A 72,089-nucleotide genomic window follows, 5' to 3' on the forward strand; every position below is an offset into this window, starting at 1 on the left:
ACAAGCGGAGCAGACAGGTGCGCGGCACCCCCCCCCCCCAGCAGTGTGCACCCGTGGTGGACTGCTCCCCCCCCCCTTGGTACGCCACTGTGAAAATGATCTTCTCCCCGTCTCTGAATTTGGACATCTTTGTAAAACGTCCAAATTCCGACTTAGACATTTCTTTCGAAAATGCTCCTCCACGTAAATTAGATTGTGTGAATTAATTAATGGGTTTGAATGAAAAGTTAATTTATCAAAAGTTATAATTCTAAGCCCAGGTACTAAAATCTGTTAAACTTTGTTGACACTGGGAGATTTTTTCCACACATTTGACAATTTTTTAAAGCAAATCTGGTGAGAATGATTATAAAAGAAAAAAAATATCTAACAACTGTGGCAGAAATTCAATTAGTTCAAATGTAACCTCAAATTATTTGCATACCTCGTAATCAAATCATTCATACTGGGAGAAATGTGTGAATATTTCAACCCCCAAGCACAAACCATGATGAAAATAGCTGGAACTGGGGTTAAACATCATCCCTTTTTGCTTCTACTTTCTATTAATCCCTGAAAAGTGGCTTATATAGTCTGAAATATGCACACACACATCATTAAATAATTATTGTGTCAATAGAATAAATAGTATGAAAGTCTGAAAGCAATTCTTTATTTTTATTCAAGGATGAATACAGCACTACCAAGTTTCATTCAGAAAGATTTTAAGAACTCTGTAAAATCTATGCCATTAATATGATTGTATGTCATGTCCACTAGAACTTGAAAAGACTGCAGAATAGAACCTGTAGACCAGGCAACTGAGGCCAACAGTTGGTTAAAGATAATGCTGGCTATGCATTTTTAATGGGCACCATCTGTCAGCTGTGGTTTAAAACAGCCAACTTTGGAACAAATCAAGTAATGCCAATATTATATGCCTTTTCATTCAGATCATGTACGGTATGGCCTGTGTTTCACAAATCATTTAAAATCAAAGCGAGCTGTCACTGTCTTCCTTTTCAGTGAACCAAGAAGCAAACATTAACCAAATTTCTTTGCACTGTAGTTTTTTTTCACTGAAAATAAAAAAGGATTAATGTTAAGCAATGCAATTTCAGTGTTATGTGCACAGCGTATTGTGTTAATTATCCTTTATATGTTGATATTTGCAGACTTAAATACCAAGGGCCCTGTTTACTAAGCCGCTCTAAGGGCACAGTAGTATTTTTAGTGTGTACTAATGATGAGCATGTGCTACACTCTATCACTCATAGGAGCATATGGGCGACTCTGGAGTTTTGCATGTGCTAAAAATGCTAGCACGGCTTAGTAAACAGGACCCCAAGTTTTCTAATACTTTACACATGGATGTAGAAGAAGAAAGGTGCTGGGGTAGTAATAATGATGAGGAATAAAAGGAGTTTTGCTTTACAGACTGCTTTTATGTATGATATCAACAAGTCACTGATTCAGGCATTTAGGTCCATTGCATATGAACTACCTATAGGGTGATTTAAGCAACTCAGAAATAAATGTGATAAAATGGAAAGAATTTAAATGGAGTAAATGATTTTTTATGATTGTTGTATTATTATTTATGTTTTAAATTTGTTTTATAATCTTGATTTGTAGCTGACCTTGCTTTTGATTAAAAGCAAGGTCAGCTACAAATCAAGAAGGAAGGAAACCAAATTGAAATAAGGGGTCCTTTTACTAAGGTGCGCTGAAAAATGGCCTGAGGTAGTGTAGGTGCGGGTTTTGGGTGCACGCAGAATCATTTTTCAGTGCAACTGTAAAAGAGGCCTTTTTTTAAAAACAAATTTGCCAAAAATGGACATGCAGCAAAATGAAAATTGCCACATGTCCATTTTGGGTCTGAGGCCTTACCACCAGCCAATGACCTAGCGGTAAAGTCTCATGCAGTAACGGGCGGTAATGACCACCGCATGCTAGAAAATAAAAAATATTTTTTGGACGTGCATAGTGGCGTGCGTTGGGCGCACGTAGGTGCTTGTGCAGCTTAGTAGAAGGGCCCCTAAGTAAATAATGTATTACATCTGACATCTCTGTACATTAAGACTAGCTTCCAACTAGTAAGGATGTGATGAATTTCATTATTGAAGCTGGAAAAAGCTCGCTGTAATGCGCAAGACCATAGACCCAAATCATTTGCTCTACAGGCAGTGTAAAAATGTATAATTTACTCATTCATTTTAATAGCAACCTTAGATCAAAAGATGTTAATTACCCTCTGCCTCCATAAAAGAAATTTGTAGCTTTTCTTTTGTAATAGTTGTAGCTGATGCGTTCAACAGCTGATTTGATCATTTCTTTCTAGTTTATTCTCTATTGAAGCTTGTGAACATTGCAAAAGAGTTGTCAAGGATTAATTCTAAATTAGATATTCTAAGATAATCAAACCTGTCACTCTATAAAACCAGTGTGGAGCTTTTATTTTAAATATTTGTTATTGAATCTCACATGATAGACACAGAAGGACACCTATTCCTTTTCAAGAGCAAAATGTAGGTCAAGTTATTTAGAAGTTCTCATTGAGTTATTCTTTTAATTTTCCCTTGGCCTAAGACAATACATTTATTTTCTTTGGGTAAGGCAGATTGTGTTCTTTTACTGCTATGGTTTATGATTTATTTAGCTTAAAATACAGCTATTTCAAATATACACAACAATGCAGTTCACAAAACTAAAACTTCCAGAAGTATTGCACACAGTCTAAACATCAAAAGAGAAATAGAAACTCCATTTCAAATTAAAGTTATAAGGATAGTAAAAGAAGGACCATATAACACCCAATACTAATCACAAATTATCAAACCACCATATCATATACTAGTTTTCTAGACCTCAGTGGCAACTTTTTTCACATGGACCACTCAATCTGCGGTTTGCCTGCCTCATTCAACAACATTATAACCCTTTCATTGTCAATGTCAAATCCTCCTTTAAATTTTTTTTTTCTTATAAATTCCATATATAAGCTCAATGCTACTTATCTTAATTTTATAATGGACCTGCTGCGTTAGTATGCAGTCCTCAACTTCAGGTATAATGTTGAACAGCGTGAATTAGAAGTTGAGGACCGTACCCTGATGCAGCCAAAGGCGAAATATTGCCGTGTGAGTCTTAGAGAAGTTTAGTTGGCCATCATGGAAAGATCTGAGGGCTCTAGTTGGGTCATGAAATGACCATTTAGAAGCAAGAGAAGATGGTTCTTTATGATATAGCACCTTATGAGCCCAGTTTAATACCTTAAACTGAATACAGAAATCAATTGGAAGCCAATGATGATTACAGGTCCAGTGGATTGATTTGTTCTGCTGATGGCTGATGTTATTTTTAAGTGTCTGTAAGGTATCAGACAGTTCAACTCCCTTTACATCTCAGTCTAGACTATCACTAGCCATGGTAACCTCCAGTAGTCACTGGTGGGGGCTATAGCTGCACTAATTACAATAAATGACAATAAGGTCCTCCTACTATGGGCACTGGGCCACAGGGATTTATTTCTAAATCCATTCGTAGGACAAGTATTACAGGTGCAAAGTGCTATGATTGTCGGGATGGAAACAAAGACAATATATCATGAAAGATTGGAAGGCACACCTTAGATTTACAGCCCTGGATCAAGAGATTTTTATTCAAACCAGTTCCTCTTCACTGTTCCAGAAATTCAGGTGATAAATACTATGCACTACAATGTAGAAAGCTCATGACATGATCCCTGCTTTGGGTCTTCTAATTAGCGAGGGCTGGAGATGTTGCATGATCCAATGAAAGTCTACAGATAAAAAGTGTATACAGACTTTGTATGTGTGTGCTTTGTTTAAAAATTGCCACCACTACTCACTGCCTCTCATATTATCTAATACTCCAGAACATAGAAACAGAAAATGATGGCAGATAAAGACTACAGAGGCAATTCAATAAAATCTAGGTGCCATGTAGGCATGTAAAATAGTACATAAGTGTCCAAAAACAAGAAAACTCTAAGTGGTATTCTATAAAGGCACCCCATAGGCAGGCACAAGTGCCATGCTGCACATATATACGTGCTAGAAAAGGGAACAATCCTGGGGTGGCGAATAGACTTGAGTGGTTCATGACCAATACACAACCTGTACTAGCGTGTGACACATAATAGTTGCATCCAAATGCATGCCACATAGTACAAGTGACTAAAACAAACAGGAAATTACTCTTGTGCCTGACCCCCGAGCATTGTTTGGTGTGTTTTGCTGCTGGTTGGCATTCCTATTCTTGCTGAACCTATCAGTTACCATGACCTCTTCCTGTTGTGAGTGATTCCATAACACTGGGTGCATTGGTCTGCCACCAATCCTGTCTGTCACTGTGATGCCCTGTCCTTGTTTGTGGGTTGCACTTTAGTCCTCAGTCTGTGCTATAGGTGGGCACTGTTGCTTACTAGTTAGTGGTAGTCACTGGTGGGGGCTATAGCTGCACTAATTACAATAAATGACAATAAGGTCCTCCTACTATGGGCACTGGGCCACAGGAGGTAAGGGATAGAGAGGAGGAGGAGACAGCAGAGGCAGAAAACATACAGAACCAGAATTCAGTTCCTAGACATGAGAGATGAGGAATGCCTGAGGTGATACAGATGTAATAAGGGCACAATTGCATAGAGGGGCAGCCAGCTGGAGGAAGACCTACTGAATGGTAGGGACATGCATTGCTGGTCCATGTAAAGGTCACCACAGCCCTTGCCTTCCTAAGCATTGGATCATTCCAGACACACTTTGCTTCTGCAGCAGGCATATGCCAACCAGCCACATCAAGATGCCTAGTACAGTTGTTAACTGCCTTTGTGAAGAGAGTTAACTCAGACAGTATGTCATATTACCAGTAATGGAGGAGCTGCAGCACCACACAATGACTGTTTTTCATAGGCTGGCACAATTTCCTTTATCCAGCACAGATGTGCTCATCAGACCACCCTCTGCACAAGAGAATATATACAGGAAGGATGGGGGGGGGGGGGGGTTGGCTGTTCAGGAAGGAGGACATGTAGAGAAAGCTGTGAATATTCTCTGCATAAGTGCAGGCCAGTTTAAAGCCTGGGTTCCTTTAAAAAGAGTTGGAACTACAATTCCCATAAGTCCATGTGCTAGGAGGGCTGTGACCAGAAGAGCTGGGGAAACTGAGTCAGCAAGCCCAACTGGGCTAATTAACACTACTTTCAGTGGTGTGCTGGTAAATTTTTAACAACAGGCTCTCTCCCTGGTCCACCTCGGTGCCCCCCCCCCATCCACCTCGGCGCCCCCCCATCCACCACTGCGCCCCCCACCCACCTCTGTGCCCCCCCCCCAAAAAAAATTGCAGAGCTGGCTATACCCCGGGGGGGGGGGGGGGGGGCCCCAACACATTACTCTCTCCAGGAAAAAAAAATTAAATTATCCCAGGTTCCAATCTAATTCATGTTTAATATGGGATAAAATTCAATAAATAAGTAAATAAATATAAACTTTTAACGTTCAGCACCTGATTCTCAAAGTGGACATATTCCAAACACTATAATGAAAATAAAATTATTTTTTTCTACCTTTGTTGTCTGGTGACTTTTTTTCTCTGATCATGCTGGTCCAGTATCTGATTCTGCTGCTCTCTATCTGTTCCCTTGACTCCGTTTCCAGGGCTTCCTTTCCATTTATTTCTTTTCTTTCCTCCTTTCTTCTTCATTTCTGGTCCTCTGCATACTTGACTGTACAGTGGATCCAGCTTCTGCCTATTTTCTCCATCCATGTGCAGTTTCTCTCCTCACTTCCTTTTCCCTCATCTAATCTCCTTCCTCTATCTTCCCTCCATATCCAGCATTTCTTCTCTCTCCCTTCCCTCCCATGTCCAGAATTTCTCTTGCTTTCCCCGCCATCCATGTCCTGAAACTCTCTTCTCTCCCCTGCCCCCCTCTACCCACCCATGCCCAGTAAGTCTCTCCCCTGCCCCCCTCTACCCACCCATGCCCAGCAAGCCTCTCCCCTGCCCCCCTCTACCCATCCATGCCCAGCAAGCCTCTCCCCTGCCCCTCTCTACCCACCCATGCCCAGCAAGTCTCTCCCCTGCCCCCTCTACCCACCCATGCCCAGCAGGTCTCTCCCCTGCCCCCCTCTACCCATCCAGCGATTTTCCTCCCTCCCCTGCTGCTCTGAAGCATGCCCAAAGATGTCCGCTCCCACCCTCCCCTCCCACTCCCCTCCGTCTTTTTTTAATTACCTCCGTCAAAGTGCACGCCATTTTAAAGCCCTGCTGCGTGCTGGCCGTCTCCAGGCTTCCCCTGCTTGCTTGGATGATGTTTGTACCTTAGTCCCGCCTTCGTGAAAAAAGGAAATGACATCAGAATGAAGGCGGGACTAAGGCACGAACATCATCCAAGCAAGCAGGGGAAGCCTGGAGATGGCCAGCACGCAGCAGGGCTTTAAATGGCGCGCGCTTCGACGGAGGTAATTAAAAAAAGACGGAGGGGAGCGGGAGGGGAGGGTGGGAGCGAAGGACATGGTTGGATATGCTTCGGAGCGGCAGGGGAGGTAAGCATGGCCTGTGATGGTGCCCTCCTGCCATGCTTACCTCCCGCAATGGAGCCGGCTCGCCCCCAACAACAACCGGCTCGCAAGAGCTGTCAAAATTTAACAAGCGGTTCTTGCAAGCCGGTGCAAGCCGGCTCCAGCACACCACTGACTACTTTCCAAGTAGTACAGAATGGATGTCAACCTTTATTGGGAGGAAGAAAGTGAAACCCCTAGGAGAAAAGGGGGAGAGGAAAGCCCTGTGGGCAGAAGCAGGGCTAGACCGTTAGGTTAATTCCAGGCAAGGAGAGAGACACCTGGAGAAGGGAAGGAGGAGTCAGGGGAACTTCCATGGGAAACCAGCTAATATTCACTCATACTCCTAAGGAAGAGCAAGAAGAAGAAATTCTAGCTAAAGGAAGTCATACTAGCCTGTGAGACCAGAACTGAGGTAAGGCAAAAGAGATAGTTTTAATTTCTTCATGGTAGATTTCTGACTGTGAGAGAAGATCCTGGAAAAAGCCAAGTTAGTTTAAACTCTTATTGTGTGTGTTAGAGTAAGACTGTAGAAGTGCAGTGTTCTGGAAGTGTTTGCTAGAGGGGAAGGGGCTATCACATTGTATGACCCTCTGCTATAGGACAGGAGGGATAAATGCTAAAGCTGTGTGTTAGAAATGCTCATTAGAGTAAGGCTGCAGAAGTGCACTGATCTATAAGAATGTTAGAGGGGGAAGGTCAACCCCATAGATCTTTTCTCTTTTTATGGAAAAAGAGAGAGAAATGTTAAGCTATCTGTTAAAAACTCTTGTTAGAATTGCCTACTTAGGGCTCATAAAGAAACAGGCAACCCTTTCAGTACCAGGGGCATAAGAAACTGACAGGAGTTCAAATGAGCTGCAGGCAGTGCATAAGGGACTCCAGAACTGATTCATGAGAGTGTGAGAGCTCCAGTTTGAATAAGGTAGAAACTGTAGCTGATTTTGAGATCATGGATGGTTTTTGTGCCTTATGATCTAGTGTGCATTTCTTAAAAGAATTGCTTTTTGTATGTACTGCATTGAGGGGTCCTTTTATCAAGCTGTGGTAAAAAGGGCCCTGCATTAGAGGCTGGGGCCATTTTTCCTGCATGCCAGGACCCTTTTTTACTGCAGTGGGTGAAAAGCCCCCCCCCCCCCTCAAATGGCCATGTGGTAAGATTACTCTTACTGTGTGCCACCCGTTGAGGTGGCAGTAAGGGCTCCTTTGCTAACTGGGCAGCAATTACTGCCAGGTTAGCACTATGGAAAAAATTCCCAAAATATTTTTTGATGTGCCGGAAAGGGCGTGTGTTCAAGCTGGAACTACCACCGGTGGCTTCGTTGGGCGATGGTAGTTCCAGGTTGCCGCACAGCAATCCTTCTGTTAAAGGGTCCCTGAGTTTTCAGTCTTGTACTGTCTAGTTAATAACTTTATGTACATATATTTTGTGTTCTGCCAAGAATTTCAGATTGTGTGAAATATATATATATAGTTTAAATACAAATGAAATAAATAAGCCCCTTTTCCTCCTAGTGGCCTTCCCATCCTGCCTTTTCCCTATTTCTTCCCCATCCACATCCATGACCATGGTTTGGGAGAGGCACTTTAAAGTGGCCACTGGGCTGTAAAGGGTGTTGCAGGCTAGAGGACTACCCTGGAAACTACCACCGTGATCTACCCTTCTGGCTCTCCTGGCCTTCCCATGACAGTCTAGGAAGGCTAGGTGCTCATGGGTGAAGTTCCTGCTGCCAGATGCAGAGGCAGGTCAAGACAAGAGGGGTAGGGAGCTCACGGGCAAAGGGCCATTAAAGGGCTGCTGCTGGAGGATGCCAGTATGCCCTGGGGCAAATGTCAGGTTCATCAAGGTTCCCAGAGTGTAGTAGATCCTCTCCACATGGTCCTCAATGGTCTTTAGCCTGTGGTCCATGCTGTCCATCATCAACTCTTCCACGGCATCTGAAGGCCAAGGTGGAACAATATTTGCTGGTGCCTCTGGTGTGTGAGCATTTGATGGAGGAGAAGGATGCTGTTGGTGATGGGAGATGGGGGTGGGGGAGGATGCCGCTGGTAACTGCCTCACTATGGTCTTGCTTCTTCAAGGATGACACCATATCTGGGACAGACTGGGGTGGTTAGAAAAGTGAGATAGAAGAAGCAGCATGGGATGGGCATGGAGAGTGGTAATGGTGCAGAGGATGTGTGTACCCCTCATACAGAGACTGGCTCCCTTTTTTCTTCTTCCTTCATCCTTTCAACCCATTCAACTCTTTCCTCCATGTCCTCCTCTTCCATCTGTTCTTTCCCCTTCTTCCTCCTGCTGTGGGTGCTGTAGCTAGGAAGATCTGGGCAGATCTGCAGCTGCACCTTCACGGGATCTGTGAATGCAATGGTTGGCTATGGAAACACACATTGAGACAGGTAGTATCATTATATGTATGTGTTATCTGGCAAGGGGACACACACCACAGATTTATGTTCAGGATCTGTGCTGAGTGCTATTCGTTAATGGGCAAGCTCCTTTATAGAATATCGCTTACGTTTTTCAGCATCATTTATTGAATTCCCTAATAAGCCACAGAAGAAGACAGGAGCAGAATCATATGGAAGCACTTTCGACATGACTGTTTATGTTGCATAGTCAAGGAGTTATATAGTGGTAGAGGGGAAGGGTGGAGCTGGTGGTATAGACACAGAAAAATTGGGCAATGAAAACATGAGTACTGCCCTGGATATTGGAAGCAGGAATTCTACCTAAAATCCTGAGAATTTTCAATATGGATCCTCAATAAAGCAACTATTTTAGTAATAATAGCAAAACTATTATGGCTGTTTCCACGGTCTTATTGTGAAAGTATGAGCTCTGCTACTAAAGAACATTTTCTGAATTCAAGGACAATAAATTAAGGAATTCTTAGCTTTTTGTTCTAAGGACACATGCTCTATATACATTGCAAATGGATGTCCTTGAGTTTCTCAGAATAGTTCATGCAGTCAGCCATAATGTGCTATTGAATGTATTGTGTATTTCTGTTCTTTGTGAGTTTCATATACAAAGTAATTCTGGTTACACTGATCTGAAATTTTTATACATGAAAGGCAGCAGGTAGCCCTGTGAACTTAATGTTAGAAGTTATTTTCCTTGCTGGTAAGATGTTATAAAGCCAAAGATAATGCATGTTTTTAAAATTTTCATTATAAACCTTTGTCCTTTCTCTCCAAATTCTACTGCAAGCAATAGACAGAGGTAAAAATAAAGATTTGCACTATACTGGTCCTAATCTTTCTTTCCTTCCTTCCTTCCCTGGACATGGCAATTTTCAAAGTGATATCCATGGGTAAAATAGTGCTGTGCCCACAGAAATGCATGTTTGAAAACAGTCCATCATTAATGGTGATAAAGGTTCATCAAGCCCAGAACCTTGTTTCAAACAGTAGCTAATTGAGATCACAACCACCTAGCAGAATCTCAAAAAGTAACAAGATGTTATGCTGCTTACCTCCAGAGAAAAGAATGGCTTTCTCCAAGTCTATCTTGGTATATCGAGTTTTCCTCCAGGAACTTGTCTGGCAACAAATTCTGGAGCTTAGTTCTGCATTTCTAAATTAAAAGTACTGAGGCATTTGAAAGAGTACTTGACTCCTAATAATTTTAGGATGGTTGTGTAGAATACTATTGTTCCACACGTCAATTACTGAAACAACTTGTTTGTGAGGCTTCCAAAGGAAATTTTGAAACCTTTACAAATGGCACACAATGCAACAGGGATTTTTCTTTTATTCATTTTTGTTTGGCCTTTTTGTTTTTTTTGGTAGTTTCTGATAATAGTGAGCACTCTTTGGAAATAGTGTGCACTATGTGGAAAGAGGGCACACTAGTTCAGAAGAAAGGGACGCAAATAGAGTGTGTATGGTTGCACAAGTTTGTGCACGTTTACACATGTGCAGTGGTTCGCGTATGCATGATAGCTCCACTATCAAGAAAGAATATGCATTCTTTTGAAATAGTGCAACATCTTTTCACATGGTGTGTACTACTGCCAAAGAGCGTGCATTATTACCAGTGAATATCAAAACATAAATTGTCTTGTTTTCCAGTTTTATTTGATTTAGTAATGAAATGCAATGCCATAGGATATGTTGTTGACATTTCCTCTGTCACTGCAAATGACAGCCCAACTCTAGTGACTCTTCATGTGGAACTACTTTGTATTGATAATTTGGGTTATTCTCTACATGCATCATGTTGCATTTGCCCACATTTAAATTTCATCTACCATTTGGATACCTAGTCTTCCAGTTTTGCGAAGTCCTCCCATTTCTCACAATCATCATTCATCATCATTTTATTTCATTGCAAATTTGAACACCTCGCTTGTCATTCCCACTTCTGTATTGTTTATAAACATGATAATAAGCAGCAATCCCAGCACAGATCCAATGGGTACTTATTCACTGTTCTCCATTAAGAAAACTGACCATTTAACCCTCTTCTTTATTTTCTATTTCGGTGCCTCTCAACCCAATCTGTGGGGCACTTCAAACCAGTCCGATTTTCAGGATGTCTGGGCACCGGCATTAAATATCAGGTGCTGATTTTGATGAACTTATGAGGGTCACAGTTTTGTGGGTCACAGATGAATATTGGCTGGGATCCATATAACTATATAAAAAGACAAATGGGCCCTCGGAACCCCTTCCCGGCCCCCAAATCTCTCTCCTTCCATTCTCCCTCCTCCCAGTCTATGACAATAAATACTCCCCTCCCAGACTGACCATCCAACCTTCCTGTTTCAGTAGCCCCTCCCTCAGCCTACCTTTGCTCCCTGGTGATCCAGTGAGGGTGATGGGGGCAGGAGCAAAGCCCACTGGCTGCTGCTCCTTGCAGCCACCTTAAGAAAATGGTGAGAGGTTGCCACCCATTAATATACTGAAGAAGCATTCTAACATGCATTGGTCCACTGTGTGGCTACCCTCTCTCTCTCCCTCTCTGTCCAGCATTAATCCTCTATGTCCCTGTCCCAATGATCCCCTATGCACATTGTCTCCCTTCTGTGTCCCTGTGTCTAGCTTCTTTCTTGCTACCCTCCCTGCACCAAAGTGTGAAATTTCCAACTATCTGTTGTGGGTCAAAGACCTTGTGTATTTTTTACTTGTATTTTACATCATTTTCCAAACTGAAATATAATTTGTTTTGAAAATTGCTGGTTTATGAAGTATCTGTAGTTACTTGCTTTTGCTTTATCTCCATGAGCTTTTGCTGGAAAAGAAGGTACATATGTTTGAAAACATTTCTTCCACCAAACTAAACATGCCCCAGAAATACCATGTCTCTATGCAGCTAATAGTATGTATATCGTGAACAATGTACTGACTGTTAATTGCATTTATGGAAGGTAGGAATGTGCATTCATGTGGATCATTGCTGTGCTTTAAAAATTCATATTAATCTCTAAATTAATATGCATGAAGTCACATAGAGGTCTTTTTACTGAGGTGTGATGATAAATGGCCTTGGCACACCCTTACGTGTGATAAAGCCATTTTTCCATGGCGGTAAAAACCCTGATTTTCTAGTTATTTGCCATTAGCATGCAGCCATTTTTAAGAAATTACATGGGAGCGCTTATCACCTATTTTGTAGGCAGTAAGGGCACCCGTTTTATCTGTTCACTAACCAGTTAGTTCACGGTAATTTAGATGTGCTAGCTGGTTAGTGCAAGAACGACCATTCTCTGACCTGACATAGCCACTAAAAATAGTCTCCAAAAATATTTACTACATGGTTAGCACATGCACGTCCCAAAACTAACACATGGTGCTTTAGCAGGTCCTGCATTCAGCCATTTTTTCTGTGTTAGGCACTTGTTAGCGCTTCACACAGCATAGTAAATGGGCCCCCAAGCAAGTTAAAATGTGTGTTGAACAGAATAATTCTTCTGAATATTGGGGAAAAAGCCCAAAAGAACTGAAAATGTTTGCCCTGTGAATATCTCTAAGAGGCCCTTTATTAAAGCTTAGCCTGTGCTAACAGACATTAGCATGCACTAAGTGCCACATGGCCCATTGGTGTAAATAGGACATGCATTTTGGGCTAGATTCTGTATATGGCGCCTAAAAAAATCAGTGCTGAAAAAAGAAAACCCACTTAAGTGATATTCTTTAAGCCACTTAAGCAGAGAGGTTACGTAAATTTAGGCACCACAATTTGCACCAATGAAAACATGATGGAAATGCCCATGCTTAAATTTACACATGGAGCACTGTTATTCAATAATTAAGTATGTAACTCAAAACCATGCCCATGATCCTCCCTTTTCTGTGCCTCCTTTTTCGGGCCGTGTGTAAATTTTAGGCATGGGGACTTTACGTGGGTAAGTCCCAATTAAATCTAATTAGTGACAATAATTGCTTGTTAAAGCCAATCATTGGCACTAATTGGCTCGTTATTCTATCAAATTGTGTGTGCAAATCGGGAACGTGCTTAAATTTGCACATGCAATTTTTGGCTACTTTTATACTCGGGGTTAGTGTGCACTAATTCTCTTAGCACGCTAAGCTTTAGTAAAAGGGTCGCTAAGTGAGAGTCTCGTTTAGAAGCCGATTAACAAGAAAGAAATGCTTTTTATCCACATAAATAACTTTGGGGCCCTTGTACTAAACTGTGTTAAGCAAAAATGCATATTTGAAACGGCCTAATGCAGGATACGCTAAAGCGTTCTACATTAGTTTTGCCATTTGTGCATGCTAAGTGAATGGTATTTAACTTTTGGGGGAAGGGGGTATCTCGGGGACAGAGAATGCTATGGAAATGCTATTCAGCTATTGTGCTGATATTACTGCCTTCAAGGGGGACCCTGTGCCAGCATCTCTCTCCTGCTCCTGAAGAAAACTCCAGCACCAGGCCCCCCTTGGAGGCTGGGGAAGAACGGACACAGCATGAGGTCTTCCTCCAGCGCTGTTCTTCACTCTGCCGCATTGCCTGCCAAGCAGCTGCTTTTCCCCTCAATCCGCGCATGCTCAGTTTTGAAACCGAGCATGCACAACGTGAGAGAGAATGCAGGGGCAGGGTGGGCAATTGTGGAGCTGCAGGGATAGGCAGGCAATTGCAGTGGAGTGAAGAGCAGCGCTGGAGGAAGACTAGTTCAGCTGGCGGGGCCTTGGGATCCCCAGCAGCCAAGGTATATGTAGTTGCAGTGGGGGAGGGGATGGTGGCTATCCTGGGGGGTGGCAGTGGCAACAATCTGGGGGGCTGCGGCCCTGCCTTGGGCCTGGCTCAGTCTCTCAGCGGCCTTGCCCATTGCAGAAATGCTGACAAAGCCCATTTACTTTGAATGGACTTTGTTGGCATTGCCACGTGGGAGCCACTAGCATGGCTTGATAAGAGGCCCTAACTTATGGGCGTAGTTTGGGGGGGTGAGGGAGGGCAATGCCCCCCCCCCCCATGCAGGGCCGGCACAACCTGGCTGCAGGCAGCTCTCGGTCCCTCCTTTCCACCCTCAGCTAGCTCCCTGACAGCCATCCTCTCCGTTCCTGCAGTCTTGCGTTTGAACCTTTATTTTAAGTCACAGTGACGGCACTGGAAACAGCACAGCGGGCTCGCCTCCAGCCTTTCCCTTCCTCCTGTGTCCCCCCCCTCACAGAAACAGGAAATAAATAATCAGAGGAAGGCAAGACACTGAGAGGGAAGGGACAGTCTGGAGGCGAGCCCTCTGTGCTGTTTCCAGTGCCGTCACTGTGACTTAAAATAAAAGGTTGAAACGCAGGAATGGAGGGGAGGGCTGTCAGAGAGCTGAAGGGGGGGTCAGGTGGGGCTGGGTTGGAACTCGGGGACTGAAAAGGAGGAGCTGGGGAAGTCACTGGACATGGAGGGGAGGTTGGGAGTCAAAGGAGAATAGTTGGGAAAAGGATAGGGGGAGGGCAGAGGAGTCTCGCTGGACACGGAGGGGAGGGCAGGGGAGAGAGGAGAAATCACTGGACATGGAGGGGAGGGCAGGGGCAGAGGAGAAATGAACATGGAGGGGGGCAGAGGAGAATCGCTGGACATGGAGGGGAGGGCAGGGGAGAGAGGAGAATTGCTGGGAATGGATGGAGGGGGCAGAGGAGAGAGGACATTTGCTGGGGATGGATGGATGGAGGAGAGGGCAGGGGAGAATGAAGAGTAGCTGGACATGGATTGATGGAGGTGAGGGAGCTCAATCTCGGGAAATAAAAGGGGGGCTGGGGCAAGTCACTGGACATGGATGGGATGGGAGGATAGGGGGCTGAGGAGAATCATTGGGCATGGATAGGAGGGGGGAGGGCAGAGGAGAATCGCTGGACATGGTGGGGAGGGCAGGGGAGAGAGGAGAAATCACTGGACATGGAGGGTAGGGGCAGAGGAGAATTGCTGGACATGGAGGGGAGGGCAGCAGAGAGAGGAGAATTGCTGGACATCGATGGATGAAGGGGAGGGAAGACAGGAAGGATGCACATGGATGGAGGGGAGGGGAGAATCGCTGGACATGGATGAGAGAGGGGGCAGGGGAGAGAGGAGAAATCACTGGACATAGAGGGGAGAGGCAGAGGAGAATCACTGGACATGGATGGGAGGGGAGGGCAGGGGAGAGAAGAGAAATCGCTGGACATGGAGGGGAGTGCATGTGAGAGAGGAAATTTGCTGGATATCGATAGATGGAGTTGCATACCTCACTTGTTAAAGTGTCAATAGGAAATTGGAACACTGGGCATCCAAATGGCAGATGAAATTTAATGTGGACAAATGCAAAGTGATGGGACAGGAGGATAGGGGGCAAAGGAGAATCGTTGGACATGTATGTGAGGGGAGGGCAGGGGAGAGAGGAGAAATCGCTGGACATGGAGGGGAGGGCAGGGGAGGGAAGAGAAGAGAAGTCACTGGACATGGAGGGGAGGGCAGGGGAGAGAGGAGATGGATGGAGGGGGCAGGAGAGAGAGGAAATTTGCTGGATATGGATGGATGGAGGAGAGGGCAGGGGAGAATGGAGAGTTGCTGGATATAGATGGATGGAGGAGAGGGCAGGGGAGAATGGAGAGTTGCTGGACATGGATGGATGGAGAGGAGGGAAGACAGGAAGGAGATGCACATGGATGGAGGGGAGGGAAGAGAGTAGAAATGCTTAACATGGATGGAGTGGAGGACAGGGAAGAGGAGAAATATTGGACAAGGATGGAGGGAAGGAAAGACAAAGGAAGGAGATGCACACAGATGGAGGGGAAGGGAGAGAGGAGAAATGCTGGGCATGGATGGAGGGGAGGGAAGACAGAGGAAGTAGATGCACATGGATGGAGGGGAAGGGAGTGAGGAGAAATGCTGGATATGGATGAAGGGGAAACTGATGAATTTAAGGGCTGGATTGGAACACTTTGAGGGCAGATGCTGAAACTGGAGGAAGGATAGAGACAGGGCTACAGATGGTAGACAGAACGCATAAGGACAAAAGAGGATGGTGGACTTGGTGAGAAAAAATATCAAATGGAAAGAAGACACTGCATAAAACAGAAGACACTGGGACGAAAGCAAATAGAAAAACTAAATGCTCAGACAAGAAAGGTAGATAAAAGTATTTTATTCAGAATTAATTGGAATATGTCAGCTTTTGGAAATGTGCATCTGTGATATTTTGCATGTAAGTTTCAATTTCCCTAGTATTGCTGCATGCCGAGTCAGACTTTTTGAGGTAACTTTCCAGTTCTGTATTTTGCCTTCATATTTTTTTATTTCTAGTTCCTTGTGACATATCTGTTGTGTCATGTGTTTTTCATGTGTGATCAAGGTGCAGTATTCTGCTAGCGTGTAGTATTTGCAGCCCTTTTTGTTTTGTTTTTTTCACTAGGTAGTGTATTGGTGTTTTAGAGCCCGATGTAATTACAGTGCTGCCTTTCAATGCATAAGGTTGTAGCTCATCCTGTCCTTGGAATTAGTGCTGTTATGGTTTGGTAAGGTTATGAGTGTGTGTTTTTGCACAATGTGTATAGTGTTTTGCAGTGGAGAGATTGTGTGTTGGCCTAACTGAGGTGGCACCAAAACATCAGAAAGGGTTTTAGAGCCTAAATCATGACACACTACCTCTTGACGGATCTACACAAGTTTGTGTATAGTGTTTTACAGTGGAGAGATTGTGTGTTGGCCTTACAGAGGTGGCACCAAAACATCAGAAAATCATGCATTTCTAAGGTCAACATAGCCATGGTATGGGAAAGGGGGTAGGGAAATACTACTGGAGAGGAAGAGGGAGTGCTGGGTAATGAGGAAAGAAGGAAGGAAGGGAGAGCCAGCTCTTTCTCCCTTCCTTCCATCCATCCTTCATATTAGCATATTCATTTGTGTATATATATATATATATATATGCAAATGAAAATGCTAATATGCCCCGCCCCATCCTCCCCCCCCCAAAAAAAAAATGAAACAGTCAAACTACGTCCATGCCCTAACTGATTAGCACATCCATAATCCAGGTGCCCTTAGCATCTCCTGGTGATAATTGCCCCTGTGTTAATTTCTTAAATGGATGCACCCTAATGCTAACATGGCCAGAAGTTCAACAAATAGAAAAATTGCTTATTATATGGACATGTTCCTGGAGTAAAAGTCCATAGACTGCTATTGAGATACACATGGGGAAAACCACTGCTTACCATGGGATTAGTATCATTGAATGTTGCTACTACTTGTGACCTGAATTGGCCAATGTGGAAGCAGGATACCAAACTAGATGGACCATTGGTCTGGTCCACTATTGTTATTCTTATGTTCTTATGGCCATGCTAGAAGTGGGCTTAGCATGTTGGAGAGTCCTGTGTTAGGCACACTAAGCCCATTTAGCAGCTTAGTAAAATAGCACCTTTGAAAATTGTCTTCCTAATGCATACTTTGCTATTTTTTACCTAGGTCTGTTGATTTTAAATGTACCATCAACTACTTTGTGTGAACCCTATATACATGAGTGAATGCAGAAAACACATTTGCCAAGCATAGATAGTGTTGGTTAATCAATTTATAGCTAACAATGCAACTCAACCCATAGTTTACTCATAGACTTCTTAATGGAACTTATGTAGTATTTTCAATATATCTTTTATGAACTGTAGAACTTTAAAATAAATTAAAAAAAATATATAAAGATGATATATGCAGTCAAGCTGATAAATCCAAATTAGATTTCTTTAATAGAACAGAATGTAGAGTTATCTAATAATATCATAGAACAATTTCTTATATGGTGTTAGATCTTATCAAAGCACAAAATAATGAGTTTAATACTGTGGCAGAGTTTAAAATGTCAAGCATCACCCCTTTCTACAGTTAACAAATGGTGTTCTATCATCTGTGAAAATTTCATCATGATACGATCTGTGACTCCTGATATATTTCAATATATGGTGGACAGCTCTGGTTGAATCTTTTTAACGATTCCCTTTGAATTTCATTGAAGTGCTTTACAATGTGGGCACCTTTCTCAAATCCAATAACACAGGGTGTCAAATATGGCTGGCTGCAAAAGGAGTAAATTGATATGGTTGCAGCAGCCAGAATGTTGCCTAAAAATATGTATAATTTTTGAAATAGGTAAACTGCCATCATCTGCTTAAAGTGCTGTTTGCAGAAGGTAATAGCTATGTGAGACAGACTATTTAATCTATCTTGCCTCTGAAAATGATACAAGATGCAGCTGGATCCTTCACAGCCATTTGGCAGTGGTTATGCTAAATATTAATGTCTTGCATGACTCAAGTGTGCGATAGGAATCCTACTATTTACATATTATTTCAAATGAAGTAAAAAGAGATAATTAAATCAGATGACTAGTAAACACAAATTCATTTTGTATGGCATTTGGTAGCTCCTTTATAGCAGATATCGAAAACTGGCAAACATTCACTATCATTGAGGGAGAGATTTAAATGCAGATAACTCAGAAATTACAGGTGGTTTAAGGGGATTGGAATGCTTATGAAAACAGGAAAATACCGTGATTTGTCGTCAGTCAAGATATGTTGGAAGGAAAATGGAACAAGCAGTAAAATAGGCTATTGTAAATCCATGTCAACTAAAATCAATAAGATGCAATTTGCAGTTAACCAGTTAAGAGAAGCTGCATATTCCTTTGCCTAAATTCATCTCATACTGAAGCAGGATAATTTTACATCACAGAGTTTACAGGAAATGCCGGTATATGATTATTTCAGTTCAAGTTCAATTTTATTTGATATACCACTATGCATATATAACACATCTAAGCAGTTTACAATTCAAATCGACATAAGGGGAAATGGGGAAGGGAAATGGGACTTGATATATCGCCTTTCTGAGGTTTTTGCAACTATATTCAAAGTGGTTTACATATATTCAGGTACGTATTTTGTACCAGAACATAAGCGTTACCATACAGGGGAAAGACCAAAGGCCATCAGTGCAGTATCCTTCTTTCAGCTGTGGACAATCTAGGTCTGTTTAAATATAGTACAGGCCTGAGGCCTACTACCCGGCTTGGGACCTGCTGGAAGAGCTTGGCCCAGCCTAAGGGCTGCTGGGTAAGACAGGCCAAGAATTAACTGAAATCAAAAGAGCTTTTAATAAAAGTTTCTAACTGGCATAGTTTGTCAAGTTGAGAAGTGTGAAACAGAAATAGCTCAGAAACTTAGTGTACCAGGTGTCAAAAAGCAGAAGTACAAAGGTTGTGGTCAAAGACAGTTGCCCATCTGCCATAAAAAGGTGGGGAATTTTTTTCCAAGGGTAAAAATATCAAAATTTGTGGTTAGTGCCATCCGGCCATCTGTGCAGAAGTAGTTTTTTTTAGAACTTCATAGAATCTAATGTAAATCAAGAGTATAAATATGGCTGGCAGCCTCCCTATAGTGGGAGAGTCAGAAGCTAGAGGTTGACCTGCATCACCCTGTCAAAGATCTCCCCATACGAATACCTGTTTATATTCTTATAAATCAATGCTTCATATGTAACCTGGCTTTTGGTAAGTAATAAATCCTATAACTTAGTTTGTCTCTCACTCTATTTCTTATTTATAGGGAATTTCCAATAATGCCTGAAATTTGGTATAAGAATGACAAAGGTCAAATAGAACATATTGCCTCTTGGTGGTCTTTTGGGGTCTGGTGTGAGACATGCACATCTCCACCAGAATTAAGAGACCATAACAATCTGCCTTATAGTATTCTGCCATACTCAGTGACATGGGTGGTCCATGACTAATAATTACTGAACAGAAGAAAAGAGGTCAATGATAGGAGTCAGATGAAAGCGCTAACAGCCTTCCCTCTAGAACTATAATTTTAGGGGTTATAAAACCCCAGTTAATTCAGGTCACAAGTACCTGGCAAGATTCCAAAAAGAGTAAAACAGATTTTATGCTTCTTATCCTAGAAATAAACAGTGGATTTTCCCAAGTCCACCTTAATAATAGCTTATGGACTTTTTATTTTAGGAAATTATCCAAACCTTTTTTTTAAACCCTACTAAGCTAATTGCATTTACTACATTCTCTGGCAATGAATTGTAACCCCCCTAAGGGGTTAAAATATATTTTTATTTATCATTTACCTGGGGGGTGGTCTTGAGACAGCTATCTCACTTCTGGGCCATTCCGAGCCCTCTAGTATCCTATGAGAGTCTCTGGTGGTCACATTGGCATGGCAATTTTTAATACTATCCAGCCCAGGAATAAGGTTATAGGCACATTCCTGGAATGTGCACATTTTTGGCGCCGGCGCAATGGCACCCAGGAGGGCGACTGGGCCCAAAACTGAGCTGGGGGCCTCGATTTTTGCATGGCCAGGCTGGAGTTCCAGGGAGTTTCACAGTTTTCGTGTTTTTTTGTTTTTTTTTTAGTTGGTGGTTCCGAAATCACTGGTGGTTCATCAAGACCTGAGGCAATGGTGGTTGCCAGGTAAAGGGACCCCAGAGACTAAGGTAAGGGGTCTGATGGCCCAAGGTTTTGTTTAATTTTTTTTGGATTCAGGCTGGGATTTAAGGGTTTAATTTTTAGTGATATATATAATTTATTTAATTTTTATTTTTTTGTGGTTATGGGTTCCTAAGAACCTCCTGTGGTGGGGTAGTGCTTTATAAATTTTGGCAAACATCATTTTCTACAGGAAATGAGAAGGTTTCGGTTTGGGGTATTTCTGGCTTTTTGTTTTGTTTTTTTTAGTCTGGAGTAATTTGGGGGTGTACGTGGGACTTTATTGAGTATTTTAGAGGGGAAGTCTGTGATTCTTTGAGGGGGGGGTTGGGGGTAATTTTTTGAGAAAAATGTGTTTAAAACCAGTATATGTAGAGCTAAATTTATGGAAAAATATGGAATATGGCATTTGATGGGCTCTCAGAGAATATGTATTTAGAAGTAAATTTTGTTGGAATTTTTGGTTAAATTTGACAAAAATGACTTTTTCCCATTGATTCTAATGGGATCAAAATGGAGACTTTGGACCTTTCAGTTAAGTTCCATGAGTTTCAAAGTTTTGTGAAAGGTGATTGATTGGTGTACAGTGCTGCGTATGCCTTGTAGCGCTATAGAAATGATAAATAGTAGTAGTAGTAGTCTTTTGGATTGAGTTATAGTCATTGCTTCAACTCAGTACTTCTTTCTGAGTATAATAATAGTAGGGTGAATGCTACACACAGGTTGTAATCTACCTGAGCCTACTGTGACCCATTTATTCCTTTCTTGCTTTGTTCTCTGTAGCAGTGCTTGTGGAAAATTGACTTAGAATTGGGTAGTCCTAAATACTTCCTTAATTGCAGCCAATTCCTTCTTCAGTTTGTTGATTTCATTCTTCATAACCGATATTTGGAGTCAGATGGGGCAATCTCTAAGGTAGCAGATGGTTTGCCTTAGGACTAAAACACAACATATATTGCATTAAATAAGACATGTTGATATGATGTGTAAGAAGATGTACTATGTTAAGGGATATCAATAAGCAGGATTGTCCAGTAGAGGGTTTAATGAAGATAATTGTCTCTCTGTTTTCTTACATAGGGAGAGGTAGCCTAGGGGTGGGTGGGACAATAAAGTTGAAGAACAGAAATATAACAACTTATAGGCACCAGTAACTCTTTTAGGAAAAGACATGGCATGTTATTTCCCAAATTCTACATAATCAACAACCAATCTCCTGGAAAATTATTATTTTTGGTTCTCTGGCATTGGACACCTCTCTGGATAAACATGACTCTAAATTGTTGAACATTTTATTACCAGTTGCTGTAAAATCCTTACTATCCAATCGGAAAGATAACTCTCTTTTAAATATTCATTTCTGGTGGCAATCTGTATTTGCAACTTCATCAATTTGAAGTCTCCATTGGCACTTAAAGAATGGTCTAGTTTGGACTCCTAACAGCTTTGATATAAGTTTTTGATATTTTCTAGACACTTGTCACGGCCCTTACCTCCAAGCCGGTGGGGCCTCCAGCACCACGGGCACGCTCTGCCATCGTGACGATGTCCGGCTAGCCGCTGCGGTGGTCGGCGCTCCGCCTTGTGGCGTCGGGAGGTCAGAGGTGCTCCACCATTTGTCATTTGGGTCTGTGGACCCGCCTCCTTGCTCTGCCGCTGTGGGGGTCGGCGCGTCGGGGGTGTTCCGCCCCTCGGGCCCATGGACCCACCTCCCTGCTCTGCGGGGATTGGCTTTCCCCGCGGGCAGACTCCTGCACTCCTCCCTCCTCAGTCGGCCAACCTATGGCAGCGACTTTTCCCAGCTGACTTCTCTCAGCTGTGATGACCAGCTCTAATTCTGGAACGCTGACTTCCTGCCTCGTCGTTTCGGCTTCTACTTCGGTAGATTTACTTTGTGCTCTAGGGTGTACTCTAGTGTGTTTCTCTGCTGACTTTCGTTGCTGACCACTGCCAGAAATAGTGGATTTTCCCCAAGTTCAATTTTATAATGGTCTATGGACCTTTCCTTTAGGAAGCCGTCCAATCCTTTTTAAAACTCCGCTAAGCTAACCGCCTTTACCACATTTTATGGCAACGAATTCCAGAGTTGAATCACACGTTGAGTGAAGAAACATTTTCTCCAATTTGTTCTAAATTTACTACTTCGTAGCTTCATCGCATGCCCCCTAATCCTAGTATTTTTGGCAAACAAAATACAACAGTCTGGCATTAAACCACCAGATAACAATTGCAAAACTCTTCCAATAAATACAATGCACCGTTCCAATTCTACAAGAAATTTTCTTCTTTTCTCCCCCCCTCCCCCTCCTCCCCCCTCCCACGCCCAACTACAATCACCCCCCAAAAGGCCACTAGTAAGATGATGCGTGCATTTGTAACTTTTTTTCCCAATTATCCTTCCCTCCAACCTTACCACACTTGAGAAATGATACAATAACAAAAAAAAAAAAAAGGAAGAACCACAAGGCTATCAAAGTCTATTCAGTATAAAACTACGAGCCTTTGAGGACAGTATATAAAAGTCCCATATCTCCAGAAATACTTTCTTTCTCTTTGGGGAGGATCCCACCACCCTTCGTTCCTGCAACAACATCTCATACAGTCGGTTTCTCCAGTTCCAGTATTCTGGCGTTTCCGCACTCATCTAATTATTCATAAGTTTCTTCCCAATTATGCAGGCCTTTCGGACAAACTGCTGAGCCCCTTTATACAATAGTTTAAACGTTTCATATTGGTCAAGCAAAACCCCCAGGGGAGTAAACTGGATTCTACACTGCACCACCCTTTCCAGAAACTGAACTATCTGCTTCCAGTAAGATTGGACCCTATAACACTCCCAAAGTGAATGAAACAACGTTCCCTCCTCCCGCTGACACCTGGAGCACAGTGGGTCCAGTGCTCCTCCAATTCGAAACACCTGAGGCTTGGTCATATATGCTCTATACAGGATTCTATACTGGCATTCCCGGAGCGCGGCATTCCTAGATAGCGAGGGTATGCGAGAAACTAACTTTCGGATATCGAGTGGTAAATTTGGCTGCTGTAAATCTTGACACCACCTTACTCGAACGTTCCCAACCTCTTTCCCAGGTCCCAAACCCCAAAGAGCCTTCTGCAGCCCAGAAACCGACAGCCTCTCCCCAGGAATAGTACTGAAGAATTCCCTTACCCTCCGCCCGTGATCCTCTCCCAAATTCCCCTGGTTCAGGGAGCGCACATAAAGGGGCATAATCGAACGGAAACGTCTATCTCCATGGGCGTTTATCTCCGAGAACGGGTCCGTGAAGGGGCGGACTGAACCGTATTTTCGAAAAACATGGATGTTTATCTTTTTTTGAGCTGGGCGTTTTTGTTTTTCAGCGATAATGGAAAATGAAAGCGCCCAGCTCAAAAACGAATAACTCCAAGACATTTATTTGTGGGAGGGGCCAGGATTCGTAGTGCACTGGTCCCCCTCACATGCCAGGACACCAACCGGGCACCCTAGGGGGCACTTTTACAAAAAAAGAAAAAAGGTAAAACAGCTCCCAGGTGCATAGCACCCTTTCCTTGGGTGTTGAGCCCCCCAAATCCCCCTCAAAACCCACTGCCCACAAGTCTACACCATTACTATAGCCCTAAGGGGTGAAGGGGGGCACCTACATGTGGGTACAGTGGGTTTGGGGGGCGGTTTGGAGGGCTCTCATTTACCAGCACAAGTGTAACAGGTGGGGGGGGGATGGGCCTGGGTCCACCTGCCTGAAGTCCACTGCACCCCCTAATAACTGCTCCAGTGACCTGCATACTGCTGCCAGGGAGGTGGGTATGACATTTGAGGGTGAAAATAAAAAGTTGTGAAACGGCATATTTTGTGGTGGGAGGGGGTTTGTGACCACTGGGGGAGTCAGGGGAGGTCATCCCCGATTCCCTCCAGTGGTCATTTAGGGCACTTTTTGGGGCCTTACTCGTGGAAAAACAGGGTCCAGGAAAAGTGCCCTAAATTCTCGCTAAAAACACATATTGTTTTTCTATTATCGGCGAAAGGCGCCCATCTCTGATCGGCCGATAACCACACCCCAGTTCCGCCTTCACCACGCCTTCTACACGCCCCCATCAACTTTGTCCGCATCCGCGACGGAGTGCAGTTGAAAACGTCCAAATTCGGCTTTTGATTATACCGCTTTATTCGTTTTTGTGAAATAAACGTCTCCCGATTTGGGTCACAATATAGGCGTTTTTCTATTTCGATTATAAGCAGGATAGTGGGCCAGCTGACCATACGCAAATAGATGACTAATGTCTATCCCCACCCCTAAAGCCCCTAGGCTCAACAATTGTCCCTGAAAACCAAGAACATGTTCTAACCATGTGATACCCAATTCCGCCCATCTCCAAAATACCTTTGACTCCGACCCTGGTGTAAACTGGGGGTTGCCCTGTAATGGTAGGAGGTCCGAGGTGTCTGCCGCTACCCCCCAACTCCTAACTAAGTCCCTCCAAATACCCCTCAGGGGCCCCAATAATACACTACTTCCCACCAAGCCTGTTACTGCGTTCCCTGGGCACTGTAGTAGATAATACAAATGATAGGGCTTAAAGTATGCTTGCTCAATTCTTCAATGGGTAAAGTCCTCTCTGTCCAACAACCAATCCCCAAGGTGTCTCAGCAAGCAAGCTTGGTTGTAACAACGGCGGTCCGGAAGACCCATCTCTCCTGTGGCCCACGTACCCAGTGGTGTTCCTAGGGGGGGGGGGTCCACCCTGGGTGCACTCCGCTGGAGGGGTGCCGCGCGCGCCTGTCCTTCGTTCGTTCCAAAAGGTTACTTCCTGTTCCGGGGCAGAGGGAGCAAAATCAATTAGGTCCAAGGTCGAGCAAAGAAAGGGCAGGCCTCGCAGACTGGGGGCCTGCTTCGACCTTGGGGAGCCACTCTTATCCATCTGAGGATTATATACCATGTTAAAATCTCCCCCGAGGATAAGGCCTCCTGTTGGATAGGAGCCCAGCAGTTCTATCAAAGTTTTATAGAATTTGGAATCAAAAGCATTTGGGGCATATATATTACAGAAGATGTAAGTAGTGTTTGCCTTTTCCACTTCCACTAGCACATATCTGCCCTCTGCACTCCGCTTCACCGACTTTATGTGCAACTGCAACCCTCTATGAAATAAGATCAGCACTCCTCCTTTTTTCCCCACCGCCGATGATCCCTCCACCTCCTCCACCCATTCCCTCTTAAATTTACTATGTTGTACTGTCGACAAGTGCGTCTCTTGGAGAAACACAACATCAGCCTTATGCCACTGCAAAGCCTGCAAAACCTTTGCTCGTTTGATGGGTGATGAGATCCCACCCACATTCCAGGACACTAACTTAAGTGTTCCCATCTCGTAACTCTAGGTTGAGTGTATCCGTATACACATGTCTCCCTATCCACATGTCTCCCTATCATGAGGACGCACCTCCCAGCCCTTGAGTGCCCCCCCAACAATGTTCCTGCGTCCCCCCCAAGGCTCTGCTCCCATCTCTGATATTCTTCTTGCGTTGAACAGAAAGAAAGAAAAAAAACCCTCGAACCCCCCCTCCCGCTCCCTCCCACCACCCCACATCTCCCTCCTCTCTCTCCCTCCACCCCACTTCTCCCTCCTCCCCTTTCCTTTCCGGTACTCCCAGCTAACCGCCCTGTAGTTCTCGCTAGAGAACGAGCCACGCCCCTCCCCCCTCTTCCCCCTAGTGCCAACAACACGATTATTGTACATTCTCCCCCCATTAACTGTAAACCGCTAACTTTACATTAATTCTGTGTCCCACCAGAAGTAACATTAACATTAAACTGTTTCATACAAAATGTAAGTTTAGAAAACGCCCTCACTGAGCTCCCCAGTCTTCTCAGTCTGTGCTTAAAAGTTGCACCAACTTGCATGTAATTGACATCCACTCTGTCTACCTTCCGCCATTTTAACATCAACCTGCTCCCTCTGAATACCATCCAACCCGGCCTGGAGCGCCTCCATTCTAATGGACTCCGCTGGCTGTTAGAGTCTGTGCACCCACTCTCCTCCTCCATTCGCTGCTCCATTTTGTTGACAAAATGTAAAGCCTCCTCGTGAGAGCTGAAGAAGTGTTGTTTGCCATTGTACTGGATTCTAAGCTTAGCTGGAAACATCAAAGCAAAATTACCCTTCTTTTCATACAAGCACTTGCACACTTCCACAAATTGTCTGCACTGGGCCGCCACTGTGGCTGAAAAATCTTGGAAGCAAAGGATATTGCGGGTCTCATACTACACCTTGCCTCTTAACCTCCATGCTCACAGTATTTCTTGTTTGTGGGTGTAGTTAAGTATTTTGCAGATTACTACTCTGGGCCTCTCTGTGTTCTGTCCAGCGCGACCCAATCTGTGTGCGCGCTCGATTTTCAACACCTTCTCCAAACCGGGTAGGTTCAGCGTCTTGGGCAGCCATGTTTCAAGAAACTCCCGCAGCTCTACCTCCCGTAGTGACTCTGGCAATCCCACCAGCCTAATGTTGTTCCGGCGTGATCTATTTTCTAAATCTTCAACTTTCGCTTCCAATTTACTCAGTTGCTCCTGCATTTGCTCTTGCTTACTTTCGCAATGCTGGCACTGGTCCTCCACATCAGACAGTCTCTCCTGGAACCCCGTCAAGTCTGTGCGTAAGCTTTCCAGCTTCCCATCCATTTGCTCAATTTGGGTAGAGAAATGTTTTGTAGTTTCTTGTCTACTGATGCCTCTAATAGGGTCAAGACCTCCGCAGCTATTTCAGCCACCCAGGCGGAGCTCACCGACTCGCCCGATGCGCCAACCTTCGCCATCTTGCTTTCGCCCATGCGGCTCCGTGTGCCTTCTTTCCTATTGATTTTTGCGGCCATTCCGACCCAATTCCCAACTGGTGGAACTCGTGCATACTGTTGATATTTTCCGGTCCCTGCCTTTCAATTTCGTGGGTATTTTGACTGCCCAGTCTCCCAGTCTCGTAAGGTCCTCTTGTAACTTTTCATAATCCTCCTGCGATTTAACTACTTTGAATAACTTTTTGTCGTATACTGCCCTGAAAAGTTAGAACATGGTAACTCTAATTTTTGTCCAAACTAAGCAAACATGCCAGATGTCCTGTAGTTATTGTTTATTTCTTAATATGGAAGACGTTTAACGTTTGGATGCATTTTCAAACCCGTAGTAAAAGTCTAGAACACTATTCAACTGATATTTAGCCAGTGACAGGAAACGCTTTTACTGTCCACTGCCACAGTTAAACCTGGATTTTCAGTGCCGGGCCATATCAAGCCACTGGCATTGAATATCAGGTTTTATTTTTGGCTGCTAAACCAGTTAAGGCAATATTCAGCACCTGACTGCTTAAGTTAACCAGTCAAAGGATTGCTATTTATGTGACTTGATTTAACTGGTTATCTGAACATCGGCATCTAACAACATAAGGCCCCCAAATTAGCCATTTGCGTGGTTAGCTGCAAGCAAGCTGTTTTAACTAGTCCGCGGCTATTTCTGGCTGGTTAAATACCTTTGTTTTATCAGCATAAATGGGAGATATGTTAAGCCAGAACACAGTACTGTATTAGTTTTGGTCAAGAATTACATCATAGAGATTTATTGAAGGAAATCAGGTTTTTTTTTGGACTTTCCTCATATTTACATTCTCAACAGTTACTGTATTTTAACATTTCAGGGTAGTATATGGGTCGATATTTTGAAGGGTTTAACCGGGCAGGAGCCTCTCATGCCCAGTTAACCCTCACTGAGCAAGCCAACCACCGATATTCAGTGGCACTTAACCAGTTAGTGCCACTGAATATCACTCCTAATCAGCCATTCCCTAACTGGCTACGTGAGGGGTGCGCTAAGGTGGAGTCAGGGCAGAGCAGCAACCTAGCCACTTACCCCCAGATTCTATATAGTGCGTCTAGAAATCAACGCCAAAATCCAAGCGGATTCTATAACAACACATGTAACTTAAGCTTAATAAGCTAGTGAGTGAAAGGGCGACTATAATAGAATGAGGAAAATGGTTAAAAAGAAGCTAAAAGGATCACCTGCAAAGGTTAGGACACTAAATCAGGTGCAGGGCCAGTCTTAGGCAGGAGCGGCAGGGTGGCCACACAGGGCCTCGCGCTCCCAGGGGCCCCGCAGCGGCTTTGGTATCTCCATCCCACTCCCTGCTATTGGCAATCTAACTGCTTTCCCTCTCCTCCCCCCAGCTGCAGGGTGCCCTCCCAGCACATACCTGAAGCCACCCTAGTGGTCTAGTAGATTCCTCAGGGCAGGAAAGATCCCTAGTCTTTCCTGCCTGCTGTTGCTGCCCCTCTTGCTGCCGCATTGCCTTTTAAAAATGGCCACCGATACTTCCAGTGGTGGCCGTGCGAGACTTCTATTAAAGTCCTGCGAGGCCGCTGTTAGAAGTCTTGGAAGCAAGAGGGTCAAAGGCAGCAGGCAGGAAAGACTGGGGATCTTTCCTGCCTAGAAGAATCCACTAGACCACCAGGGTGGCTTCAGGTATGTGCCAGGAGGGCACCCGTGGCTTGGGGGAGTGGGGAGGAGGTCTGGAATATCTGTGTGGGTGGGAGGGAGGGGAAGATACTGAAAAAAAAAAAATAAAAAGTAGCCGGATCCCTGTACACTCAAAAACAAGCAAGCAAACCTATGAGCTGTTGCATCCATGTTGTCTTTCTTTATTGTAGGTGGAATTTTTATTTAATCTCGCTCATATTTTCTAACATGCCGGCTTGTGCATACGAATTGTACACGAAAGAAGCATTATAACAGAATAACTTTTTATAGATAAGTAATTTTTTATAAATCATAGTCAGTGTGTCATTTGGAGGGGCTGATTAAAGGGACACCCTAGCACTATTATATTCATGCAGAGATTTTTTTTCTCCTGGTAAAGGGCCACTAAACAGACATGTCAACATTCAGAGTTTCTATATATCTGGGTTTTTAAAAAATTATTTATGGCATTTTATCCTACATTAAACATGAATTAGGTTGAAACATGAAAGCATTAAAAAAAAATTTCCCTTGTGCTTACATCAAAAGAAAAAAATATGGCATCTGGGAACTTGCTCATTTTGCTTTGTGGAATGCAGTGGTATATTGTAAAAATGCACTTGCCTTATTATTATTACTACTGTTTCACAGAGAAGGTATTGATTCAATGAGGGAAAGGTTTCCCTCATGCAGACCCGTCCAGAGTCAGTCAGGCCCGTGCCAGGTTCATACAAAGTTAATTATGTTCAGTGGAAAATAAATCTGTTGGCTCAGGCTGCTTGCTATCAGAACATAGTACATAAGTACCACCATACTGGGAAAAGACCCAGGGTACATCAAGCCCAGCATCCTGTCTCTGACAGCGGCCAATCCAGGCTTCAAGAACCCGGCAACGCCCCCCCCCCCCCAAAAAAAAAAAAAATAATAATGTTCAATGGACTTTTCCCTCAGGAATCTGTACAAACCCCCTTTATATTCCCTAAGGCCAGCTGCTGTCACTACATTCTCTGGCAACGAGTTCCAGAGTCTAACTACATGCTGAGTAAAGAAAAACTTTCTCCTATTTGTTTTAAACCTACCATATTCTAGCTTCATCTTGTCTCCCCTGGTTTTGTTGTTGTTTGAAAGTGTAAACAAACGCTTCACATCTGTCCGCTCTAATCCGCTCATTATCTTGTAGACTTCTATCATATCACCCCTCAGCTGCCTTTTCTCCAAGCTGAAGAGCCCTAACCTTCTCAGCCTTTCCTCATAGGGAAGTCGTTCCATTCCCTTTATCATTTTCATCACCCTTCTCTGCACCTTCTCTAATTCCTTTATATCTTTTTTGAGATGCGGCGACCAGAATTGGACACAATACTCGAGGTGCGGTCACATCATGGAGTGATACAACAGCATTATAACATCCTCGGGTTTGTTTTCCATCCCTTTCCTAATAATACTCAACATTCTGTGCACTTTCTTAGCCGCAGCACACTGAGCAGAAGTTTTTAACGTCTTATCAACGATGACTCCCAGATCCCTTTCTAGGTCCGTGACTCCTAACGCGGAACCTTGCATGACATAGCTGTAATTCGGGTTCCTCTTACCCACATGCATCACTTTGCACTTGTCAACATTGAACTTCATCTGCCACTTGGACGCCCAATCTCCCAGTCTCACGAGGTCCTCCTGCAATCTTTCACACTCCTCCTGCGTCTTGACGACCTTGAATAACTTTGTGTCATCTGCGAATTTAATTACCTCACTAGTTACTCCCATCTCTAGGTAATTTATAAATATGTTAAAAAGCAGCGGTCTCAGCACAGACCCCTGCGGGACCCCACTAACTACCCTTCTCCACTGAGAATACTGACCATTCAACCCTACTCTTTGCTTCCTATCTTTCAACCAGTTCTTAATCCATAGTAATACCCTACCTCCGATCCCATGACTCTCCTGTTTCCTCAGGAGTCTTTCATGAGGCACTTTGTCAAACGCCTTTTGAAAATCCAGATACGCAATATCCACCGGCTCCCCATTGTCCACATATTTGTTCACCCCATCAAAAAAATGCAGTAGATTGGTGAGGCAGGACTTCCCTTCACTAAATCCGTGCTGACTTTGCCTCATCAGCCCATGTTTTTATATGTGCTCTGTAATTTTATTCTTAATAATAGCCTCTACCATTTTGCCCGGTACTGATGTCAGACTCACCGGTCTATATTTTCCCGGATCTCCTCTGGAACCTTTTTTTAAAAAAATCGGTGTAACATTGGCTACCCTCCAGTCTTCCGGTACCACACTCGATTTTGTGGATAGATTGCTTACTACTAACAGTAGCTCTACAAGCTAATTTTTCAGTTCTATTAATACTCTGGGATGAATACCATCAGGTCCTGGTGATTTACTACTGCAGAACTGGCCCATTACATCCTCTAAGTTTACAGAGAATTCGTTTAGTTTCTCCGGCTCGTCTGCTTCAAATACGCTTTCCGGCACTGGTATCCCTCCCAAATCCTCCTCGGTGAAGACCGAAGCAAAGAATTCATTTAATTTCTCTGCTACGGCTTGGTCTTCCCTGATCGCCCCTTTAACACCATTTTCGTCCAGCGGCCCAACCGATTCTTTAGCCGGCTTCTTGCTTTTAATGTATCTAAAAAGAATTTTACTATGTATTTTCGCTTCTAACGCTAACTTTTTTTCAAAGTCCTTTTTTGCCCTCCTTATCTCCACTTTGCATTTGGCTTGGCATTCCTTATGTTTCATCTTATTACTTTCAGTCGGTTCTCTTCTCCACTTTCTGAAGGATTGTTTTTTGGTTCTAATGACTTCCTTTACCTTACTGTTTAGCTATGTGAATATTCAATCACTGTTTCATTATTGCATATTAAGGGGATTTGTTTTAATTCATTTATCCAGTCGTTTCATGCATCTGGTTTTGCTTTTTAAACCCAAAGGTTTCCTATGATAGCATTATGCACATTTGAATTAGTTTAGCTTGATTTGTCTTTATTTGAAATAAAAAAAAAATTAAAATGCATATTGTCAACAAGGAGAGGGGGCAGGGGGCCCCACCGAACTGGTCTGCACAGGGCCCCGCAATTGCTAAGACCAGCCCTGATCAGGCGTGGACGTTATTCAAAAATATGATCTTGGAAGCCCAGTCCAGATGCATTCCACGTATTTGCAAAGGTGGAAAGAAGAGAAAATGTCAGCCAGCATGGTTAAAAGGTGAAGTTAAAAGAGGCCATTACAGTCAAAAGATTGTCCTTCAAAGAATGGAAAAAGGACACAAATGAAGAAAATAAGCAACATAAGCAATGGCAAGTCAGATGCAATGCATTAATGAAAAAGGCTAAAAGAGAATATGAAGAGAAACTTGCCACAGCAGCTAAAATTCACAGTAACAACTTTTTCAGGTACATTAGAAGCAGAAAGCCTGTGAGGGAATCCACAGGACCATTAGATCATGAAGGAGCAAAAGGGGCGCTCAGGGAGGGCAAGGCCATAGCGGAAAAACTGAATGAATTATTTGCTTCTGTTTTTTACAGAAGAAGATGTAAGAGATCTGCCTGTGCTGGAAATAGTTTTCAAGGGTGCTGATGCAGAGGGACTGAAAGAAATCTTGGTGAACCTGGAAGATGTACTGAGCCAAATTGACAAATTAAAGAGTGGTAAATCACCTGGACCCGATGGCATACATCCAAGGGTACTCAAAGAATTCAAGCATGAAATTGCTGATCCACTGTTAGTAATATGTAACTTATCATTAAAATTGTCCATAGTACCTGAAGATTGGAGGATGGCCATTGTAATGCTGATTTTTTTAAAAAGGGTTCTAGGGGTGATCCGGGAAATTATAGACATTAAGCCTGACATTGGTGCCAGGCAAAATAGTGGAAACTATTTTAAAGAATAGAATTACAGAACACGTAGACAAAATGGTTTAATGGGACAGAGTCAGCATGGGTTCGGCCGAGGGGAAGTATTTCCTCACCAGTTTGCTTCATTTCTTTGAAGGCGTAAATAAACATGTGGATAAAGGTGAGCCAGTTGATTAGTGTACCTAGATTTTCAGAAACCTTTTGATAGGGTTCCTCATGACTCCTGTGGAATAGGAATTGGTTATTGGACAAAAACCAGAGGGTAGTGTTAAATAGTCTTTTCCCTCAATGGAGGAGGATGAACAGTGGACTGCCTCAGGGATCTGTACTGGGACTGGTGCTATTTAACATATTTATAAATGATATGGAAATCAGAATGACAAGTGAGGTGATCAAATTTGCAGATGATACAAAACTATTCAAGGTTGTTAAAATACGTGTGGACTGTGAAATATTACAGAAAGACCTTAGGAAATTGGAAGACTGGGCATCCAAATGGCATATGAAATTTAATGTGGACAAATGCGAGGTGATGCACATTGAAAATAATAATCATAATCATAGTTACTTGATGCAAGGGTCCACCTTGGGGGTCAGCGCTCAAGAAAAAGATTTGGGTGTCATTGTAGATAATACGCTGAAATCTTCTGCTCAGTGTGTGGCAGCGGCCAAAAAAGCAACAGAATGCTAGGAATTATTAGGAAAGGGATAGTGAATAAGACTGAAAATACTATAATGCCTTTGTATTGCTCCATGGTGAGCCCACACCTTGAGTTTTGCGTTCAGTTCTGGTCGCCATATCTCAAAAAAGATATAGCGGAATTACAAAAATGTTCAAAGAAGATCGACCAAAATGTGATAAAGGGGATGGAACTGCTCTCGTATAAGGAAAGGCTAAAGAGGTTAAGGCTCTTCAGCTTGGAAAAGAGACGGATGAAGGGAGATATGATAGCGGTCTACAAAATCCTTAGTGGTGTAGAATGAGTAGAAGTAAATCTACTCGTTCCAAAAGTACAAAGACTAGGGGACACTCGAGGAAGTTACATGGAAATACTTTTAAAAGAGGTGGACATATTTTTTCACTCAACGAATAGTTAAACTCTGGAACACTTTGCCAGAGGATGTGGTAACAGCAGTTAGTGTATCTGGGTTTAAAAATGGTTTGGACAAATTCCTGGAGGAAAAGACCATAGTCTGCTATTGAGACTGACATGGGAAGCAACTGCTTGCCCTGGGATTGTAGTATGGAGTGTTGCCATGATTTGGGTTTCTGCCAGGTACTTGTGACCTGGCTTTGCCACTGTTTGGAAAACAGGATACTGGGCTAGATGGACCATTGGTCTGACCCAGTATGGCTACTCTTATGTTATATTATGTTCTGATAACAGCACTTAAGCAATAATACCCACTAATTGGCAATAATTAGAATTTACATGCACAATTCGTTAAGCATATTTGTAATGAAGTGCGCTGAACTTCTAACATGTGCAGGCAAAAAGGGGCATGATCATGGGTGGAGAAAAGGGCATTTCATGGGCATTCCGAAATTTACATGCATAGTTATATAATATGGCTCAGTGCGTGTTAACTATGTGCTGGGATTTATGCCACGTTTTTGTTGTAGTTTTAGGCGCTGAGATATCAACTAAGTGTAATCTATATATGGGAATAGGAGTGGCCTAGTGGTTAGGGTGGTGGACTTTGGTCCTGGGGAACTGAGGAACTGAGTTCGATTCCCGGCACAGGCAGCTCCTTGTGACTCTGGGCAAGTCACTTAACCCTCCATTGCCTGCCGCATTGAGCCTGCCATGAGTGGGAAAGTGCGGGGTACAAATGTAACAAAAATAAAATATAAAATACCACTTCTAAATCTAGGTGCAGCTTATAGAATGCGCTTAGTTCCAGTGGCGTAGGAAGGGGGGGGGGCGGTCCGCCCCGGGTGCACACGCTGGGGGGGGGGGGGGGGGGGGGTCGGCTCTCTGGTTCCCTGCTCTTTCTGCCCCGGAGCAGGTTACTTCCTGTTCTGGGGCAGAGAAAGCAGGGAAGCAGCAGAGCCGATGCAGTTCCCAGTAACGTGCACTGGGGGCAGATCGGCCCTCCCGCCTGCCCCCCCACTGAAAGGTAGGGTGCGTTTCGGGGGGGGGGAGCGCTCCGGAGGGGGGGCACCATACCCTGCACCTGGGGGGGTGCGCAGCGGTGACCCACCCCGGGTGTCAGGCACCCTCGCTACGGCACTGCTTAGTTCGCACTGATTTTCACGCCAATTTTTAGGCACCATATATAGAATCTCCCCCTTATTGGCGATATTCAATCTGCTAACGAGCTAAAGAAGTATATTGAGTTAGGAAAGCAAAATATCTGTCGTAACTTTATACACTGACTTAGCCAGGAACTTGTCTGAATGTCATCCAGTGTCCGGTTAACTTTCAGGTTAGAATCAGGCATTCCCAACCCAGTACTCTGGGCACACGTAGTCCCATCAGGTTTTCAGGATATTCACAATGAATATTCATGAGTTAGATTTGCATGCACTGCCTCAATTGCATGCAAATCTCTCTCATGCATATTCATTGTGGATATCCTGAAATCCCAATGGGACTAGGTGTCCCTCGAGGACTGGGATGGGAATGGGTGGGTCAGATTTTAAATGTCAGGATCCACACTTGCCCCAGCATTTTGAATAGCTGGGGTTAGCTCAGCCTATGGCTCAAGCTGCTTACCACCATGGGCTGATTGTTGATCCCAGAATATATAAAATACTGATATCCTATATAATAATTTGCACCTCCAACGTTCTACGTTTGGATGCCTGGGTTCGTAACACAATTCCCATTGGTCTGCCCTCGTGTCTGAACGTGATGATGTCAGAGGGCGGATCAGTGAGAGGGAAGGGAAACCAGCACCAGCCAGCCAAAGAACGTTGGAGGTGAGGATACAATCGAGGGAGAATCGCCCCCTCCCTCCCCCCTGTCCTCCGAGTTCCAGTCCCCCCTCTCTCTCCTCCCTCCCTCTCTCTCCTCCCTCCCTCTCTCTCTCTCCTCTCCAAGTGGCAGCCCGACCTACGTTGCCCGCTCTCTTCTCCCAGTCCTCCGCCCGCCCCTCACCTTCCTGCGTGCCGCCCAGAATTTAAAAGTTCTTACCTCAGCGTCTGGCGGCAGCAGGGAAAGGTGAGCAGGCACGGCGCTTCAGCCTGCCTTCCCTTCTGTCTCAGCTCTGCCTCTGGTCCTGCCCTTCCGGAAACAGGAAATGAGGGTGGGACCAGAGGCACAGCTGAGACAGAAGAGAAGGCAGGCTGAAGCCCTGTGCCTGCTCGCCTTTCACTGCTGCTGCCAGACGCCGTGGTAAGAATTTTTAAATTCTGGGTGGCACGCAGGAAGGCGCGGTAAGGGTGGAGGACTAGGAGAAGAGGGCGGGCAACACAGGTCGGGCTGCCACTCGAAGGGGAGAGAGAGAGGGAGGGAGACACGTGGGTCTGGAACTCGGAGGAGAGAGGGCCATGGAACTCGGAGGAGAGGGAGGGAGGGGTTGCCTGGAACTCGGAGGGGAAGGAGGGGGCATGGAACTTAGAGGAAGGGAGGGGGGCCTGGAACTTGGATGAGAGGGAGGGGGGAGTGGGCCATGCTGGAACTCGGAGGATAACCTTGCTAGCGCCTGTTTCATTTGTGTCAGAAATGGGCATGTTTTACTAGTTAATACATAAAAGTACATCATACCAGGCAGCTGGTCTTTCTGTCTCATTACCTAATTCCGTATTCCAGCTGACATTCTCTGTGTTCCTCAAAGAAGAGCTTTCTGGTAGTTCTATCATTCCATCACAATTTCTTTGAGGGTGTGTTAAGACATGTTATTTTACCACAAGTTAGGATATTTTAGCATAGGGTCCCATTTTATGCAATCAGACCCTGTGCTAAAATAACCTGACTTAACAGTAGCCCAGGTTGTTAACTTCCCCCTTCCCCCCCTTCATTGTTTAGTGTCACTAGCCCTACCCTATGTAATGACATCCTATTTTCCTTGCATCACAGATTTAAAATCTCTCATAAGACTTATCTTTTTCAGAAAGCATTTAAGCCATAAACTTCTTCCCCCTCTCAATGGCTGTCATTTGGAGGGTATAAGTGTCACGCTTCTAATGGTACTTCTAGGTTAGTGAGCCCTTGGGCCACTGCCAAGGAGCAGCAGCGACAGGAGAATCACCCAAACACAGGACAGGCAGAACAGACTTCCCGGTCCCCTCGGTCGGAACTCTCCGACAAAGGCTGCCGCCGCTCAGGCTGACACCAACTGGACCGAAAATAGCCCAAACTTCACCTGCACTTAACCACCATTCCTCAAGGGTTGAGCCCCAGAGTGCAGGCGGTCGGTAGGACTTACCGGACAGGCAAAGGCGCCCCATATAAGAGGCAGCCAGCCATCCTCCCGCGCGAGTCTTGCACTGTCCCAACTGCCTGCCCTCTTGTCTCCCCCAAGATCCCTTCCTTTTTTTTTTTTCTTTTAAATTTTACCTCCGAGTCTGGCAGTGCAGTGACAGCGTCAGTGAAAGCACTTCCCTTCGCTCAGTGTCCCGCCTTCTTTTGACGTCATGACGTCAGAAGAAGGTGGGACACTGAGCGAAGAGAAGCGCTTTCACTGGGAGCGCTTTCACTGACGCTGCGCTGCCAGACTTGGAGGCAAAATTTAAAAGAAAAAAAAGGGAAAGGGATCTGGGGGGGGGGGAGAAGAGGGTGGGCAGTTGGGGCAGGGGAGAGAGGGAGATGGATGGCATGGCAGGGCTCAAGGAGAGAGGGGAATTGCTGGATATGGGTGAATGGAGGGGGGCAGGGGAGAGAGGAGCATGGATGGCAGGGCAGGGCTCAAGGAGAGAGGGGAATTGCTGGATATGGATGAATGGAAAGGGCAGGAGAGAGAGGAGCATGGATGGGAGGGCAGGGCCCAGGGAGAGAGGGGAATTGCTGGATATGGATGAATGAAGGGGAGAGAGGAGCATGGATGGACATGGATGGGAGCGTGGGCACAGGGAGAGAGGAGAAATTGCTGGACATAGAGGGGAGGGGAGGGGATGGAAGAGAGAGGAAGGAGATGAGTTGAAGGAAAAGGAAGAGAGGAGAAAAACTGCACATGGATGAAGAAAATAGGCAGAAACTGGATCCACTGGACAGTCAAGTCTGCGGAAGACCCAGCTTTTACTTACGGATGTAGGACAAGAAATGAAGAAGAAATGCGGAAAGTAAAGAAATAAATGGAAAGGAAGTCCTGGAAACAGAGTTAAGAGGACAGATAGCAGCAGAATCGGACCAGAAATAGCCCAAACTTCATCTGCACTTAACCACCATTCCTCAAGGATTGAGCCCCAGAGTGCGGTCGGTCAGCAGGACTTACCGGACAGGGCAGGAAAGCAGAGCTGTAGGGACCAGCAGGCTAATGGAACCAGGAACTCGGCTGGAACAGGGCAGGCAGCCAGCTGGAAGCAGAGTAAGCCAGGATACAAGCCGGGTTTGGGCAGGCAGCAGTCAGTAGAAAAAGTCAGACGACAAGCAGGGTCAAAACCTAAAACAGGAAAAACTAAGCAGCACTGCAAACGACTTCCACCAAAGGAAACTCCTCTGAGGACCTCAGTTGCAAGGCAACTAGGAGCCTTTCCAGGTGGTTAATAAAGGCAGCCCACAAGGGAGTTCACCAGGTACGGATACTGCTTAGTTCCAAAAAACTCCCAAAACACTCTGGAGGGCAGGAAGATCCGGACCAGACCAGCATATCTTCTGGAACATGGGAAATGGTAAACCATCAATTCACAGCCTTCCCCGGGTCTAACTCCCGGGGCCCGAGGTGACTGCAAGCCAGGAACCTGGACACAACCGTGACAATAAGGACCAATATGTCAGAACCTGAGGGCACAGCAATGGAGTTCTCGCTCTCTCACATAAGGCTATAGTTCACTGATATTATTTCTGCTTTTCTACTGTTTATTATAATAATTACTTTTATTGTGAACTTTTTTGATGGTTTGTCTGTAGGCAGTATATCAATAAATAAAAATAAACTTGAAACAATGTAATAAACTATACATGTAACTGGAAAACGTGACCCACCTATGCTCCTCCCATGTACCTGCCCTCTTTGCAGTTAGGCGCTATAGCACTTACCGTTGGCGCTACTTATAGAATGATGCCTAGTACACATAGAGGGGCATAATCGACTAAGGACGGCCCAGCGAAGTGGTGGGGCATCCCGTATTATCGAAACAAGACGGGCGTCCATCTTTCGTTTCAATAATACGGTCGGGGACGCCCAAATCTCAACATTTAGGTCGACCATCTTGACATTTAGGTCGACCTTAGAGATGGGCAACTTCGGTTTTCGGCGATGATGGAAACCAAGGACACCCATCTCAAAAACGACCAAAATCCAATGCATTTGGTTGTGGGAGGAGCCAGCATTCATAGTGCACTGGTCCCCCTCACATGCCAGGACACCAACCGGGCACCCTAGGGGGCACTGCAGTGGACATCACAAATTGCTTCCAGCTGCATAGCTCCCTTACCTTATGTGCTGAGCCACCCAAAACCCACTACCCCCAACTCTACACCACTACCATAGCCCTTAGGGATGAAGGGGGGCACTTACATGTGGGTACAGTGGGTTTCGCATTGGTTTTGGAGGGCTCCCATTTACCAGCAGAAGTATAACAGGTAGGGGGGATGGGCCTGGGGTCCGCCTGTCTGAATTGCACTGCACCCACTAAAAACTGCTCGAGGGACCTGCATACTGCTGTCATGGAGCTGGATATGACATTTGAGTCTGGCATAGAGGCTGGCAAAAATGTGTTATAATTTTGTTTTTGGGTGGGAGGGGTTGGTGACCACTGTGGGAGTAAGGAGAGGTCATCCCTGATTCCCTCCGGTGGTCATCTGGTCAGTTCGGGCACCTTTTCGAGGCTTGGTCGTGAAAAAAAGGGACCAAGTAAAGCCGGCCAAATGCTTGTCAGGGACGCCCTTCTTTTTTCCATTATCGGCTGAGGACGCCCATCTCATAACCACGCCCCCGTCCCACCTTCGGTACACTGCCAACACGCCCCCTTGAACTTTGGTCGTCCCTGTGACTGAAAGCAGTTGAGGACGTCCAAAATCAGCTTTTGATTATGCCAATTTGGGTTCCCTTAGGAGAAGGATGCCTATCTCCCGATTTGTGTCGGGAGATGGGCACCCTTCTCCTTCGAAAATAAGCAGGATAGGTGCCTAGTTGTCAATTAATGGCACCTTTGACATGACTAAGTGGTGCGTACCTTTATGCACCAGGTTATAGAATTACCCCAGTTGTTTCTAAAGTCTGCACATAAGAAAAATTAGTGTTTAACTCCACTCCTGCAAATGCCTATGATCAGCCATAGTAAACTTATGCACATAGGGCCAGATACTGTAAATGGTGCTGAAAAAGATTAGAGCTAAGCTAAATTCTATAAAGGGTGTGCCCTTTATAGACTCAGGCTCTGCACTCTCCTTTGGGTACCAGACTAAAACTTGGTGTAAATTCTGGCACCCAAGTTGGGCATGCCAGAATATGCACAATTTTTTGGAACACCCCAACATGCCCATGCCCCTCCCAGGGCCACAGTCCCTTTTAAGTTGCATGCTATGGGATTTTGGTACCTAGCATTAGACTAGCACATAGCCAGAAGCATGTGCAAATTCTAATTGGTGCCAATTAACATCAATAATTGGTTAGTGTCCAATTATTGCTCATTAATGGCTCTTCAGTCAATTAAGTTGTGTACTCAAATCTGGGTGCCATATATAGAATTTGGGTGATGCAGCCTATTTTCACCCAACCCTTAAAATGAAATGAACTGTTACTACATAAAGCAAGGCACTGCAGTTACCATGCAGCACAGCCAGTGGAAAATACACACTGTTCAACGCAAAAAAGTTTCATTTCTGCACGTCAAAATGTCTTTTGCATATATTCTCAAATTATTGTCTTTGCATATTTGCTGGATGCAATCATTCTGTTTACATTGTTCATTAATTTTTCTGCATGTTCAATGGGAAATTGAAAGCAGAAAGCACTGGTGGCCTTGTCAGTCAGTCAAGGATAGACAAAGCTTTGTTTTAGCTGCTAAAAGAAAATGGTTGCTGTCATTTTAGCTAGAAAGAGATGCTCTGATTGCTATACCACATGCCAAGTTAATTTCTGCAGACAAGAGAAAGCTCCATATTCTTTTAGTGTGAGGAGGCATAACACCAGAAAATTTTCATATCAACTTGCCTAGTTTTCTGAAAATGAAGATGGTTTTTGCCTCGATTTCCTGATTCCCTTCAAATACCTTCTATGGACTCAGTTCACCCCAGTTTAGGTCTTAAGGAGATTTTTAAAATGGGAAATAAAAATAAAACAAAAAAAAAATCTCTTGAGAGGACCAGTGCATTGGGGGTACCAAATCAAATCAAATGAAGAGGGATTATAGGTCGGTGCCTGGTAACAATTTTACAATCGATTGTCAGCTTCATCATATGCAGTGAACACTTCACTTGCATGCCGTCTTCCATGGTTAGGACAAACCATAGCAGAAAAGAGTAAATACATTTGTAAGTTGATGTTCGATGGCATCTGTAATGGCTAAATGGATTGTTTAAGTTCTTCTATGATAAATCTTTTGAATAATAAACACATTGTTTATCTGGATATAATCATGTTTTAGCAAAGTAAATCTACTGGGTTAAAATATGGCCTGTTTGGTCAGCTAAATTTATGTTGTTAGCACCACAAACTTCATAAATTTAGCCACACAAATTGGGATCAGGCAAGAAACATTCCCTGAATGCAAAAGTAGCAGACCCAAATCTACCTGCTCAAATTTAAAACGAGTAGATGTAATTACATTTAAATCATTTTTATTAAACAACTAAAGAAGCAAAGTACATAGACCAAAGTCCAACAAGCCCATAATAACAGCAGAGCCCTTTCCACACCCACATTCCCCCTCCCCTTAGCCCCCACAGAGCAACAGTATTCAAAATGTTATGAGATGTATAGATAACTGATAGTCCAAATCCAAAATTTGAATAGCCTGCTACAAGCCTGGTGAGTTCATGTTGAGCAAAAGGGCTCCCAGGTGGCCTGGAAGCATTGGCCTTCAGGTGCCTGTGGGCATCGGGTCACTCAGAACATAGCTGCCAAAGAGAAGCTGAAATCTGGTCAAACCTTTTTAAAACCCAGATATGCTAACCGCTGTTACAACATCCTCCAGCAAAGAGTTCCAGAGCTTAAATATTCGTTGACTGAAAAAATATTTCCTCCTATTTGTTTTAAAAGTATTTCCATGTTCTGTGCAAAATCCTTCCATTGCTTCTGTAGATAAGTGAGGAAATCCTTAGAAATATAAAGTATGAGGGGAAACGCCACCCTGACCTCTGCTTACAATGTGTCTTAATTTTCATATCTACCCATATTATAGCGTGGTCCGATATCTCCTCAGGGCCAATAATGGCCAACATGACTTGAGAAACCAGCCTGCTATGCACAAAAAGATAGTCAAGACGAGAGAGGGTATGATGGGCATAAGAAGTGTGTGTATAATCCTGCTCCCCTGAGTAGAGAAGGCGCCAAGGGTCTAACAGATCCAAGGTTTTGCAAAAGGACTGCAATTCGCTCTCTCCACGCACAACTCATGAGGTCGCGCCTATGGAGTGATCTAACTCGGGGTCATAAACCCTATTCATGTCACCCACCACAACCAGAGGAAATGCTGCATATCTAAGGCAGTCTTTTAGTAGGTGACGGCAAAAAGATGGGTTTCTGGGGAATGGACCATTTCTATTTATACACCAGCCCTCCAGCTGACGTGCTGGCACCTGCGTGCATGTGCATTCTTTTCTGCTTATACTAGTAATTTATAAAATCACTTAAATGCATATTTGACTTTCTGAAATAGGTGTGTGAAAAGACACATTGTCTAAGCCGGATGTTATAAAATTATTCTCTGCGATTTTCATAGCAATTTCTCTAGGTAATCAGATCTGGACTCATAGGAACTCCTCATTGGAAAATTCATATTGGCTAGCAGCAGGAAAAGGTATGAATACTGCCAGCATTGGGGCAACCCTAGGGTTGACCAGTGGAAGTATGTGTGGGGAATTTTATTTTGTGATACTCATGACTACTGCTTTCTGCCTTTTGTTTTTGCATAATTTTGAAGAGGAAACTCCCAGAGGTACAAAATACCTGTGGACATGAAAGCTAAATGAGATGTATGAAAAATTGCACTCAAACAAGAAATTTAAAGTGGATAAATACATATTTTTCATCTGGCTTTCTTTTCTTTTTTTTTTTTTTGGCCTAACTCCAGTGGCGTAGCCAGACAGCCAGTTTTGGGTGGGCCTGAGCCCAAAGTGGGTGGGCACAAAATTTTCTCTGCTCCGCCCTACCTCCACCTCAAAATATAAATACTTTAGCTAATGAGGATCCTCAAACTCAGTCAGCTGAAGACTTTCTCTGACGGTGGCCAGAACTCTCTTTTACCAAGCTTGGCAGGCAGCAGCAATGACCCTAAGCCACTGATGCCAGCACCCCACACATGCTTAGCTGTCGATGGCTCAAGGATGCTGTTGCCAGAGCTTGGTAGAAGGGAGTTCTGGCCGCCTTTGGAGGAGGTCCATAGCTGGGGATGTCTGGGAATCCTCACCAGCTATACAGCAAGGGTTAGGACTGGTGTTAGACCTGCTTGGGCCCATGCCAGAAAATAAAGGAGGGCTCCCCTCCCCGATTCCCTCTCCTCTTTGCCTCCCTTTCAATTTCCCACCTGCCATTACTATCACACCAACAGACCCTCACCAAATACAGAACAAGGGATCACAAATTACAAATAAAAATATCTAGACAAAAATTGAAAAGGAACCCCAAGAAGTTAAACATAACATTACTGCAACACTGGAGACATCAAACAGAGATGCATTTCCTTTTCTACAGAACACAATACAAATACATTTGCTATGCACATTTCCAAAAGCTAACATATTCCATTTAAAACATTCGAAATAAAATGCTTTGTTTCTACCTTTGTTGTCTGGACATTTTATTTTTCCATCTTGCTGGTTCCAATTTCTCTTTTCTGCTTTCCTCTCTGTCGTCTGCTAATTCTTCTTCAAGCGGCTGCAGTCCATTTGTCTTTTCTCCTCTCTCCTGTCTGTTCCCTCACTATTCCTGCCTCTGACATATTGATCATTCCTTTGTAGCTCTTTTCTGCCTCTCTCTCACCTTTCTTCATCTCCTTTTTACTTTTCAACTACCTATCAAATTTCCATCTTCTTCTTTCACCCACTAGCTCTCCCATTCCCCATCTTTCTTCTCCCCATCTCTACTTTCTCTTTTCTCTTTAATCTATTTCCCATTACCATATTTCTACCCTCTGTAATCACTATCTCTCATTCATTTCCTTGCCACCCCTCCTCCCCCTCTTGGCCTCTCCCACAGGGTTTCACCATTCCCATCGTCTTCCTCCCTCCACCCTTCTAACCAGCATCTGATCCCCTCCCCACCCCACCCCACCCCACCCTGGTAGCCTTATATTTTCCTGCCCCTTCTCTCTTCATTCCTGTCCTCTCCCCCATGCGTCAGCATTCCCCCCCTCACCACCTACTGTGTACCTCGCCCTCCCTCTCATCCACCCCCATGTCTATCTCCCCCTCTCATTCCCACTGTCCACCATCTCTCTCCCCCTCTCCTTTGTGTTCTGGGTCCAACATCTCTCTCCCCTTCCCATGCACCATCTCTCCATTCCTCCCCTCTACTATTATGTCTAACATTTCTCCCTTCCCTCCACCCCATGCCCACCATTTTGCCCTCCTCTCCACCCCTATGTTTAATATTTCTCTCCCTTTCACCACCTATCCCCTCTCTATGCAGCATGTCTCCCTCCCCTCCACCTCATATGCAGCTAAGACTTCGCCCTTCCTGACCCCTCCACCCCTTTGATGCATCTCTCCCTTCCTCCCCTCTACCATCATTTCTAACATTTCTCCCCTACTCTCCACCCTTATGTTCAAAATTTCCCCCCTCTCACCACCTATCCCCTCTCTATACAGCATGTCTCCCTCCTCTCCACCTCATATGCAGCCAAGACTTCTCCCTTCCTCACCCCTCCACCCCTTTGCTGCATCTCTCCCTTCTTCCCCACCCACATGCCTCATCTTTCCATCTTCCCTCCTCCTTGTGCAGCATCTTTCCTTCCATCTTCCCTCCCCCATGCAACATCTTTTCCCCATCATCCCTTCCCTCGTGGCATGCAGAAACTTTCACCCCATCTTCCCTCACCCTCCTTGCAGGCCCGCCCAGCAGTGATTCCGATTGCAGGCTCAGCTTCGGCTCCCAGCGATTCCCACACGCTGCCTGCCGGCTGCTGCTCAACAATCTCCTTGCAGATACTAAGCGGCAGCGCTAACCCGTAAGCTACTACTACTACTACTATTTAGCATTTCTATAGCGCTACAAGGCATACGCAGTGCTGCACAAACATAGAAGAAAGACAGTCCCTGCTCAAAGAGCTTACAATCTAATAGACAAAAAATAAAGTAATCAAATCAATTAATGTGTACAGGAAGGAGGAGAGGAGGGTAGGTGGAGGCGAGTGGTTACAAGTGGTTACGAGTCAAAAGCAATGTTAAAGAGGTGGGCTTTCAGTCTAGATTTAAAGGTGGCCAAGGATGGGGCAAGACGTAGGGGCTCAGGAAGTTTATTCCAGGCGTAGGGTGCAGCGAGACAGAAGGCGCAAAGTCTGGAGTTGGCAGTAGTGGAGAAGGGAACAAATAAGAATGATTTATCCATGGAGCGGAGTGCAAGGGAAGGGGTGTAGGGAAGGACGAGTGTGGAGAGATACTGGGGAGCAGCAGAGTGAGTACATTTATAGGTTAGTACAAGAAGTTTGAACAGGATGCGAAAACGGATAGAGAGCCAGTGAAGGGTCTTGAGGAGAGGGGTAGTATGAGTAAAGCGACCCTGGCGGAAGACGAGATGGGCAGCAGAGTTTTGAACCGACTGGAGAGGGGAGAGGTGACTAAGTGGGAGGCCAGCAAGAAGCAGATTGCAGTAGTCTAAACGAGAGGTGACAAGGGTGTGGATGAGAGTTTTGGTAGAGTGCTCGGAAAGAAAGGGGCGGATTTTACGGATGTTGTAAAGAAAGAAATGACAGGTCTTGGCAATCTGCTGGATATGAGCAAAGAAGGAGAGAGAAGAGTCAAAGATGACCCCAAGGTTTCGAGCTGAGGAGACAGGGAGAATGAGAGAGCCATCAACAGAAATAGAAAACGGGGGGAGCGGGGAGGTGGGTTTGGAGGGGGAAATGAGAAGCTCGGTTTTGGTCATATTTAATTTCAGGTGGCGTTGAGACATCCAGACAGCAATGTCAGACAAGCACGCTGAAACTTTGGTTTGGATGCAAGGTGAGATATCAGGGGTAGAAAGGTAGATTTGGGAGTCATCAGCATAGAGATGGTAGGAAAAGCCATGGAATGAGATTAATGAACCAAGGGAAGAAGTGTAGATAGAAAAGAGGAGGGGACCAAGAACAGAACCCTGAGGTATGCCGACAGGCAGAGGGATAGAAGTAGAAGAGGATCTACCAGAGTGAACACTAAAGGTGCGGAGGGAGAGGTAGGAAGAGAACCAGGAAAGGACAGAGCCCTAGAATCCAAGTGAGGACAGGGTATCGAGAAGTATGCTGTGATCGACAATGTCAAAAGCAGCAGAAAGAGAGCTAAGAGCTTTATAAAATGATCTGAAAGCATGTAGACTTATCCACTGACTAACTTTTTTTAAATTATTGAGACCCAAACCAAAATATTTCTATAAAATAATGCACAATAGTTTAAAATGTATACCACTGGGAGCCTGATAATTTCATGAATGAGAGAAATTAAAGAACAAATGACTTTGAGGTCCTTTCACTAACGTGCTAACTATTAGCATGCACTAAATAATAAGACACCCATTTATGGACTAGATTCTATATTTCATGCCAAAATAGGCACAGAAAAGAACTACGCCTAGGTCTATTCTATAAAGGACGCCTAAATTTAGGCACATGTCCACATGACTAAATTTAGTTGCGGGCAGTTACGCAAAGTAAAACTTGGTGTAGAGGAGGAAGTGACATCTCCTCACAACATTGGAGCTTAAAAGATTTGCTCCAGGTGATGACCCCTATATATTAATATAATAGCAGTTACAATTAATGCTAATATTGCGATCTGAAGCCATGTTAGCTTTCCGGTGAAAGTCAGATTTTAAGAGAATGAGCGGAACGAGTGGCACAGTTGATCTCTCTAGCTTTGCCTATCGAGAAGAGGCGGGGGTCAGGAACCACGAGGCCAGAGAGACCAGAGCAGGCGATGGCATACGTTACATGGCTGACCCAAGCAAAACAAGTCGCAAGACTTAATTGCAGCAGGGGAGGAAGTGGAGGAGATCTCCGGGGAGCCATTGGAAGAGATACGAGACTGGCTCTGAGAAATCAAAACAGATTTAAAAGCGGTCCAGGAAGAAATAACGATACTGAGGGTGAAGAGAGGAACAAGCGGAGCTGTTAACAATGGTGGAATCTCAGCTCGGGGACCTATGGGCTGCTAACCTCACTCTGATGGCTAAGAGAGAACATTGAGAACAGGAGTAGACGTCATAAGTACATAAGTATTGCCATACTGGGACAGACCGAAGATCCATCAAGCCCAGCATCCTGTTTCTAACAAGGACCTGGCAAGATCCCAAAAAAGTACAATATATTTTATGCTGCTTATCCTAGAACTAAGCAGTAGATTTTCCCCAAGTTCATTTTGATAATGGTCTAGGGACTTTTCCTTTAGGAAGCCATCCAAAACTTTTTGGAAAAGCTAACTGCTTTTACTACATTCTCTGGCAACGAATTCCAGGGTTTAATTACTCGTCGAGTGAAGAAAATTTTTCTCCAATTGTTTTTAAATTTACTACTTTGTAGCTTTATCGCATTCCCCCCCCCCCCCCCCCCCCCCCAGTCCTAGTATTTTCGGAAAGAGTAAACAAGTGATTCACTTCTACCCATTCTACTCCACTCCACTCCTCATTATTTTATAGACCTGTATCATATCTCCCCTCAGCCGTCTTTTCTCCAAGCTGAACAGCCCTAGCCACTTCAGCCTTTCCTCATAGGGAAATCTTCTATCCATTTTATCATTTTCGTCGCCCTTCTCTGTACTTTTTCTAATTACTACTACTACTACTACTACTACTACTACTACTATTACTTATCATTTCTATAGCGCTACTAGATGTCCACTAGAGTTGCGGTAACCAGAATTGAACACAATATTCGAGGTGCAGTTGCACCATGGACTGATACAAAGGCATTATAATGTCCTCATTTTTGTTTTCCATTCCTTTTCTAATAATGCCTAACATTGTTTGCTTTCTTAGCCGCTGTAATAGAGCGTTTACGGCAGTGTCTCTCTCTTAGGGTGTCAGCGCTCCTGTGCAGAGTCGGGCCTTGGAGTGTTTTTTGTTGGGTGGCACCGGTGCTTTCTTTGCGGCTGCAGGATGTCGGGCCCAGCGGAAGGGGTGAAGCACTGTTCCGCGTGCGGGGGTCGGCGTTCCTCCTCGGGCCACTGCACGGCGTGCAGGCCGGATTCTCCGAGTGGAGGTGGAGATCCAGCTAGTGCGTCTTTTTGGGATGGCAGTTTGGGTCCGTGCTTTGGCTCCCTGGTTGGCCGGCTTAGCACTTCCCCTCAGGTGGAGGCGGGAACGTCGGCCATTTTGTTTACAGCACTCATTGAGCCGTCCCTGTTGGCAGCGGGGGAGGGGCCTCTGTGGTGTTTTCCTTCTCAGGGTGTGCCTTTTTTGCCTGACTTCATGCTTTTGTTCCATCAAGCCTACCTATTGAAGCAAGAGGGTGCTCCTTTCTCGTCTCCGGGGGTCCTAGAGGGGGTTGTTCGACTCGGCTGTCAGCACGGATGGGACAAATTTTTTTCCCCTGGCTGGAGGCGCGCATCGCGTGCCCACGCACACCGGCTGTCACCTGGTATTGGTGGCGGCCCTCCCTCCTTGTTCTGGTTCCAGTGGCATGCTGAGGGCTGGGTGGACCGCCCGGGTGCAGGCCAGTGACTTCTGCAGTCCTCTTGCTCTCTCTCTGCCTCGCCGGTGCACCCTTCCTGCTGGCGGCTCCTCCCAGCGGCTCCTCTCTCTCTCTCTCTCTCTCTGCCCATCTGCTGCGTCACGGCGCCTTCCTCCCCCTGTGGCTCTGTCCGTCCCAGGTTGCGGCCGACCGCGTGAGCTGGTTGCCTTGCCGCCTTTCCTTCTGCTTCCTGTGCTGCTGGTGCGTGGTCCTCCGTGCGGTCACGCCCCTGCCGGCCACCAGCTGTCGTCGTCCGGTCCTCCTCATCGGCGGATGAGTCTTGGATCGCTTGAGTTCCAGCCAGCCAGCCAGGTGATTGGGCCCCGCGTCGCAATCTGGTATTTGTTTAATTAAATTGGCAAAAAAAGCGTGAAGTGTGTGTGTGTGTGTGGGGGGGGGGGGATAGCTTGATGGTAGTGACAGGGAGCGCTACTCTGGATGGGAGAGAGGGGGCGGTGGCAGGGTGGGCATGGATGGCTGGATTTCGGTGGGGATGCCCTGTTTCCAGGTGCCTGGGTTCGTCTTGACTCTAGGTGTTGTGGAGTTGATGGACTGTTGAAATTGAATGGAGGTGGAGTTGGACTCTCCTTTCATTGGGGGCCGGGGCACACGTGGAGTCGGATCTTCGTCTGTTTTGTGGAGGTTTGCCTTTTTGCACAGGTGGATTGTTCTGTTTTGAACATGTTTCAGGGGGAAGTGGTTTTATTAGTCAAAACAATATTTTGTTTCATGCAGGTTTCTTTTGTTTATGCATGATGGATGGACTATGTAGGTCCCTAGTGCGGCCCATGTTGGTTTTCTTATGTGGCTCTTCTCTGTCTGGTCGGTGGTGGAGGGAGCTCATTGTGAACACTATCCACCCTGGGGGGTTGTTTTGTGGCTGTGCATGAGGAGTTGTGATGTTGAATGGATGAGCGTGTGTGTGGTGTGCCTGCATTGGTGGTGGGGGGGAGAGGTGTGTTGTGTGTCCCCCTCCCCAGGTTGCGGGGCTGGCTATGCCCGGAGAGAGAGCCTGTTGTTGGGATTTTGCCAGCTGACACTCTCCCTGGGAATGGCCAGCTCTGCGGTTTTTTTTGGGGGGGGGGGCGTGCACAGGTGGACGGGGGGGCACGGAGGTGGACTGGGGAGAGAGCCTGTTGTTGAAAATTTACCAGCACACCACTGGCTGTTTCTGTCAAGTGAAGAGGGCGAAAGCCGGATTGGAGTGGATCGAGGATGGCATGAGAGGAGAGAAAATCAAGGCAGCGGCTGTGAACGGCACGCTCAAGTATTTTGAAGAGGAAGGGTAGGAGAGAGATGGGGCGGTAGTTGGAGGGACAGGTAGGGTCTAGTGATGGTTTTTTGAGGAGAGGTGTGACTACGGCGTGCTTGAAGGTGTCAGAGACAGTTGCAGTGGAGAGAGAGAGGTTGAGGATATGACAGATGGAGGGGGTGACAGTATGAGAGATGATGTTAAGTAAGTTGGTGGGGATGGGATCAGAAGAGCAGGTGGTGCATTTCGAGGAGGAAAGAAGGAGAGCGGTTTCCTCCTCGGTGATGACAGGAAAGGAGGAGAAAAAGGCCTGGGTTGGTTGGTTGAGGGAGAGGGTTGAAGGGTGAAGAAGAGATGGCTTGGTAGTGAACTCAAGGTTGATCTTTTGCACCTTGTCGTGGAAGTAATCGGCCAGTGATTGAGGAGAGAGCAAGGGAGGGTGGGAGCGGAGGGCACTTTGAGGAGGGAGTTAAGGGTGGAGAAGAGACGACGGGGGTTGGAGCTGAGAGAATTGGTCAATTGGGTGTAATAGTCCTGTTTGGCAAGGAATAGGGAGGAGTGGAAGGAGGATAGCATGAATTTGTAGTGAAGGAAGTCTGAATGGATGCGAGATTTCCTCCAGAGGCGTTCAGCAGATCGGGCGCAGGAGCGAAGGTAACGGATGCAAGGGGTCAGCCAGGGCTGGGGATTAGTACACTTTGTGGGGCGGGAGGTGGATGGTGCGAGGGTGTCCAGAGCAGAGGAAAGAGTGGCATTGTAAGCGGAGACAGCCTTGTCGACAGATTCGGAGGACATGATGGAGGGGAGGAGATTAGAAATATTGGAGGATAGGGTGGGAGGGTCAATAGCCTGGAGATTCCTGGAGGTAGTGGTTAAAGTTGGACGGGGCTGAGGGGGGGGGGGGGAGTGAAGAAGTGTGAAGGTGATTAGGTGATGATCGGAGAGAGGAAGAGCTGAAACATGGAAATTGGAGGGAGAGCCGGAAGAGGAGAGGATGAGGTCAAGACAATGGCCGTCTCGGTGAGTAGGGGTGGTGGAGCAAAGCTGGAGGTTGAAGGAGGATGTTAGAGTGAGGAACTGAGAAGTGTGAGGGTCGGACTGGTCATCAACGTGTATGTTAAAGTCTCCGAGAATGAGGGACGGAGATGAGGGTTCAAGAAAGACGGAAAGCCAGGCATTGAAGTCGGTGAGGAAGGAAGAGAGGGATTTATTAGGGGGGCGGTAAATGACTGGCACTCTGAGTGGTAATGGGTAGAATAGCCGGATGGAGTGAGCTTCAAAGGATGAGAAGCAGTGAGACTGCGGTAGGAGGAGGGGTTGGAAACTACAGGAGGGCGAGAGTAGTAGCCCGACGCCTCCACCGCGGCCAGCTGGGAGGGGAGTGTGGAAGAAGAGATAACCTCCATGACAAAGTGCCGCGACTGAGGCAGAGTCGTCAGGGGAGAGCCAGGTTTCAGTTAGGGCGAGCAGTTGAAGGGAACGAGAGATGAAGAGATCGTGGGTGAAGGGCAGTTTGTTGCAGACCGAGTGGGCATTCCACAAGGCACATGAGAAGGGGAGGGAAGGGGGGGGGGGAGAAGGGGAATAGAAACAAAATTGGAGACATCACGGAATCATTTGCATGGGTAGGGGGGCCTGGATTAGGATTAATGTCTCCCACAGATAGCAGGAGGAGGAGCAAGAGAGTGCGGAGGAGGGTGGGGGAGGTCGGGTGACGAAGGCGACGAAGATGGGGTGCACTTAGGAGGAATGGTGATGGGTTAATGGCAGGAAGGAGGTGTTGAAGGTTAAGGGCTAGGAAGGAGGAGGGGGACAAGAGAGATGGTGAGGTGGTGAGGGATGGGGTGAATAGGGTATTGCCGTAGCGAGCAGGTTGGGAGGGAACACGGGTGGGCAATGAGTACCAGCGGTAGACAGAGGTACGGGGAGGGGAAAAAGATTAGGAAGGGACAGGGCAAGGAAGAGAATGTGGACAGGGGCCATAAGTAGTGCTTGCGGTGTAACAGGTGTAAGTGTAGTGACTGAGGTGAGAAGCAGATAGATAGAGCGGAAAGTTGGATTGGAGGCTTGGAATTGGGGGGATTGATGGGCTGGAGAGCAGGTAAGTCAATGGCTGACAAGTTAGCAGGCAGGCAAGTGAGGCAGTGGCTGCCAAGCTTGCAGGCGGGCTGGAGCAAGCTGGTGCGGATGGACAGGAACGAGCAGGGAGAGGCTGGTAAGTTAATGGCTGACAAGTTAGCAGGCAGGCAAGTGAGGCAGTGGCTGCCAAGCTTGCAGGCGGGCTGGAGCAAGCTGGTGCGGATGGACAGGAACGAGCAGGGAGAGGCTGGTAAGTTAATGGCTGACAAGTTAGCAGGTAGGCAAGTAAATCAATGGCTGACAAGCTAGCAGGTGGGCTGGAACAAGCTGGCACAGATGGACAGGAACGAGGAGGGAGAAGCTGGAGCAAGCAGGTTGGAGCAGATGGACTGGAACAAGCAGGGAGAAGCTGGATCAGGCGGATTGGAACACGCTGGAGCAGATGTGCTGGAGCAGGCAGGCTGGAGCAGGTGTACTGGAACAAGCAGGGAGAAGCTGGTTCAGGCGGACTGGAACACGTGGGAGCAGATGTACTGGAGCAGGCAGGCTGGAGCAGGTGTACGGAGCAAGTAGGCTGGAACAGATGGACTGGAACAAGCAGGGAGAAGCTGGAATAGGCGGACTGGAACACTGGAGCAAGCAGGGGAAGCTGGATCGGCGGACTGGAACAAGCTGGGATCATGCAGACTGGAACGAGCTTGGATCAGGCAGACTGGAACACGCTGGAGCAGATGTACTGGGGCAGGTGTACCGGAGCAAGTAGGCTGGAGCAGATGGACTGGAACAAACAGGGAGAAGCTGGAACAGGAGGACTGGAACACTGGAGCAAGCAGGGGAAGCTGGATCGGCGGACTGGAACAAGCTGGGATCGGGCGGACTGGAACAAGCTGGGATCATGCAGACTGGAACGAGCTTGGGGCAGGCGGATCAGGCGGACTGGAACACACTAGAGCATCTGGACTGGAACAAGCAGGCTGGAGCAGATGGACTGGAACAAACAGTGGTTAGGGTGGTGGACTTTGGTCCTGGGGAACTGAGGAACTGAGTTCGATTCCCGGCACAGGCAGCTCCTTGTGACTCTGGGCAAGTCACTTAACCCTCCATTGCCCGCCGCATTGAGCCTGCCATGAGTGGGAAAGCGCGGGGTACAAATGTAACAAAAAAAAAAAAGGGGAAGCTGGATCATGCAGACTGGAACGAGCTTGGAGCAGGTGGATCAGGCGGACTGGAACACACTAGAGCATTTGGACTGGAACAAGCAGGCTGGAGCAGATGGACTGGAACAAGCAAGGGGGAAGCTGGATCGGTGGACTGGAACAAGCTGGGATCAGGCGGACCGGAACAAGCTGGGATCAGGCGGACTGGAACATGCTGGGGCAGCTGGACTGGAACAAGCAGGTCGGAGCAGATGAACCGGAACAAGCAGGGGGGAAGCTGGATCGGCGGATTGGAACAAGCTAGAACCGCCGGACTGGAGCAAGCAAGCAAGCAGAGAGAAGCTGGCTCGGGTGGACCAGGGAAAGCTGGAGCAGCTGGGCTGCTCTACCGGGCTCGCTCCACGAGGTTGGGCCCGCGCCACAGGCCGCAGGCGAACTCCCACCGACTCCACCTGGGTCACCCGGAGCTCTCAGCCGGCACGATCCCGGGCAATTTCTGCCGGGGAGCGCGACGGCCGAGGGCGAGCTCTCGGACCCGGCGAACTCGGCGCCTGGGCGGCTGACAGCGTGAGAGACCGTCTTGCAACCTGGGCCCTCGCAACCTGCCTCTCGCTTCCTGCTCGGCCGCAGCGATCGGCACCCACCCCTGAGCAAGCGAGATCGTTTCCCTACCTATTCGGGCGTCTGGCTCGCTAAGACGCTGCAGGGCGCCAGTCTACAGTGGCCTCTCAATTGTCCGCAGGCAACTGTGCTGGTGCAGTCGGCGGGTCCGTGGGTGTGCCGCGCTGCTCTGCCCTCCACTCACGTTCGACTGCTGGTTCCGTTCCTCAGCGGCCTGCTGACAGTTGGGCCAGGGCCAGTTGCATGCATTAAGGCTGGAGCTACATAAACTGCAAGTGGCAGAAATAGCTACCCAGTTGCAACAACTGCAATAGATGCAGTATGAATTTGCAAGCAAAGCAAGCCGCCTATTTGCCCATAAATTACATAAGAATATGGCGCAGACCCAGATTGGTGTCATTCGAGCTGAAAATGGGGAATTATTTACCATTACCTCTGATATTAGACAGGCCTATATTCACTTTTATGGAGGAACATTATGCACCTGATATTATCCCTCTGGAGGAGTAGATTTGCTCATATTTGACCCTTAAAGATATGCCTAAGATTTCAGTGTCAGAGTAAAGCTTATCAAACTGGAGGAAATAGACTGAAAAGGCCCCAGGACCCAGCAGGTAAACATTTAGCCCCATTATTACATAAAGCTATCAATTTCTTGTAGATTAAAGGGGTTATGCCAGATTCTTGGAGATTGGCAATTATTACAGTTATCCCTAAGCTGGGTAAAGATCCATTATGTTGCACATCCTATAGGCCTATCTTAATTAAACACAGATTACAAAATTTTCACTAAAATATTAGCAAGAAAGGTACAGAGGATGTTGCCTCGATTGATCCATGTGGACCAATCTGGGTTTGTGGCAGGGAGACGAACATATGATAACATCCACAGAGCAGTTAGAATTCCAATGTGTGTTATCTCCGTTATTATCTCTAGATGCCGAAAAGGCATTTGATAGGGTGCATTGGCCTTTTTTATTTGCTCTATTACACCAGATGGGGTTCTCGGGAAGGTTTATGGCTTGGCTTAATGAGATATATCATAGCCAGAAGCTAGCATTAAAATTAATGGCACATTTTGTTTGAGGAGAGGGACCTCCTCAAACAAAATTTGATTTTTGCGTTGGTGATTTGAGCCACTAGCATCCTCCATTAGACAACACCCGGCTATAAGGGGCCTCCAAAGGCAAAGAGACGAGTATAAAGTGCAGCTCGTTGCAGATGATATTCTATTTACAATGACTAATCCAGAACAATCTCTCCATTATTTAGAGGGGGAGCTACGTATTGCCATACTGGGAAAGACCAAAGGTCCATCGAGCCCAGCATCCTGTTTCCAACAGTGGCCAATCCAGGTCACAAATATCCGGCAAGATCCCAAAAATGTAGAAAACATTTTATACTGCTTATCACAGAAATAGTGGATTTTTTCCCAAGTCCATATAATAACGGTCTATGGACTTTTCCTTTAGAAAGCCGTCCAAACCTTTTTATAAAACTCCACTAAGCTAACCGCCTTTACCACATTCTCTGGCAACGAATTCCAGAGTTTAATTACACATTGAGTGAAGAAACATTTTCTCCCATTAGTTTTAAATTTACTACATTGTAGCTTCATCGCATGCCCCCTAGTCCTAGTATTTTTAGAAAGCATGAACAGACGCTTCACATCTACCCGTTCAACTCCACTCATTATTTTACAGACCTCTATCATATCTCCCCTCAGTCGCCTTTTCTCTAAGCTGAAGAGACCTAGCCACTTTAGCCTTTCCTCATAGGGAAGTCGTCCCATCCCCTTTATCATTTTTGTCGCCCTTCTCTGCAACTTTTCTAATTCCACTATATCTTTTTTGAGATGCGGCAACCAGAATTGAACATAATATTCGAGGTGCAGTCGCACCATGGAGAGATACAAAGGCATTAGAACATCCTCATTTTTGTTTTCCATTTCTTTCCTAATAATACCTAACATTCTATTTCCTTTCTTAGCCACAGCAGCACACTGAGCAGAAGGTTTCAACTTATCATCAACGACGACACCTAGATCCCTTTCTTGGTCCGTGACTCCTAACGTGGAATCTTGCATGACGTAGCTATCATTTTGGGTTCCTCTTTCCCACATGCATCACTTTGCACTTGCTCACATTAAACATCATCTGCCATTTAGACACCCAGTCTCCCAGTCTCATAAGGTCATCTTGTAATTTTTCACAATCCTCCTGCGATTTAACGACTTTGAATAACTTTGTGTCATCAGCAAATTTAATGACCTCACTAGTTACTTCCATCTCTAGGTCATGTATAAATATGTTAAAAAGCAGCGGTCCAAGCACAGAGCCCTGGGGAACCCCTCTAACTACTCTTCTCCATTGAGAATACTGACCATTTAACCCTACTCTCTGTTTTCTGTCTTTTAACCAGTTTTTAATCCACAATAGAACACTACCTCCTATCCCATGACTCTTCAATTTCCTCTGGAGTCTTTCATGAGGTACTTTGTCAAACACCTTCTGAAAATCCAGATACACAATATCAACCGGCTCCCCTTTATCTACATGTTTGTTCACCCCTTCAAAGAAATGTAGTAGATTGGTGAGGCAAGATTTCCCTTCACTAAATCCATGTTGACTTTCTCTCATTAATCCATGCTTTTGAATATGCTCTGTAATTTTGTTCTTTATAATAGTCTCTACCATTTTGCCCAGCACTGACGTCAGACTCACTGGTCTATAATTTCCCGGATCTCCTCTGGAATTGTTTTTAAAAAATCGGCGTTACATTGGCCACCCTCCAATCTTCTGGTACCACGCTCGATTTTAAGGATAAATTACATATTTCTAACAATAGGCTCTGCAAGCTCATTTTTCAGTTCTATCAGTACTCTGGGATGAATACCATCCGGTACAGGAGATTTGCTACTCTTTCTTGGTTCAAGGTCAAATTGACGAAATCTGAAATTCGAATATTAATCTCTCATAGTAGTTTCTCAACTGAAGAGGCAATATCCCTATAGATGGGCTTCCCAGAGTATTAGATACTTGGGGTGGATTTGACCCCCAAATTTTGGGATTTATATGCTACCAGTCTCCCAAGGAAACTGGAACAGCTGTGTTTTGAGATTTGGATAAGTGGGAAGATCTTAGCATCTCCTGGTTAGGACACATCAATGCTGTTAAAATGATGCTGTTACCCAAATTATTATACCTTTTTATTACCTTGCCCCTTCAGATTTTTTCCAAAAGGCTAAAGAGAAGGGTCTTCCATTACATTTGGAATAAACGTCCCCCTAGAGTGTGGGCTACAGTGATGTGCAATCCTAGGAAACTAGGATGCATGGCAGTGCCATATTCTTTGCTATATTACCAAGCTTCACAACTCCACTTCCTGGCGGAATGGACGGTTGACTCTCAAAGAGTGTGGGTGCAGATGGAACAGCAATGGCTGGGCCCAGTGCCATTGCAGGTGGTCCCATGGCTGCCTAACAGAGTATTTGGGTTGTATGAGGTGACTATCTTTGGGGGTGGAGGGACTGCTTCACACATGCTATGTGTTCAGAAAAAATTGTTTCCCATTAGATACTATTTTTTACACACAATGATTCAGTATGCCCTGGGTTTTAAGGTGGGGCGAGAGGATAGGGACTATGAACAGTGGGAAGCAAGGGGGTTGGTCACCTTAGGGACAATTTGGGAAGAGTGTGAGCTTTATTGCAGGAGGAATATGGTATCATGATAATTTTCAATATATACAAAATACATGCTAATCAGCACGTGCACCTTAGTAAAAGAACCCCTTTGTATTTAAACACTATATGAAACCATACAAAGAATATATTTCATCATGTTTCCTCTCTTCACAGGTTTATTGTTTCTGGAAGCTTTTGTTTTTTCAACATTAATGCGTCCTGACTATTTTCGTCTTTCGTAGCATAAAAGCTGCTGTTGAAGTCTTGAATGTTGCTAGTGTCTCTCAACTCTGGCATGTTTATATGCAATTTGCAGTAATTTTCCAGTGCTGCTATTATCACAGATTTTTTTCTATTACTTTCTTCCAGTTATTACTATTCTTAACATATTCTCTAGGCTTTTTAGACTTTAAGATCAGTTCTGTATAATGCATGTTGTTGTCCATCATTGCTGCAGACCACAGATAATCAAAAAGAATTGGTATCCGATTACAAAATCAATACTGACTTTTAACAAGGTAACAGGTAAAAATATATAGTTATAACAAGCATACATTTTTAATTATATAAAATATAACTAGAAAATAAGAATAAATTTGGAGTGTGTACCTGAAAATGAAGAAATTTGCCCACAAAGGAGTTGATATTTAAAGCTATTTAACTGGGTAGTGGCACATAATTGATGCTATACCTTCTTTTGTTTTCAGAGGTGATCAAGATTATCAATTAGCCCTGATCCTGGAGGCACCCCAGCCAGTTAGTTTTCAGGATATCCACAATGAATATTCATGAGAGAGATTTGCATGCAGTGGAGGCAGTGCGTGCAGATCTCTCTCATGAATATTCATTGACGGCATGGTTGAACGCCACTGCGCCATCCTTTCTCCCACTCCCAGTGTGAGTTTCCTCCGGGGCCTATCTGATTGATGAAGAATTTATAATATATGGATATGTCATAACCCCTGACGACACTAAATTGCGAAACACAATTGTGTAGGGTGTGACAACAGAACTAACCCCTACCTCCGAAGGGAGGATAACATGGAGACTAAAGGAGGTGTCTCGTGAGTGTGGAGAACTTTGGGAAATGTGGATGCAAGAAAGAACAGAACCCATTTGAAGGAAGAGTGTTTTTTTCAAGCTCTGGACATTGCAATACAGGGAAAAATTGAGTGGGCAATGTGAAACATATAATTTGACTCTTTGCAGAACATAATAGTGCACGGTGGACATTAACCATTAGTGATTTAAGAAGTATATGGCAACATGAAGTGTATGCATAGGACTCATTGAAGAACGTAACAGTGCAGGTGGGACATTGCCAGTGAGGTTTTTTGATTTAAGATTATTGGTAACCTAAGAAATATATATGAATCCTCTTAGGAGAGGAACATATTTGCTTGTTGTACCATTATTGGAAAAACTGTGCTGTCAATTTACACAGCTTGCGTTAGGAGTGTATGAGAGAATGAATGAATGTAAGGATTAGAATAATTTTTAATGTTTGGGTTTGTGTAAAAACTATGATAAGAGAAACATTGGTATAAAAAAATACTGAATAAAGGTTTGTGGTAAAAAACTTAGAGTGATTACAGTGAGATATTAATGAATATTCATTGGGGATATCCTGAAAACCTGACTGGCTGGGGTGCCTCCAGGGACCAAGTTTGGGAACCACTGAATTAGCCTATCATGAACAATTTTGGATCTATACATTGAAAATATTGCAACTCATGGGTCTGAATGATGACCTTGAATGACAACAGTTTTAGTATTTTTTGATAAGTTTCATTTTGGAGCTGGGTTAACATATAACCCAGCCACCATGAGTCATTACTTTAAATGTTGTACCAAATCTAAAGTGTGTAGCTCAAAATTGTTTAGATTTTTGAAAAAGGTTGATTTTTTTAATATCTATTTCTGTTTCTTTTTCATTAATAAACCCTGACACCGAGCTGTTGGATAGCTTGAAACATTTGAACTAAGTGTCTGCATTATTGTCAAGTAGTTTATTTATTTATTTGTAGCATTTGTATCCCACATTTTCCCACCAATTTGCAGGCTCAATGTGGCTTACATTTGATGTAATGGCGGTTGCCATTTCCGGGTAACAGAATTACAAGTGGTATTGCGTTCAGGTGCATACATATGGAGACACAACCTCTGCTGTGGATTACATATTGGATCTGTATTGATAGAAGTTAACTTATTTTTTCACTAATACTTAAGGGGGGGGGGGTTCCACAGAGTTATGTATTTTTAGAAAATTTGTGACTCAAAGTTGCTTCATTTAAGATATGTTTTTTGCAAATGTTATTTGGATAAAATGACCTATGATTATACTTTGGAAACCTCTCTGAAACTAATGTAGGGAAGAATTCCTTATGATGGTCCATATTTATATTTTGTAAGAGTATTATTTGGTGTTTGGGTGGTTTTTGATTTTTGTATGTTTTTTTGGCACACCTAAAAGTTGACCAATTTTTGGCCACACAGGATCAAAGCTGGCACACAGGATCAAACACAATGCTCCTGTATTGGAAGTCAATGTAACTAAATCAGTAATTGCATAGCACTGATCTTTCTTTTACTCTTAGACAAAAATCTGGCCATCATATTCTATGTAACTTGAAGCATAGAACATAAGATTTACAATTCTAGGTCAGACCAAAGGTCCATGAATGCCCATATCACAAGTACCTGGTAGAATTCCAAAAAGTAGTAATATTCCATTCTACTTAACCCCAGGAATAACAGTGGTTTTCCCCAGGTCTGCCTTAGTGCTCGTTTATGGGCTTTTCCTCCAGGAATTTGTCCAAACCTATTTTAAACCCAGCTACATTAATTGCTTTTACCACTTGCACTGGCAATGAGTTTCAGAGCTGAGTGAAAAACATGTTCTCCTATTTGTTCTAAAGGTGCTACTGTGTACCCCCAGTCTTTGTACTTTTTTAAAAGAGTAAACGATCTATTCATGTTTATACCTATTTCACTCAGGATTTTGTAGATTTGTATCATATCTCCCTCAGCCATTTCTTCTTCAAGTTGAAGAGCCCTAAAATCTTTAGCCTCTCCTCATATGAGTCGTTCCATACTCTTAATCATTATGGTCACCCTTTTCTGTGCCTTTTCCAGTTCCTCTCTATCTTTCTGTAGATGTGGTCACCAGAATTGTACACAACTTTCAAGGTATAGCCTTTTCAGATAATTTTGGATGTTCTATTTGCTTTTTTGGCCTCCTATCCTATTGAGAGAAGCTGGGAACTATAGATATGTGAACTCCCCCACATCTAGTACTCTAGCACCATTCTCTAACGTATCTCCTACTGGAAAAGAGTGGGGCTGCAACAGCTGTAAGCCCCTTCCCACCAAGCCATTCCATATAGACCTTTGGGAGAGACCAGGACTGCAGGCCTGTGAACTCTCCACATCTACTGCTCCTGTATCATCCTCTGCAGTGCCTCCAGCTAGGAGGAGCTGGCAATGCAACAACTGTAAATTTCAGCTATATCCAGCCATTTCTATGTTCTTACCACAATATACTCAGATGTAAATTCCTTCTCAAAATTTCAGGTAGTAAGAAAATCCAACAGTGACACCTGGTGGATAAAAAAGAATAAGCATGTTTTGCTTGTTCTGGTATTGTGGATTATATGATAATAGGGGTTGACACCAAATTTGGAGTGGGTACCTGAAAATTAAGAAATATGCCCACAAAAGGGTCACTATTCAAAGGTATTTAACTGGGCAGGAGATTCCTATATTTGTCCAGTTTAACTTAGATAGTCATGTGCTGAATGACACATTTAACCGCATAAAAAATAACTGGCCACATGTAACCGGATATTCAGTGCCAGTGCCTGCTCATGGCCTGACACTGTGAATATCCAGCATAGCACTGGTTGTGGCCAAAAAAAACTGAATATTTACCCCAAAGTGTCAGATGGGTGTAAGTGTATTTGGCTGTTCATACCACTATTGGTGCTGTTTTGTTGCATTCATCCCCCTTCGTTCTATAACTTTAGCACCTAAATGTAAACACTTATATATGTGAATGTACAGTTACATGTATAAGTGCTAGGGGGTGCTAAGCACTGAAACCACAGTTAACGGCATTAGAAAGTGAATTCCACTCATTTCTTGATTGTGGTCCTGTGGTACTTCTTGTATCTTTAGATCTTTCGGCAGCATTTGACTTAGTTGATCACACTTTACCCTCATCATGGCTTCAATCAATTAGTTTTCCTCTTTTTTTATTTTTTATTTTTTAGGAATAGATATTTCTCAGTGTGGTGTCCCTCAGGTTTCGGTGCTCTCGCCAGTGCTATTCAATATTTTTCTTAGTCCTTTGGCCACATATTCAAAACTCAAATATCAAATATTTTATTTACATGGATTATATTCTTCTAATATATCCAGTCTATCCTGTAGCTCCAGATCTTTACCGGTTACAATCTTGTCTACTTTCTCTTTCAACATGGTTATCTGATCATAAGATGGTCCTTAACCTCTCTAAAATGACAGCCTGTTGAGTAACTGGTGCTCTCTCTGCCCCGTCTATTCCCCTTCACCTTTTTAACATTTTAATTTCCCCAAACTTTTCCCCCCCCCCCCCCACCACCTGCGATTATGATTTAGTTTTTAAACCGCTGAGACCTGTAATAGAATTGGTTGATTATGAAGTACTAAATGTAAACATTCTATAACTGATGTGTGCAACTCACTTGGGGACAAATTCTGTAAATGGCATTTAAAATCTAGAGATGTCCGATTAACGCGCCTAACACTATTCTATATAACGTGCCTAAAATTAGTCACAGTGTATAGAATAGCACATAGGACCAGGAAAAACATCTACATTTATACCACTTGAAAACCTGGTGTAAATACCTGTGCCTAAATGGAGGTGCGTTCCCCTGAATTCAACAACAACGCACGTAAATTCAAGTAAAGCCCCTGGCATGCCTACAGTCCCCCCATGGTTGCACACCTTTTTCAGCTACATACATTAGAATTTATGTGTGCCTCTTTTTAGAATACGCCTAAAAAGAAGTGTGTGTGAATTCCAGTTATTGCCAATTAGTGATAATTGGTTATCAGCCAGTCATCACTGATAGTCTCGTTACTCAATTGAGTTCCACATGTAAATTGGCTACATGCACAAATTTAAGGTGTGCTACTCATCACGCCTTATATAGAATCTGGGGGTTAGTGTGCAAATGCAAGGGGGCATACATGTTGGCAGAGTATGGGCAGGGCATATGGGGCTTCTATAACGCTTACTGTAAAGCAAGCACTAAAGTGCTGCATTTAGATATTCACATTTTTGCCTCCTATGGACTTGGCATTAGTCGGCATGCCTAAATATAGGCTCATAGATGCCAATTTACATTGGTATTCTATAAAAGTATCTGGGCATCCAGATGTTGTTATAGAATTAGTGCTCATCACACTGCATCTAGGCACCAAGTTGTGTCACCTGGTTTTAGAACTGCCCCCCCCCCCCCCCCCCCCCCCACGGTATATTGCACTGTTCATGCTATTGTTTTGCCCCCTTATACCACTGTTGGTTGTGTGCTGCTCTTGTTGACTTAGTGTTTATTTCACAGTTGGTGCTGCTTTGCTTTCTCTCTTGGTTCCTTCCAATGTTACTGCTTGCTCTAAACCCCTTTATTCACCTGTTCAATACCTATGTTGTTTTAATTATTCCCATAATAAATGTAACTCTTCAATCCTTTATTTGTCTGTCTTGAATAGACTGTAAGCTCTATCAAGCAGGATCTGTCTTTTATATGTTACAAATGATAATTAGTAATAGTGTAGCTTCCGCAAGAGGTGGTGGAGGCAAAAAAATGTAATGGAATTCTAGAGTGCTTGAAATAAACGCAAAGGATTTCTAAATTGAAAGAGAATGAAATCAAAACAATTTAGCTATGGTAAAGTGGCAAATCCAGTAGCTGGGAAGTAAGGCTAGTGTTGAGCAGATGTTTATGATCTGTATCCTAATTATGGATGGATAGATCTGGTTGGGCTGGAACAGGTTTTGATGGCAACTCCAGTAGTTGAAAATTAAGCCATGGCCGGGCAGACTTCAACAGTCTGCCATGAAAATGGCAAGGACAGCTCAAGACTAAGTATGCATATGTTGAGCATCTACTATCTTACCATGCATGCTTAACCTTTGAGATCATTTTATAAAAGGCCCTTTTATGCATGTAAAAAGTCCTTTATTCAAGTAAAATCCTTCATAAATTACCCTTCAACAGCCAGAGTTATCTGCTTAATTTTGAAGGCAGGATTTTGAGTGGGCTGGAGAAGACCTTAGATATTCAGTCAATGGGAAAACTTTGTAACTAAACAGATAATTTGTGTTACCCCCAAATGCATAAATAACAGGTATATTTTTAAACGGAGATGGTATCTGTTTAAAGTTACATATGGATTTTTAGTGAATCAACCTATGTATTTGGCTCAATCTAAATCTACCAAAGTTTAGAGAGGTAACTTAACCATATAAAATTATGTGCAACTGTGTGGCTGAAAATTGACTTTAAGGATATGTGCCCTCACTTTCAAGGATCATGTTACAATGCATACGTACTCCCATACTCAGACATTTATGAAGTGTCTGAGAGCAGACAGATCACTGGAGGATGGCTACTGGGTAAGGTTAAAACCTACATACATGCACTCACCTGCTGAAATGTTGACTGAGCTCCATGTGGCTACCACAGCGTTTGAACACTCACTTGGAGTATTGTGTTCAGTTTTAGAGGCCGTATCTTACGAAAGATGTAAAAAGACTGGAAGCGGTGCAAAGAAAACCTACAAAAATGGTATGGGATTTGCATTGCAAACTGTACGAGGAGAGACTTGCTGACCTGAATATGTATACCTTGGAGGAAAGGAGAAACAGGGGTGACATGATACAGACGTTCAAATATTTGAAAGGTATTATTCCACAAACAAACCTTTTCCAGAGACAGGAAGGTGGTAGAACTAGAGGTCATTAATTGAGGTTGAAGGGGGAGCAGACTCCGGGAGTAATGTTAGGAAGTATTTTTTCACAGAGAGGGTGGTGGATACGTGGAACGCCCTCCCGCGTGAGGTGGTGGAAATGAAAACAGTAATAGAATTCAAACATACGTGGGATCAACAGAAAGGAATCCTGTTTAGAAAGAATGGATCCACGGAATCTTATCGGAGATTGGGTGGCGACACCGGTAATTGGGAAGCAAAACTGGTGCTGGGCAGACTTCTATGGTCTACACCCTGATTGTGACTGAATAGATATGGAAGAGGTTGAGTGTAAATTTTAAGGGGCTTCAACGTTAGCTTCAGAACTTTTAGTACAAGAAGAGTGCTTGGCAGACTTCTACAGTCTGTGTCCTGAGAATGGCAAGGACAAATCAAACTTGGGTATACATATAAAGTATCACATACCACGTAAAATGAGTTTATCTTGTTGGCAGACTGGATGGACCGTCATTTAATATGTTACTATGTTACATATCATGTCATAATATAACATATATATTATATTATATTATATCATATAACACAATATCATAGTAGTCTGATTTACCTTGTCCTCCATCCCACACAGGTGACAAGAAATATCCAAAAAAGAGGTGGCTTATGACCCCTCCATAGTGACCCCAGAGAATCATGCAGAAGAGTGGTACAGTGGATATTTGGGAACATAAATAACTGCTTTTGCACTCTGGACCACTTGGGAGTGAACTGCTCTACACTTCAGAGAAAGTAAAATATTTCTGCCATGCTGCATAAATTTGCATTAAGGCACAATTGAACAGCCTGGACACAGAAGAGGAAAAAGATCCATAAACTTTCAACAAGGACTCAAGTAGAGGAGTGTGGTAGCCGTTTTAGTCCACAAGGACTCACAATCACAGCAGGCTGGTCTCAGTGCAAGAAATTAACTTGTGCACTATGTGCATATATAAGATGAAACACAGGAAAAGATGTGGACCCCCCCCCCCCCCCCCCCCCCCTCTACCTTCATATATCCTATCATATGTTATTAACATGTTAAAATTTTAATGCGAGAAACATTTTTAATGCCCTCCCTGTCACCCCTCTACTTGTCTGTTAGAGATTGTCAAGCAGTGGCAACAATTCACATTCCTGGTCTGCCACTGGTGCCAGAGTCTCCTTTCTACTGCGCCCTGCCCCAAAGGAAATGGGCTTTATGTCAGACAGGAGCAGCCTGTGGTAAAGGGCCATGTGAGTCGCTGCTACCGCCTGGCAATCACTAGCAGTTGAGGTAGACTAGGAGGAAGGAGTTTGAGAGACAGAGATATGCCAGATTTTCTATGACACTTTGCTTGGATTGCTCTGTGTACAGTATTAGCCTATGGCAAATATTTGTGATACTGTATATGATACATTTCTTGATTCATATTAGCAAAACTATATACAGTTATTGGTATCTTTGACAATTCAACAGAACTTGGCATATCTCTAGAAATAATGCTTGGTAGTGCTGTTTGTTTTAAACAGTCTGACTTAGAGGAGCTGAGAGTATGTATTGTATTGTATTAATGTCATGAGGTCTGTGAATGGACAGAAAAGGCTTCAATACCAGTTGAGAAAAAGAAAACCAGAGAAAATTTCCCTGCCAGTCTGGAGGAAATTATAAGCCTTTTAAGTTTGCCTTAGAGAGTGTAAATGTGGTCTAGAATCTAAAGGTCAACTTTTCTAAAGCAATCCATGCTAAGAAGGAAAGAATCTAGGGAGAAGAAAGGCAGCTAGGATTTTTGAAATGGCACAACTTGCAAAAGTGGCAGAGCTTTCCTGTAAAAAGTTGCAAGTATCAAGTACAATACAAGCTGCTAAATCTGTAGCAATCAAAATATTAAGGTAAATTAAATACCAAGTCTATCTCTGTGTTATGGTATCAACACTTTCTGCTTAAACATCTGTTCCTTGTATCTCATCTAGGAAACGTGTCCAACCCTTATCAGCACAGGCACAGCTTTTCAAGAGGAATAAGCTAAGCAGTTTGTACTTAATCACCAATTGATCCTGCTGTGCAGAAAAGCATATATTGATCAGTCAGAGCCCCGATTTTCCCAATTCAAAGTTATCTATAGAAGGAAACACTTGATTTGCTGTGTGGGCAAACTTGCCAGACAGAAACTTCAAACATATATTAAGGAAGACAGCTGCCTCTGATAAAAGCTGAGATACAATGAGGGCATAGGAAGGTGTTTTAGTCAAATTATTGCATAACCATACTATAGCAGTAATGACACTATCTGTAACTGCATTCAAATACTGCATTTACCTGCTAGTATAACTTACCTACAAAACATATTACATTTTATTTAAATTGTATAATTTACATTGTATTAAAGAAGGGATCAGCATCCCTCAGATTAAATGTTTTAATTGAATATATAGTTATTCTAGATTCAATTTATAATTAAAATTATTAAAATGTCTAAAATGAGGTCAAGTACAAAAAGGCATGTATTGTTTGGGTGGAATTAGAGTGGAATCAAAAAATACGCTTGTATTCCACATTTCAGAAGAGACATGCAGGTCTATGATCACAGCTATCAATGTCAGGATTTACAGGTGCACATGGGTACAAAAATGCTCATTTTTGGGCAGCACTTTACAGGAGGGATTTATGGAGATCAACTCCTTAATAATCCCCCAGTATTTTCTTCCTCAAAAAAACTGTGCCAAATGATTGTGAACTTGGTATTTAATTGAGAGCAATTAGATGTGAAGTTTCCAAAATGACCCACACACAATGGACTTAATTCTGTAAAAGGTGCCTATTTGGGCGCTAAAAAAGTGCATGCTATTTGGCACTATTTGTAGAATAGTGCTTTTTGGGCACGAGAATTTACACCAGCTGAACTCTGGTGTAAATCCCTATGCTTAAATTAGATGCAGATCCCTTGAAGCCCAGCACCCTGTCAGAGACAGGGTGCTGGGCTCGATGTTTATGTACTTATGGATTTACACCAGGGTTCAGCTGGTGTAAATTCTCATTGATTTGTTTTGAGCAAGATTGGAATTACCATTGACAGACGATACACCCTTTAGGTGTTAATTGGGATGTTGAATGGTAAATTATTTTGTTTGAAATTGTAGGGGTTGATATTCAAAGCGACTTATTCAAAGCACAAAACAGAATCCAAACAACAATGGAGGAAGTACCAGGAGCCTTCACAAGTGGAACAAAACTTTTTATTTGCACATCATGTGTCCTGTATATAAAACTTGTACCATTGACCTGTCACGGGCCGTGGTTTGGCGCAAAGCACCTGCATCAGGGGTCGTTCAATTAAAATTGTGTAAAATTAGGACACGCTGATAGCTGAATCCGAATGGAACTAAACTTAAATCTGTGCAAAACAGCATGCACAATCTACACAGGATCGTAGTTTCTTTTGCATTTTTAGCGTGATTAGACAGTACTAGCTGACTATCAACTGGAGTTTTGGCCAGCAACAGTCCAGTTAGACCCAGATATTCAGTGTCAGTGCCTGAATTAGGTCTAGCATTGAATAACTGTGTCTAACTTAGCTGGCCTTACATGGCTTTTAAGAACACGCTGACCACCACCGGCTCAATAGTGACTAATTTCTGTTAGTTTTCAGAAAATTTGGCATCTTTATCAAATTTTGTTGATATTTTCAGTACATTTCAAAAATTCCTTTAATAAAAAAAAAATTGAAACCAGACAGCTAGTTGCTGGGCTACAGTGCATTAAATCGATTTCTGACCCGCTCAGAGAAATGTTACCAAAAGTGGGGCATGTGACTTATTTATACGACTAGATAGAGACCTGGACTAATTATGTCTTTAAAAAATGAGAAACGTTTATCAATTAAAAAAAGTAATTAACCCCAGAAATCACATACTCCACTTTAGGTACCTGCAGTTTTTAGGCTGTAAAACCTGAAAAACATCAAAAATGAAAAAATAAAATTGCATAGTCCTATTCTACTTAACCAGCTTTCAAAAATGAAAGTTGCCCTTTCAGACTTATAACCTTCTTCTGTTATTTGTAACAACACTTTTGGTACTTTTTCACTCAGGGGGTGATGTTTTGGGGCCCTTTTACTAAGCCGCATAAGTGTCTACGTGCGCCCAATGCACGCCAAAATGGAGTTGCCGCATGGCTACCTCGTGGCTCTTGTGGTAATTTATTTTTGGCGTGTGGCTGAAAAATATTTTTGGGGATGTGGCATTTGGCACGCGTAGGTCATTACCACCCAGTTACTATGTGAGACTTTTACCGCTAGGTCAATGGCTGGCAGTAAGGTTCCAGACCCAAAATGTACGTGCGGCAATTTTGATTTTGCTGCTCCCAATGCGTTCCAAAATGGAGTTGCCACATGTTTACCTCATGGCTCTTGTGATATTTTTTTGGACGCGTGCCAAGTGGCATTTGGCATGCCTAGGTCATTACTGCCCGATTACCATGTGAGACCTTTACCGCTAGGTCAATGGCTAGCAGTAAGGTTGCAGACCCAAAATGTACGTGCGGCAATTTTGATTTTGCTGCACGTCCATTTTTGGCAAAAATGTTTAAAAAGGCCTTTTTTTACAGGCGCACTGAAAAATGGATTGGTGCACGCCCAAAACCCTTGCCTACACAACCGCAAACCATTTTTCAGTGCACCTTAGTAAAAGGACCCCTTTGGGAGCATGGGGGGGGGGGGGGGTCGATATTCAGCCAGCAGCGCTAAGCGTTTTGCTGACCTCTGCCAGTGTTGTAGATAGAAATTCAATTCCGGGCTATACCCAGGAGCTGGCATTGCCGACTAAATCATAGCCGGTTAAGGGTCCCTTTTACCAAGGGGCCCTGTGGTAGTGACAGCAGCCATTTTTACCAATTGCAGAGGCCCTCACAATAGGTAAAATGGTCAATAAAAGAAGCGGTCAAGCAGTAAGATTGCACTTACTGTGCAGCCATGTGGAGGGAGCACTTACTGCCCGATTTCCACTGGGTAAACCCCTGCAGAAATATTTTTGAATATTTCTGCTGGCACTGGAAATACCACGTGCTGAGGGCGGAACTACCGCTGGTGCCCACATTGGGCCAGCAGTAGCTCCAGATTAGCGTGTGGAAAACCCGCGGTGGGATTAAAAAATCATAACAGTGCTTCATTGGACATATATCTCCCCTCTAGGGTATACAGAACGGGTTTTAATTTGTACCCCTGAACATTTTAACAGGGTGGATTAGGATTCCTTGGGGTAGTAGAAGTCAGCTATTGTTGGGGTTGGAAGGGTAGAGGGTGGTGGTGGGAGGGTTTATTATAGCAGCTCATTGTTATTATTGTTTTCTATTTGTAATTTATACACAACAGTTGCACAGCATATTGTTCCTTTTTATAGTTAGGACTTCTGCAGATGAGAACTGAGCCCACTGGGATAGGGCAGGGATGGGGACAGTGTGGGGATGGTATAATTTTGTAATTATAGTGATTGTGCTCATAAATGTTTGAGATGGGGAAAGCAGCACAAAATAATGTTGTTACCAATGAAAAAATATTTCTCGGCACAATGTAAGATTTTCCTGTGGAATAACCAACAGTCTATAGTGAGGTATGTTCGTTCACAATGAATCATAGTTTGTAATGCTTCTTCTTAATTTGTTATGTAATCCATATTGAACCTGAGCTTTCTTAGTAAAATGCGAGATAGAAATGTCATAATAAATAAATAAATATTAAATTGATAACATAATATCTTAGCCTAGCCAATGTGATCAAGCTTATGCACCAGTGTAGGGGTACCAGTTTTCAGGACAGGGTTGGGTTATCTTTAATCTTTATTTTTTTTTCAGCAATACTTTTAGCCCTCAAAATGCTTCTCTTTTAAAAATAAAACAAGTAAATTGCTAGCACTGAGCTTACTTGAATTACCAGCTTCCTTGAACTGCAGATGTCAGGGGTGAGTAATTACTACAGGGAGTTCTAGACAGTTTTTTTTTTTGTTTTGAGCACGGGGAAGCAACAAGAAATTATGTTTTGATCTCATTTTACATTGGAAGCTGGAATAAATCATGCATTCAAGCACAATTAGAGAAGAAAAAAAAACTTGTTTGTTAAAAGATGTGGAGAGGTTAAAGTGTTTTCAAGTAGGCAGGATATTAGCCAGAGGAATGTCTTCTTCGACTTCCTGGGAGCAATTAAACATTTGAAGGAAAATTTATCTTATTAACTTGTTTTAGTATTTGAAACAGCTCTTCAATTTGAAATCATTCTCTGTTTTTCCCTTCCACATAAATCAGCATTATGTTGCTAAAATGCTATTCTCTACAAGATCTACAGGGATTTTTTTTCTTTATTGAAGAGACAGCACAAAGACAAAATGTCACAACTAATGAAAGACAAAGTGGAGGAGTGGCCTAGTGGTTAGGGTGGTGGACTTTGGTCCTGAGGAACTGAGTTCAATTCCTGGCACAGGCAGCTCCTTATGACTCTGGGCAAGTCACTTAACCCTCTATTGCTTTCCGCATTGAGCCTGCCATGAGTGGGAAAAGCACGGGGTACAAATGTAACAAAAAAAAAGATTATTAGGTGTCAGCAATGCAGCATCAATATGCAGAGTTGTAGCAGAAGAGTAACCTCATATTTACAGCACAACCTAACAACCAAGGAAATCAGTTAAAATTACCTACCACAGAAATTTAGCGGCCCTTTAACCAAAGTTTAGCATGTTGTAATGGAAATGGAAAGGCTCACCCTTAAAGGGGAGCCGATTACAACCGGGCTGAAGGCTCAGGAAGAATCTGGGGTGGGGAGGAGAGGGAGGGATGAGTGGGAGTGGATAGGGAGATTAAGAGATTGAAGGGTGATGGGAAAAGGGGCGGGTAGGGAGGTTGTTACCTTGCAGTAAATGCTAAGAAGGTATAAAATAGGCTTCTTAGCATTTACTGATTCTGTGAACTGCTAGTGCAATTTGACTGCTAAATTTAGCCAGCCATTGCTTGAGTAGTCACAGATAGCCAGCTATATTGTGCTGACCATAAAAATTCAGTGGAGATAACTGGCTACCTTAAAGGCCCAGGAGCTGTTCCAGGCCAGCTAAATAGCACTAAACATCGGCCAGTGAGTCTTGTCTCCAGTAGTCTTAGTTTTGATCTTTGTGCGAAGAGGCTGATGGAGACGTCTATAAATGCTTTAACCATGACCTTGGTGAGCATTATTTTTTTTCTCCAGTTGCTGGTGCACAGGCTCTTCATGAAGCAGTTTTAGTCAGTGGCATTCTCTTTTGCTATTTTTGTATGTGAGGGAATTTGTTGCAAAAGCTAAAGCAGTTTAGGGTGGAG

This window comes from Microcaecilia unicolor, chromosome 8 (genome assembly GCF_901765095.1).
Source record: "Microcaecilia unicolor chromosome 8, aMicUni1.1, whole genome shotgun sequence".
NCBI lineage: Eukaryota > Metazoa > Chordata > Amphibia > Gymnophiona > Siphonopidae > Microcaecilia > Microcaecilia unicolor.